The sequence below is a fragment of the Nicotiana tomentosiformis genome, chromosome 8 (assembly GCF_000390325.3).
Source record: "Nicotiana tomentosiformis chromosome 8, ASM39032v3, whole genome shotgun sequence".
NCBI classification, from domain to species: Eukaryota; Viridiplantae; Streptophyta; class Magnoliopsida; order Solanales; family Solanaceae; genus Nicotiana; species Nicotiana tomentosiformis.
In genome coordinates, this window is record NC_090819.1 from 112,977,571 (window position 1) to 113,049,659 (window position 72,089).

At 38.2% G+C, this 72,089-nt stretch overlaps 5 protein-coding genes across 5 annotated transcripts; 3 read left to right on the forward strand and 2 right to left on the reverse strand.

The window, feature by feature from the left end:
* Positions 1-8,404: 8,404 nt before the first annotated feature.
* LOC138898006 (uncharacterized) lies at positions 8,405-8,917 on the reverse strand. The gene has a single exon (XM_070184037.1). The coding sequence runs from the start codon at positions 8,915-8,917 to the stop codon at positions 8,405-8,407; it is 513 nt and encodes a 170-aa protein (XP_070040138.1).
* A 15,983-nt stretch (positions 8,918-24,900) lies between these two features.
* On the forward strand, positions 24,901-25,542 carry LOC138898007 (uncharacterized). The gene has a single exon (XM_070184038.1). The coding sequence runs from the start codon at positions 24,901-24,903 to the stop codon at positions 25,540-25,542; it is 642 nt and encodes a 213-aa protein (XP_070040139.1).
* A 1,772-nt stretch (positions 25,543-27,314) lies between these two features.
* Positions 27,315-28,127, forward strand: LOC138898008 (uncharacterized). Its single transcript, XM_070184039.1, has one exon. It carries the CDS (start codon positions 27,315-27,317, stop codon positions 28,125-28,127), a length of 813 nt encoding a protein of 270 aa, XP_070040140.1.
* Positions 28,128-31,437: 3,310 nt separating this feature from the next.
* On the forward strand, positions 31,438-31,884 carry LOC138898009 (uncharacterized). The gene has a single exon (XM_070184040.1). The coding sequence runs from the start codon at positions 31,438-31,440 to the stop codon at positions 31,882-31,884; it is 447 nt and encodes a 148-aa protein (XP_070040141.1).
* Positions 31,885-55,776: 23,892 nt separating this feature from the next.
* Positions 55,777-57,604, reverse strand: LOC104111138 (protein DETOXIFICATION 51-like). The gene has a single exon (XM_009620751.4). The coding sequence runs from the start codon at positions 57,508-57,510 to the stop codon at positions 55,915-55,917; it is 1,596 nt and encodes a 531-aa protein (XP_009619046.1). The 5' UTR covers positions 57,511-57,604; the 3' UTR covers positions 55,777-55,914.
* Between the last annotated feature and the right edge of the window lie 14,485 nt (positions 57,605-72,089).

The window sequence follows — 72,089 nt, forward strand, 5'->3', positions numbered from 1 at the left end:
CTAGTAAGAGAAAATTAGAGGAAATAACAGTGGTCAAGCTAAATGCCCACTGCAGTACCATATTGTAAAATAAAATTCCCCAAAAGTGTGGGGACCCAGGAAGCTTCACCATACCATGCTCGTTGGGGAGTGAAAAATTCGACAAGGCCCTCTGTGATACTGGTGCGTCTATCAATCTAATGCCTCTGTCTGTATTCCAGAAACTGGAAGGTGTGCTTGGAGTGATCAAATCAATACCAGTGTCCCTACAACTGGCTGACCAAACCACCATCCTGCCTGAGGGAATCATTGAGGATATTCTAGTGTGGGTGGACAAGTTTGTGTTCCTCATAGACTTTATTGTGGTGGATATGGAGATGAACAAAGAGGTGCCTCTAATTCTATAGAGGCCATTATTATGTACAGACATAGCTATCCTTGATATCTATGAAGGGCAACTTATGCTCAGACTGGGCAACGAAAAAGTGGTGTTCTAGATGAAGAGGATGATGAAATACCCAGTGATGAGGCGTCCGCCTACTTGTGTTTCAAGCTGGACGTTGTTGGAGAATTGGCTAAACAATACAAGTTTGACAATCTTGTGGGGGATACTCTAGAGAGGTGTATTATTTAATCTAGCACAATAGAGGAAGAAGATCCTGAAATAAAGAAAGAGACAGAAGCTCTTGAAACTGAGGATCAAGTGGTTGATGAGGAGGAACTAAAAGAGGAGGCTTCTAAGCCTAATGTGGAATTGAATGTCCTCCCCACTCACTTAAAATATGCTTTTCTTGAAACTAATAATTTTCCTATGATTATTTCTACTGACTTGACAGGTACACATGAGCGAAAGCTGGTGGAGCTGCTGAAAAAGCACAGGAAGGCCATGGGTTGGAGTATAGTTGATATTTAAGGAATCAGTCCAACAATGCATGCACAAAATTCTGTTGGAATAAAATAACAAGCCAGTGGTGCAGCCCCAACGAAAGCTAAACAAAATTTTGGAGGAGGTAGTGCACAAGGAGATCATCAAATTGCTAGATGCGGGAGTGATTTTTCCCATCTCTGATAGCCAGTGGATTAGTCCAGTATATGTTGTACCTAAGAAGGGGGACATGGCAGTAGTGAAAAATAAAGATAATAAATTGATCCCCACAAGAACAGTCACTGGGTGGAGAATGTGCATTGATTATAGATGGTTGAATGATGCAACAAGGAAGGACCACTTGCTACTCCTCTTTATTGATCAAATGCTCGAGAAAATGGTTGGACATGGTTGCTATTGTTTCCTGGATAGGTACTCATGCTACAATAAGATACCCATTGCCCTAGAAGATGTTGAGAATACCACATTCACTTGACCGTCAGGTATTTTTGTTTGCAGGAGGATGTTGTTTGGGTTGTGTATTGCACTTGCAACTTTTCAGAGGTGCATGATGTCTTTATTCTCTAATTTAAATTGAAAGTGTCTAGAAGTATTCATGGATGATTTCACCCTCTTTGGTGATGACTTTGAGGACTTCTTGAAGAATTTGGAGCTCATGCTTGAACGTTGTGAAGCCACACACTTGGTCCTTAACTGGGAGAAGTGTCACTTCATGGTAAAAAAGGGAATTGTCTTGGGCTACAAAGTGACTGCATGGAATTGAAGTTGATAGAGCTAAGGTTGATGTAATTGCTAGGCTCCCTCCACCGACTTTTGTGAAGAGCACAAAGAGTTTCTTGGGACATGTTGGGTTCTATAGGAGGTTCATCAAAAACTTTTCCAGCATTACCAAACCATTGACTGCATTGCTAGCAAAAGATGACAAATTTGTTTTCAATGTGGAGTGCTTAAGAGTATTTGACTTGATAAAGGAAAAGCTTGTAAGTGCTCCTATTATGGTGACACCTGATTGGAGCCAGCCATTTGAGATATCTGTGATGCCAGTAATGTAGCTGTGGGGGCAGTTCTGGGGCAAAGAAAAGATAAAATATTTAGGCCCATCTACTATGCAAGCAGGACGTTGAATGATGCTCAAGTCAACTATGCCATTACTGAAAAAGAGTTCTTTATTGTGGTCTTTGCTTTTGACAAATTTAAATCATACCTTGTGGGGAGCAAAGTGATTGTACACATGGATCACTCGGCCTTAAAATATCTGTTGAGTAAGAAGGAGTCCAAGCCACGTCTGATGCGGCAGGCGTTGTTGCTCCAAGAGTTTGACTTGGAGATCAAAGATAGGAATGGCACAGAAAATTAAGTCGCCGATCATCTATCTCGACTTGAGAGACCCCCGATTGAAACAGTTGAAATAATGGAAAAGTTCCCTGATGAGCAAAGTTTCTCCATTATTGCAGTCTCCGAAAGGCCGCCTTAGTATGTTGATGTAGCCAACATTTTGGCTAGCGGATGGTTACCTCAGGACTTCTCTCGTGATCAAAGAAGGAAGCTTCAAGGTGAGGTAAAAAGTTATTTTTGGAATGACCCTTTCTTGTTTAAACTGTGTGCAGATGGTGTGATTCGAAGATGTGTGGTTGAAAGAGAGATGGCAAACATTCTATCTTATTGCCATGATGGAGCAGCTAGAAGACACTATGTTGGAAATCACACTGCAACAAAGGTCTTGGAAGCCGGTTTCTATTGGCCTACTTTGTACAAAGATGCACGAGCGTATGTAGCTGCATGTGATAAGTGTCAAAGGGCAGGTAATATTAGCAAAAGGGATGAAATGCCTCTCAACTCCATTCTGGTATGTGAAATTTTTGACGTTTGGGGCATTGACTTTATGGGTCCATTCCCATCGTCGCATTTTTATGAGTATATCCTAGTAGCCATTGACTACGTCTCTAAGTGGGTCGAAGCAATCCCTACTAGGGCTAATGATGCTCGGGTGGTGTGTGAGTTCTTACGGAAGAACATCTTTACCCGCTTTGGGACACCTCGAGTGATTATCAGTGACAATGGGTCACACTTTGTGAACAAGCATTTTGCTGCACTGCATGGGGTCACACACAAAACAGGAACCCCGTACCATGCCCAAATTACTGGGCAAGTTGAAGTGGCTAACCGTGAACTTAAACGAATTCTTGAAAAGATGGTTAGTGTTTCTCGTAAGGATTGGTCTTTAAAGTTGGAGGAAGCTATATGGGCATACCGAACTGCTTTCAAAACAACCATATGGACTTCACCATTCAAACTAGTGTATGGAAAATCGTGTCACCTACCTGTTGAGATAGAACATAAAGCTTATTGGGCAATTAAGATGCTTAATCTTGATCTTAGTTTTGCAGGTGAACATAAGTTGGGTAAGATGAATGCATTGGAGGAGCTTAGACTGGACGCGTATGAAAATGCACGAATTTTCAAGGAAAAGACAAAAAAGTGGCATGATCGTCTGATTAAGCCAAAAGAGTTTTGTAACGACCCGGTCGGTCGTTATGAGTATTTTAACCCCGATTCCATAAATTATATTTCCTCTATGCTATATCGTGGTGCTGTAACTTGCTGGGGTGTTTGGTTTTTGGATTTGGAGTGAAATGGGACACATAGTCCCTAAGTTAAAGTTTTAGGTTGTAAGAGTTGACCGTAGTTTGACATTTGTGTAGACGACCATGAAATGTAAATTTTATGATTCCAATAGCTCCGTATGATGATTTTAGACTTATGAGCGCCACCGAATGATTTTTTGGAGGTCCGTAGGTCATTTCAGCGTAAACTGGCGAAAGTTAGAAAAATGGGCGATTTTTGAAAAGTTTGACTGGGAGTTGACTTTATTGATATCAGGGTCAAAATGTAATTCTGAAAATTGTAACAACTCCAGTATGTCATTTATGACTTGTGTGCTGAATTTTAAGTCATTCTGGATTCAATTAATACGTTTCGGCACCAGTTTTGTAAATTGGAAGGTTTGAAAACTCAAAGTGCGATTTGAGGTGCAATTCATAATTTTGATGTTGTTTGATAAAATTTGAAACCCCGAGTAGGTCCGTGTTATGTTAAGGGACTTGTTGGTATATTCGTACGGGGTCCCGAGTACCCCAAGTGTGATTCGGATCGAAATCGGATCCATTTTTGGACTTAGGAAAATTCTGAAATTTGCAGCTTCTGGTGTCACCGCACCTGTGGAAGGATTGATCGCAGGTGAGGACTCGCAGAAGCAAGATGTGGATCACAGAAGCAGACAAAGGGCTGCCCAGTTGGAGTCGCAGAAGCGGAACGAGCTCCGCAGAAGCGAAGGCGCTTCTGCGATGGAATGAGCCGCATAAGCAAAGGCAGCGCATAAGCGAAAGACGGGGTCGCACCTGCGGTTGCGTAGAAGCGGCCCATTGTCCACAGGTGCGAAGGAATCTTTCTTGTGCTTCTTCGCAGAAGCGGAAATGCGTTCACAAATGCGACTTGGCAGAAGCGATAAGTTTTCCGCAAATGCGGAAATACCTGGACAAAACATATAATTCGGGGGTTGGCCATTTTTACCCATTTTTGGATTTTAAGAGCTCGGGTGAGGCGATTTTCGGGAGATTTTTCAAGAAAAACATTGAGGTTAGAGTTTCTAACTCAATTTTGATTAAAGCACCCGAATCTAGGGTTGTTTTTAACATTTAATTGGTGTTTTAAGTTGGAAACTTTTGAAAATCATCTTGCTTAAATTTGAAGATTTGAGGGCCAAATTATTATCGGAATTTAGTAATTTTGGTATGGTTTGACTCGTCTTTGAATGGGGGTTCGGATTCCATAATTTTGTAAATTCGTGACGTGGTCCCCATGTTGACTTTTCGAGTTGACTTTTTAATTTCTTTGTATATATCATAAATTTTATTGTTCGAATTAGTTTTTTATAGTTATATTAATCGTATGAAATCTTTTTGGCTAGATTCGAGTCATTTTGAAATTGGATAATCAAGGAAAAAGACCTACTAGTGGATTGAATTAACGCAAGTCGAGGTAAGAGACTTGTCTAACCTTGTGTGGGGGGAAATTTCCCTTAGGGTTTGTATTGTTATGATAATTGCGATGTGTTAAAAGCCGTGTACGCGAGGTGACGAATGTGTACACGGGCAAAGTGTGAAAAATTCTAGCTTTAAATTGTGTAGATCTTTGTCGCATATTAATTAAATTATTTTATCATGTTATATTCATCATCTTTGTTCTATTTTCACATGTCCAACTTGCCTTACTTTTTCCCTGCTAATTATTTTACATGTTTAGTTGAATTGCTTAATTGAGTTGTTAAATTATGAAATATCGATTATTGAAATTGGTATTAAAATATAAAGGCCGTAAATCTTATTGAAATAAAAGTGTTAAATTGTTAAATATTATTCTGTTGAGTTGTTCACTCCCGAATATTTTGTTGAGAATTTTGTATCCTTGTGATTGAGCCGTGAGCTCCTTATTGTGGAAAAATAATGTTATTGTTGATTTATTTGGCAAGTTGAAATATTTGAGCATTTGAGATGCGAATTGTGAGATATTGTGATATTGATACGCATGCAGTGGTATAAGGTCCGGGTTTTGAAACGCATGCGATGAGATAAGGTGGGCTTGATACGCGTGGCTAGTAGGGGAACTACTAGAAGCCATGCAGTGTGATAAGGTAGGCTAAAACGCGAGATGCTATTTCCGGAAAAATAATTTCTTTTATACAAATGTGAAGGCTCCCGCGGTGAGATAAGGAAAAGAGAATATTGTGAATTTATTTATGATTTGGGACTACGAGGCGGTACAGGGTGCCCTTGTTGATATTTTTCTATTGGTGTACTTGTCTTGATTGTTTTGCTTTTCCCTAAACATGTAAATTCATGTTTTTCTTCCATGAGGTATTATTTTTCCTTATTCTGTGTAGTTAAATTGTGACATACTCCTTACTTGATTCACTTCCATTGTATTATTATTTTGTTAAACTTTTCGCCCTGCCTTTTATTATTTCCAGTAGGGTCCTGACCTGACCTCGTCACTACTCTACCGAGGTTAGGCTTGGCACTTACTGGGTACCGCTGTGATGTACTCATACTACGCTTCTGCATATCGTTTTGTGCAGATCCAGGTATTTCCTACTGACGAGCGCAAAACACACACTTAAATATACTGGCTAGTCGAATATAGTATAATATAATATCGTATCCACATGAATTGGAGTTAAACAATATTTTTGTAGTTTATAGCTCGGTTGCAATCCAAGATGATCAACAATTGAGAATTATGTGATTAAAAACTACAATTATCTAAGAATCTACGGTTATTAACTAATGACAAACGAACAAAAGTAAGCAAGGAAGATATCAATGGGGGAAAATAGGGATTGATTGGGTAAGTGCAAGATAAATTTCTGGGATTTAACTCTAGTTAATTTACTTCTAATGTTAAAGTGAGTCTCTCTAATTTACTCAATTATTAGTTCCTCCTCTCTCGATTAAGTCTCAACCTCACAATATGAACCAATTTAAGCTCAGTGAAGATATGCAAGAATTCGTAGTGGATTGGTCTTTAGAAGAACCTCTTTCGATTATCCTCCTAACTAGGGTTAAATAATAATTCAACTAGCCTCTTTCGATTATTAAGAAGAATTAATGAACTCAACCTACAAGATAATGCAACGATATCACAAGTTATGCCTCTCTCGATTACATGAACATGTGAATATAGATGCAACAATAAAATCATCCAAAATGATTCAATACATAAAAACTAGAATTATAATCCACAAACAAATATCAATTCACCAAATCCATCAAATCCTAAAGAGAACTACTCCATAGATATGGAGTAATTCATCACAAATAAGTTTAAGTTAATGGAAAGCATAAACAATGCAAACTCTTATCTTGAGTGAGGATTGAATGATAAAATCCTTGCGCTCTTGCTACTCACACTTCTCCTTAGCTTCCTTAGGTCTTAGATGTGTCAAAAGTTGAGAAAATAACGTTTTTCATGTATGTATACCAAGTAGGGTCGGGCCCAAGTGAAAACACCTTTTTCTACGCGAAACAGGACAACTTACGGTGTTGGACGTGTGCGGCCGCGCACCTGGGAGTGTGCTCGCGCATATGGCCGCGCACTTTGGACAGTATTCTGCCTAACTTGCGCGCCCAGTGCGCGCTCGCGCACCTGGGTGACCTCTGAACTTTGCCAATTTCTGACACCTCCCTAAGTATTTTAATACATACAATTAACCATTCAAAACCCTACACTTATGTCAAACCATAACTCCATCTTCACATCAATATACATTAACTCCCAACTTCTTTAAGCACAATTACATCAAGAGTTACCACTTATCAATGAATATTGTTTACATCAATACAATTTTTTTTTTCTTTCTTTTTCAATTCAAGTGGCTCTTACTTTTTCAAAACAATGCACCTTTCTCCTTATTTCATTAGTTCCACTCAAAAGCCAAACCACTACCCCACACTTCAACTTTTACAAAGTCATAATAATTTCAAATAGGTGGTCAATTCAAACAAATGGGTAAGGCTGGTAATGTGGTTGCCAAAGAAATAAGATTATAGGCTCAAAGGGATTAACTAAGATATAACAATTAAGCGGGTAGAAGCATGTAACTAGCTCAACAAAGAAACGCCTATATCACTTCCACGATTGAATAAAACTTTTATTTCTCTTTGCAAACACACGGGGCAAGTTTTAGACCTCAAATGCAATGCACGGAATAATACAAAACCTCACACACACATGACACATAACTCACTATGGATTAGACTAGCTAGACACTCTAATCAAAGTAGTTAAGCAAAATTAAGATCATACACTTTAAGGTACTTTTACAAGAGTCAACAACTGAGCCTAAGTGTCACAACTAAAGCACTCACTATTCTCAATGTATAATAAAGTTAAGAGATATTGCCTTCAATTCAGCTCTCAACACAAGCCTTCCTATTCCTAACAAAAAAAAACTAACTACACCCAGTTCAATCAAAACCCTTGGAAACGAACCGCGACACAAATAAAAATCAAGGGGGAATTAATACACTTCCTAACAAGAGAAAATCTTTTTGTCTTTTTCTTTAGACTTTAATCCCTCAAGAAATTTGTCATATGATATACATAGTCGAGAAAAATTCAAAGTTTTTTTCCCTTCAAAATGTTTTTAGAATTTTTTTTTCTTCTAACTAATATACATACAACATACAAATATCCCCCACCCCACACTTTAAGTTGTAGCATGTCCCTATGATACAAAATTAAAAAGCATAAGGTAAAGGAAACTTCCCTGAATGTCTAGTCGGAGTCTGAGTCGAAGTTGGGCTCCATTCTTCTCGCCCGAAATACTGCACACATCCACGCAAAAATCTTCTTCTCAGCCTTTTTGGGGTACACCCCACGCTTATCTTGTTCACTAACTACAACCTTCTCTTTTGAGCTCTTCACCTTCCACTCAACACTTGCTGCTAGCGTCTTCTTTTTTACCCTCGTCTCTACATTCATCTAGAAAGTCACCGTCTTCTCACCCACTCTAAGCATGAATTTCCTATCATGTATGTCTAATATTGCTCTGCCCATCGCTAAGAATGGTCTTTTTAAAATAAGGGGGACCTCTTTGTTCTCCTCCATATTCACCACTATGAAATCTACAGGAAATACAAACTTATCTACCCGAACTAAGGCATCTTCCACTATCCCATTGAGTATGATAGTTGTTTGGTCTGCCAGCTGCAAAGATATTGGTGCAGACCTTATCTCTCCAATCTTATTCTCCAGCTTTCTGTAAATATACAAAGGCATTAAATTGATTGAGGCACCAGAATCACATAAAGACTTATCAAAATTAAGAGTGCCTAACGAGCAAGGTATAGTAAAACTCTTTGGATCTTTACACTTTTGTGGGAGATTGTTTTGCAAGATCGCGCTGCAATGCTCTGTGAGCTTTACCATTGAGGTCCCTTCTATCTTCCTCTTCTTTGTAAAGATCTCCTTCAAGAATTTGGCATAAGCTGGCATTTGTGAGAGAACTTCTGTGAATGAAAAATTTACATTAACCTGTCTCAGTATATCTAGAAATCTCTCAAAATGCTTGTCCAGCTTTTCTCTAACAACTTTTGGGGAAAAGATAGAGGAGGCATGTACTCGCTCTCATTCCGATCCTCCTTTCTCGAAGTGTCCTCCTCCTTCTTTTTCTCAGCTCCCTTCTTGCCTTTCTTCTTCTTATCAACTTCAATTTTCAGCTTCTCCTCACTTTCTTATTATTCTCCTTTCTTGTATATATCCTCTCTCCCTTCTAATTTAGTGCTTGTTTATAAGTGGGTGTTGATTATTTAGCTTAGTACATGCTTTAATTATAGAATTAATGATTGCAAATATTAATTTATGCCTATTTGATTTAGTCTCTATTTGAGAAAGAGGGACACAGCCTAGGAATAACTAGGCTAATAAGGAATTGGGTAAATTGAGAGATTGATTAACCCAATTAAAGGGTTCAACCTAAAGATATTAATAACCCGACTTGAGTTCTTATTAACTGTTTTGGGTGATACCCATTTGGTCTTGAGAAAGCCAAATTGGGCAAAACCACTCTCTGATCGAGAGGTAGTGAGTGGGTAATTGAGAGTTGAGAGCTATAATACACCCCAATCGACAAAACAAACATTAAAATTTTTATCCCATTAGGTAAACACCTAGGTCATGGTCACAGCCCTAAGCCTTTTATCCATTTGGAAAAACTTTAAAAACAAGTATCTCTAGTCTTCTTTCTTTATTTTGCAATCATTAGAGTAATATTAGAAAAAGAAAACAAATCTTTGTTGTGGAAATGCAATCTAGATAATCCAATTGCGCAAATTGAAATTATATATCCCTAACTCCCATCTTAGCTCCCTGTGGATTTGACCCCGATTTTTAGATGGGTTTCTATTATTGCATACGACCGTTACATATCTCTTTTGAGGTGTGCTTTAGACGTGATCAATTTTTGGTGTAGTTGCCGGGGAGTTAAAAATAGTGTTAGCTATATATTTGGGTGTGTTTTTGGAATATATTTTTTTCCTTTCGTGTTACTAACTTGTTTGATAAATCGTAGGTACAACCATGGCAAATAATGAGCTCGGAAATATTGCTTTGGGGGACATGGACGTCGATGTTGAGAAAATTGACGAGGTTCCTCTTGAACCTCAAGCCAATAGAAGAAGCCGAGTGCCTCATCACAATTTCCCCATTCTACCCCCACATCCACCACCAGCGGCTCCACACCGGGTGTTACCAATGAAGGACATTCTAGTGCAATAGTCCCTCCCCGTATTAGGGTGGGCAACTTTCAAATCACCAATGTGATGCTCACTTTGCTAGAGCAACGAGGTTTCTTCACCGGTGCTCTGAGTCAAAATGCATACAAACACTTGAAGGGGTTTGTGGACACTTGTTGGGGGAGCACACAAACATATGTCTCCGAGGATGCATTGAGGCTAAGGCTTTTTCCCTTCTCTCTATGGGGGAAAACTTTATATTGGTAGGAACGTTTGCCGAACCATTCCATTTACACTTGGGATGAGTTTGCGGAAACATTTATCTCTAAGTTCTTCTCTCCGGAGCACATGGATACACTCCGGGATGAGATTTTGGCATTCAAGAAAGAGCTAAATGAACCACTACATGAGATATGGGAATGCTATAGAACAATGGTTAAGGAATGTCCCAACAACGATATGATGGAGAATATGATTCAAAAAACTTTCTATCATGGGATCAACACAACCAACCAATGTGTAGTGAATCAACTTGATGGTGGGAACTTCATGAATACGTCTTATGTGGATGCGTGTGAGATTTTAGATGAAATGGTGGAGACATCATCAGCATGACAATCCCAGGCTAATGCTCTACAAGGTGATCCTAACGTGATTCACCTTCACAAAGAGTTGCATGACCATGGGCAAGCTATTGCCGAATTGACTACCACTATGAATCAATTAGCAAAGGCTTAACTTCAACAAGTGCAAACTCCTAAGCAAGTAAATGCCATGGAGGGAGTGAACATGATGGTGAACAAAAGAAGTACCAAGGGTCCACAAGTGCAACATCGAGTGGAGAATTATGTGCAAAAGGATAGTGGTTTTGATCAAAATGATTCTTACAATGAATAAGAAGAGGAGGTGCAATATGTGAACAACTTTCAAGGGCAACGAAACAACTTCCAAGGCCCAAACCAACAACAATGGTGACCTCAAAACAATCAAGGCAATTGGAATTCTAACAACCAAGAAAATTGGAGTGGTGGAAACAATCAAGGGAATTGGCATAGCAACAACAATCAAGGAAATTGAAGTGGCAATAATCAAGGAAATTAGGGGGGAGGGGGGGTAACAATCAAGGCGGATGGAATAATAATCAAGGCAATCGGGTTCAAAGGCCCCTAATGTATCAACAACCGAGCAAACCGCCTCCTTATCCTTCCCATGGGCCAAGTTCTTCAAACAATGAGATAGGGAGTATTAAGAACATGTTCAAGCAAATGATAAAAAATAATGCTGATTCGTATGACCAACTTGCCTCACACAACACATCGATCGTAACTTAGAAGTTCAAATGGGACAAATCTCTCAAGCTATAAATTCTCGTCCTAAGGGGGCACTACCAAGTGACATGGTGGTAAACCTAAAGGGTAGAAACAACACGGGGCATGCCATGGCCGTTACTAAAAGAAGTGGAAGAGGTGGGAATGCACCCACCTCAAGTCAAAAGCAACTTGTGGATGAGAAATAAGTGGTACAAGAAGAAGAAGTCCCGAACAATGTGGTGCAATCAAATAATGAAGTTCGGATTGATATTGTTTATAGTGTGGAAGATACTCAAGAGGAGGTGAACACGTCTAGGGATCACATTATTTACATACTGGAGTCGGTAGTGCAACAGGCTAAAGCACCATTGCCTAAGTCTCTACCTCCATACCCTCAAAGAATTTCCAAACAAAATGGCGAGAATCAAATAAAAAAGTTCATTCCAATGACGAAAAGTCTCTCAATCAATGTTCCATTAATTGAAGCTTTGGAACAAATGCCCGGTTATGCAAAGTTTATGAAGGATTTCATGACAAAGAAGTGATTAATGAATTTTGAAACTATTAAAGTCACTCATCAATTGTGCACTCAATGGCTTCTAAGTTGGAGGATCCAGGTGCTTTCACGATGTCTGTACAATTGGAAGTGCCGAGTTTTCTAAAGCTCTTCGTGATCTTGGGGCAAGTATCAATTTGATGCCCTATTCGGTTTTCAAGACCTTGGGAATTGGGCAACTAAGACCCACCTCTATGAGACTGCAAATGGCCGATCGTACTATGAAGAGACCTTTTGGAGTGATTAAGGTTGTCTTGGTTCTTGTTGATAAATTCATTCTTCCGACGAATTTTGTCATTCTAGATGTGAAGTTGATTATCACGTGCCGATTATTCTTCGATGACCTTTCCTTGCAACGGGGAAGGCTCTTTGTAATGTTAAAGCCGGAGAACTCACCTTCTGGGTGGGTGATGAAAAACTGTTATTCCATGTGTGTAAGTCCATGCGGCAACCAAATAACAACGAGGTGTGCTTTTTTTGAACTTGGTGACCGATGTTATTGTTGATGATACAAGTGCCACAATCAATGTTGGTGATATGTTGGAGGTCGTCTTGCTCAAATTTGATGATGATGAGATGGATGGCTTCATGGAATATGTGAACTCTTTGCAAGGAATGGGGTCATATAATTATGCACCTCAAAAACTATCTTTAGATCTTGAAAATAGGACAACTCCTCCTACAAAGCCCTCCATTGAAGATCCTCCTACCTTGGAGTTGAAGCCATTGCCTCCACATCTTTGGTATGAATTATCTGGCCCTTATTCTACTTTACCAGTTATTCTTTCCTCTTGTTTGACTAACGGGCAGGTAGATTCTACATTGGCGGTGCTACAAAAGAGGAAGAAGGCTATTGGGTGGATATTGGTGGATAAGCCCCGCATTTTGCATGCATACGATCAACATGGAGGAAGGCGCCAAACTATCTATTGAACATCAAAAGAGACTCAATGTGGCTATGCAAGAAGTTGTCAAAAAAGAGATTATCAAGTGGCTGGATGCTGGGGTTGTCTACCCCATTTCTGATAGTTTGTGGACTTCTCCGGTTCAATGTGTCTAGAAGAAGGGGGACATGATGGTGGTCACCAATAATAAGAACGGTGACCGATTGGAGAGTGTGTATGGACTATCGCAAGCTCAACAAAGTCACAAGTAATGATCATTTCCCACTTTCTTTATTAGATCAAATGCTTGATAGATTGGACGACCGTGCTTTCTATTGCTTTCTTGATGGGTATTTTGGCTAGAACCAAATCCTTATTGCTCCGGAGGATCAAGAGAAAACAACTTTTACATGTCCCTATGGTACTTTTGCCTTAAAGCGGATGCCATTTGGGTTGTGCAATGCACGGATAACTTTTCAAAGGTGTATGATGGCTATCTTCACGGACATGATAGAGGACTACTTTTAAGATTTCATGGATGACTTTTCGATGGTTGGAGATTCTTTTTATGATTGTCTTACAAATTTAGATAAAGTTTTGGCAAGATATGAAAAAATAAATTTTGTGCTCAATTAGGAGAAGTGTCATTTCATTGTCGAGGAAGACATTGTCCTTGGCCACAAAATATCAAAGAATGGAATTGAAGTTGACAAGGCAAAGATTGAGGTGATTTCTAAACTTCCACCTCCAACATCGGTGAAGGGTGTGCAGAGTTTCTTAGGCCACACGGGGTTTTACCGGTGTTTCATCAAAGATTTCTCTAAGGCGGTGAACCCGTTGTTCAAGCTTCTTGAGAAAGATGCTAAGTTTAACTTCAATGATGATTGTATGAGATCCTTTGAATTATTAAAGTTCAAATTGACAACTACTCCCATCATCACCGCTCCAAATTAGAGTGTCCCTTTTGAACTCATATGCAATGCAAGTGACATAGCGGTTGGGGTTGTTTTGGGGCAACGTATCAAAAATATTTTTCATCCGGTCTACTATGCTAGTAATACCATGAATGGTCCCTAAGTCAACTATACTGTTATGGAGAAACAACTCGTTGCCATTGTGTTTGCAATTGAGAAGTTCCGCCCGTACTTGATGGGTGCAAAAGTTATTATCCACACGGATCATGCAGTGCTTTGTTATCTTATGAGCAAGAAAGATTCCAAAGCTCAGTTGATGAGATCGGTGCTTTTGTTGCAAGAGTTTTATATTGACATCCAAGATAGAAAAGGGAGTAAAAATCAAGTGGCGGGCCACTTATCTCGTTTGGAGGAGGAGGGGAGGCCGCATGATGGCCTTGAAATCAATGACTCATTCCTCGATGAGCAACTCTTGGTTATTTCAATGAAAGAGGTTCCATGGTTCGCGGATCTAGCAAATTTCCTTGTGTGTGGAATCATCCCGGATGAGTTCTCTTCAAACTAAAGGAAGAATCTCAAACCAGATTGTCAAGATTATTATTGGGATGAACCATACCTTTTCGGGATTTGTTATGGAAGGGGTGATTAGAATATGTGTACCGGAAGAAGAGAAAGGTGAAATTCTTGTAGCTTGTCATTCTTTACCATATGGTGGTCACCATGGTGGAGCAAGAATGACGGCCAAAGTGTTTAGGTAATAATAGTAGTAGTAATGAATAAAAATACCTAATTAAGTCATGCTCGAAGAGTCAAACATGCTTCAATTGGTACCAACACACTTAACTACGTGCTTATGGTTAGAAACAAGATTTTTGAAAGAATATCTCTAGTTAGTGACTTTGTGACTCTTGTGTTAACTTTGGCAACCATCGAGTGGTTTAATTGAACCATAGTGATTTTCAATCTTGAATGTGGTCGTTGTGGGCCTTCGACTCTATCCTCTTTAACAATCTAGTTGCGTGAGGGGTAAGATGCTTTGTTTCTAGTCTAAGTACCTCGTGCAAAAGGTCTAGAACTTGCCCCGAATGTATTTTAAGGCAAAATCTTAAGTTTCTTGGCTTGAGAAGTTATTGTAGGATTTCCTTGGCATGTTTGAGTTTTCTATTTCCTTGTAGGATTTCCTTGTCACACTATAACTATATATGCATGAATGTTTAACTTGTCGCTTTGTTGATAATACATGAGTAGTGTGGATAATTGTCGGTCCCAAATAATGTGTGGATGGCTCACCTTTGACGCACTGAAATGACCCTTAACTTTTGGAGGTGGGAACTAATTTATTTTCTTCAGGCCAAGAAGACTTAAGTTTGGGGGAGTTGATAAGTGGGGATTTTGACTGCTTATTAGTGCCTTTTAGCTTTAGTTTTAGTCTAAAAGCATTGAATTGTGTTCTCAAAACTAATAAAATTATGCAAAATTGTAGGAATGCTAGAAGTTGGTCTCCCGAGATAAAATCTGACTCACAAAGGATTAATCCAAAGCACAAGGCAATTAAGGGAGCATAAGAACAAATGTGTGGTCCGCAGAAGAAATTGCGGGCCGTAGAATTCCTTCTGCGGCCGCAAACAAAGAGGAAAAAATCTAGCAGACATTTGCCAAAGTGCGAACCGCACATGAATTATATGACTACAAAGCTGGGCTAAGAGTCGAAGATCAGAGAGTATGCAAAAAGATCAAGTCCAGGAAATTCTGTGAATTACGGAAAAGTGCTTTGCGGCCGCAGTCCTAATTGTACGGACCACAGAAGTGTTGCCTTGCGGCCATAGTCTAGAAATGTGCGGCCGCAGAAGAATGCCTTATGGCCGCAGTTCAGAAATGTGCGGTCGCAGAACTCCAGTTCCTGCCAGATGAAGAAATTTGCGGACCGCATGTGGAATTATCGGCCGCGAAACCTCTCGAGGGGCATTTTTGTCTGATATTTTCAGCCTTGTATAAATAGATGAGTTTCACAAAATTAGGTTAAGTTTGAGCCTTTGAAGTTGATGTAGCCATTTTTCTTTATTATATTAGGAAGTTTTACTTTGCTTTGGTGTATTTACAATAGATTCAATCATTTTAAACTTCCATTATGAGTTTAATTAGTTTTTCTTCCTTATTTTCTTCAAACCCCATTATGAGTAGCTAGACGTTTATTAGGGTTGTGGCCCAACCCTAGTGTGTAAACCTTATGTGTATCTAATTTAGTGCTTGTTTATAAGTGGGTGTTGATTATTTAGCTTAGTACATGCTTTAATTGTAGAATTAATGGTTGCAAACATTAATTCATGCCTATTTGACTTAGTCTCTACTTGAGAAAGAGGGACCTAGTCTAGGAATAACTAGGCTAACAAGAAATTGGGTCAATTGAGAGATAGATTAACCCAATTAAAGGGTTCAACCTAGAGATAGTAATAACCCGACTAGAGCTCTTATCAACTATTTTGGGTGATACCCATTTGGTCTTGAGAAAGCCAAAATTGGGCAAAACCACTCTCTGACCGAGAGGTAGTGAGTGGGCAATTGAGAGTTGAGAGCTATAATACACCTCAATCGACAAAACAAACATTAAAGTCTTTATCCCATTAGGCAAACACATAGGTCATGGTCACATCCCTAGGCCTTTTATCCATTTGGAAAAACCTTAAAATAAGTATCTCTAGTCTTCATTCTTTATTTTGCAATCATTAGAGTAATACGAGAAAAAGAAAATAAATCTTTGTTGTGGAAGTGCAATCTAGGTAATACAATTTCGAAAATTCAAATATATACCCCTAACTCCTATCTTATCTCCCTATGGATTCGACCCCGACTCTTAGTTGGGTTTCTATTATTGCATACGACTGTTACATATCACATTTGAGGTGTGCTTTGGACGTGATCACTCAGCAATACTCGAGCATCAAAATCAGTTGAGGATGCCCGGTTGAGTCAAGCTGACAACTATAACTCAGAACTATCTCTAACTCTTCTACTAGCTAAATTTTTCACTTTTGTTTATAGCGTAGAGTAGATAGAAATTAGTGTATATTATGACTTGGTAGGTGTAAGAAGGTACATGTTGCAGACGGTCAAAACTGAGGTGTCTAAAAGGCTCCTTGTGAGTGTACCCATTCGCGACCGCCCACCTGGTGGGGTACCTCACGCATATGGTCGCGCAAAAGATGATGTCAGACGATGCAGGTATGTGCACGGCCGCGCACCTGAAGGGTTGAAGCGCACATGACCGTGCACATGCACCAGTACACTGCCATATATGTGCGGCGGCGCACGGAATGACCCGACCACGCACAGGTAAGTAATTCTTTCTTTTAATTTTGTTTGTCTTTCAACCCCCTCCCCCTCCCCCGCCGCATCTAAAGTTTCCCTTTTCCCTTCCTTTCCTCCTACACAAAACCCTAACCCCCCTCCCCTCCCCTTTCTCATATCCTCTCTACGAAGAACACAAACCCACTCCCCTACTCTTCCCCCTTCCTCAAGAGCAATCTTTCCCAGAGACCCCTCAGGTATGTGAGATGTTATTTCCATTTTTTCTTGTTAGTTTGTAGCAATTTGTTTTTGTTTCTTTATTTTTTTCTCCTTTTCTTGTGGGGTGGAGGTTGAGTTTCACTATGGAGACTGACCATATAGTTGCTAGAAGTGAAATTGGTGAATCCTTAGTCCAGCTAGGGCTAAAGTTTGCTTTGTGGGTAGTTAGGAACAGCTGTGCATGTTAAGTATTTGTGTAAATACCACAATGGGGTTAAGTTCTTACGATATTGTACTTAATATGTTTTAAAGATTCTTGATGTGATGGGTTATGAGAGTTGTTAAAAAAAGGTCGTGTTCTATGTGAAATGTAGTTTAATTGCTCGAGGACGAGCAACGACTTAAATGTGGGATGTTGATGGTAGGCTATAATCTCGTGTTTTAATTGCCTATTTGCACTTTAATTCACTGCACTTTACTTGTGTTGAGCTATAATTGGTAGTATTTTGCACTGATTACGTGTTTTATGCCTTGCAGGAACGATTTCAAGTTATGCAGATGTTGTGGAGATAATTCTAGCTATTTGGAGCTTTGAAATCTAAGTAAAATTCCAAGGAACTAAGTCAGGATCATGCTCGGGGGTCAACAGACGAGTAGTGCACTTAATGGGAGAAAAAGGAGTTGAGCAGGAGCGAAATTCAGATGCGCGATCGTGCAAGTGACATAGTACTCTGCCAGACATGGGCGGCCACGCACATCCATTCCGGGAACTTTACCCAAGCCTATTTTGGTAAATTCGGAGGCAACTCTTTTTGACTATATGAAGCCTAGCTCGTCTCAAAACAATGTATCAGAGATTTTGGAGCAGCCTTTGGAGAGAAGAAGGCAAGGAAACAACGGAGAATCTAATTACTTCATCCAATTCATTCAATACGGAAGTTCATTTGTTTTTGTGAATTGTAATGTCTTTTTGTTCTTCTAATACTCTTGTGATGAATAACTTTTCCACTATGAAGTAATCTTTCTTAAGGTTACTGACGAATATTGTGATTTGACTATTTTTTTGGGCTTTTACTCTCTGTTAATTGCTCGAATTCATTGAATGAGTTATTAATTGAATTTCAAGGCCAATTGTGGTTTTACTTTAATCGAAAGAGGAGTGTTTCTGCAATTCACATTGTGTCATATTATTTGGGTTGATTTTATGCCTCTCATAGGTAATCGAAGAGCTTAAAGAGTTATTAACTAACCCAGTTTAGAAGAATAGTCGAAAGACGTTCTTCGAAAGATCATTCATTCGTTGTATTTTTGCATATATTCATAGAACCTGTCATTAGGTTGGTTAATGGAACTCTCATTCAATCAGAATAAGAATTTGAATCCTTGAGATAGCCTAATCATCTCTTGAAATCGAAAGAGTCAATAGAAGTTAAGAGTGAACCTAGCACGGAGTTACCCGCAATAATAGTTGATCACATATCTTATCACAACCCTTACTTCCCACCTTGATATTCAATCGTTGCTACTTAGTCAGTAGATTTTCATTGTTTTCTCACAATCGATAATCTTAGTTTTTATTATTAGTTGATAATAACATAAATTAAAGGTTTATCTTTCTGGATAGTGTTAAGATGAAGGTTTATTAGAACATTATTTAAACCAATCTCTGTGAAGACGATTTAATAATATACTATCTTTGATTAGCGATCCTAAGTTTTATATACTAATTTTGCACTCGTCACTTTCCAAATGGTGCATGCTTTAGAATAATACACTATTCTGCTCAGCAAAGTCGATGAAACACAGTTCATGATCCACGAAAGGACAATCGCATTGCATCTCTCCCACAGGTCTACCAGATTCAAACCAAAATTCTCCTTTCTACATGTGCCTTCGTGAACCCTAGATTGTTATGCCCTAGGATTGCAATTCACATTGCCTTTCTCCAAACGAAGAAATTCTCTGATCTACTCAGCTGCAGAGAAATCAGTATCGAGCCAGAATTATCCGTCGACTGCAAGAATAGAGGATGATTGTGGCTCAATTTCTCCGGCAACTCGTTATCCGCCATCGCCGTTGAAGAACTCTCTGTCACCGCCATTGATGATAAAAAAAACTTCAACCTAAAACGAAAAGGATCGAAATCAGATCAAAATCAACCGAAGCTCGAGACCATATGAATGGCTATCGGCTCTGATATCATGTCAAAATGAAGGATACGAGCTTGAGAGGGAGAGAGAGTATACATAATATTCTAGAGAAGAGGCATCAGTTGGGTATCGAACAAACTGTTTTCCACTAATTGAAAATATCTGTACAAATGTCTATATATATACAAACCATACTTGCCCCAAGTACGACTACTAATAATTAATAGACTAAAAACACTACACCTAATTAGTAGTCACGTGCACCTCATATGTGAGGTTACTCCTTTAATAACTTCTCTCGGCAATATTTCATTTTTTGTTTTTATCCCATTTAGTTTGATAATACTAATTTTGCTTATAATTTAAGATATTATGCTTACCTACTTTATTTAAATTTTTTATAACAATTACTTTGACCAATTTAAATTTAATATAGAAAATTTATGATGTGATTAAATTGTCCTTTTCTAATACTGTACAATGTTTATTAAGTATTTAAAATGCTCTTCAAAAATTTATTTACATCCGATTTATTCTCTTAAGATTAAGACGTATGTATATATGTGAGTGTATATCTAAAAGATTAAGACGTTTGAATTTAAATAGATATATAAATATTGAGATATAGTATTAATATCTACATACTAAATTCTCAAGGCAATTTGTTTTCTTAACATCTAAGTTTATAAAATTTATCCTTATTGAAAATTAGTACATATAAAAGTAAAAACAAGTATAATACCTTAAGTTTAACAAACTTTTGACTTGTATTGTTAGTTTTAGAGTTTAGGATCAAAAATGATCACTTTTCATATAAATTAAGAACCATTTCTACTAAGTGATATATAGTACGCACTAAAATAATCTAACCCCTACACATTCAAGACCATTTAGATCATTTTCTCTAAACTATACGTTGGAGCAGTCAAAAATTGCATGCTAACGGGCCGTAATGGTTATGTAGGAGAGAACTAAGTCAAAAATAGACACTATTAACTAACAATTAGTCACTAAATTATGCTACCAAAAATAGTATGAAAAAGTTATCAATGATATACAATATTCAAAAAAAACCTATAGCAAAAAAAAAAAGTTTTTCCTCGATTGGTATAGTTAGAATTCGTCGAAAACATAGAGATGAGGTAATATACAAAATTTGGAGGACTATAGGTGATTTAGACAAGTTTGAAATTAAAACTCATAGGTGAAATCGAGTTTAAAATTTTCTATGTAACACATGTATCTAACGCACATGTATAAACAGATATATAAGAGATACATATAGGCAAGAGCATATGCATGATTTTTCATAAATGGTATCGGTATTTAAAGAAGTTAATAAATGAATAAATTACTATAATGACAATCATATATAAAGATACATAGTTCAAGTACACTACTATAACTGCTCTAGTTTTTCAATTTAAGGTTTAAAGGTCATTTAAATAGCGCAATTTTAGAATGATTGTAAATTGTTGTTAATAATTATGTGCCAGCTCAAGTGGCTTAATTTTGCCATTTTGGACAAGGGGTCGAAGGTTCAACCCTTATTCGGTGCAATATTTTTCTAGAAGAAAGACCAAATTTATAAAAATAAAAGTAACCCATAGGACTCAATACCATTCCTCTTTAATAAATTTGAAGCGCTGAACCAGCGAGCCAAAGCTACTTTTTATATTAAGTGGTGTCATTCCTTGGATATGTATTAATATTTGAATTTTATATTGTTCACAAATACATATTTAATAAAACATTTCGATGATGCGGTGTCGGGCGACACCACTTTACACCACATGCCTCCACCACTGTACACATGTCAAACACATTTAATAAATATAGGATACACAAATTATATGTGGGATACATATAGCCAAACCGGGTGTTTCTCTTGTTGATTTAAGACCTTCCATCGTAATTAAAATAACTCGTTTGTTCGTTTTCAAACCAAATACAAACTGGTCGAATCAATATAGTATATGCAACAGTAACAGCATGGGCTAGTCAGTTTTTAGATTTATAATTAAAAAAATATTTATTGTTATGGAGTTTCAATAGGATGTTCTAAAATTTCACCTATGGTTTTGTAACTTCATGGTAATGGCTATTTTTGAACAACGTGAAAAGCTGCTATTTGTGAATTCTATCCAGCGTAAGAAACCTCAAGAGACTTCTCGCATAACGTTTAAAGAGGCCCAAATTAGCATTCGCCAGCCTGTTAACGCTTAAATTTCGACGCACATGAAAGGATTTGGAGTTTGGACGACAAAATAGCTAACGGAACAGATCTAAGAACATTATCTAGACGTTGGTACGGCAATTGTTTGCCGATCATGCTCCGCATTAGCTTTACTAAAACCACAAGTTTCATGATTTATGTGATGATCTTGTAAAATATTTACTAGATCGGTTCAATCAAAAACCAATTCGAGATCTGTGATAAATAAGTAAGTATTTGTTAATTAGTAGCATAACAAAATGGTGAGTTACTTGTTATAACCGGTTAACTTACATCGATAATGTAGATTTTTTTACATAGTCAGAATAAAAAAATCCTAAGATCATGATTTAAAAGATTCTTTCATGCAAATAGCTGTGAACAATGTTATTTCTGATATTGAAACAATTATTGGAAGACACTTCAATTGTAAAAAATGCATCAAGTTTGTGCAAACCTAGAGAGAGGTTATAACAAAAGGCATATACTAACATTTTCGCGGACCATTAACTTTTAATACCATGTTAACCTATCACTCTTTCACATGACGCATTGATTTAGTTTGGGGTAAAATATAAAATTCACTGTTCGACCGAAGCTAATTGCATATATTAGTCAAAGAACCAAAAGCTAGACTAATTAGTAGGAACATTGCCCCGGGCTGGATGATGCAGGGTAATTATCAGAAGGCAGCAAATGATAGAATTTGGATCTTATGGGATGCTTCTATATATGATATTGACATTATCAGAATAGAGGATCAACTGATTCATTGTATGGTAAAGGGAAAAATTGATAGTATTGACTGTAACTTGACCATAATATATGGATATAATACTATGGAGCAACGAAGGGTCTTGTGGGATCAATTGACCGAAATGCCTCAGAAGATAACTACTCCTTGGATGGTATGTGGTGATTTTAATGCACCTTTATACCCCCAGGATAGGTTGTTTGGTAATCTCATAACCAGTGCTGAAGTGAAAGACTTCTTTGATTGCATCCATAGCTTATTTCTTAATGAGCTACCTTGGAAGGGGGAATGCTACCCATGGTCCAATAAGCAGCAAGGGGTGGATAGAATCTATAGCATAATAGATAGAGCGTTTGGAAATGATATCTGGATGATGAAATAAGGGAAAATCTACACTGACTATGACATGTCTTATGTATCTGATCATTCCCCCATGTTGTTTACCATTAAGATGTCTCAGTGGAATGGCAAAATCCCATTTAGATTCTTCAATGTTTGGGCTAATCACAGTGAGTTTGGAGCTATTGTTGCAAAAGTCTGGAGCCACAAGCTAGCTGAGGATCCATTGAAAAATATCTGGCTAAAGCTGAAAAAACTTAGACCTGTGCTCAAGAAAATCAATGCTGAGGAATTCAAAGGGATCTCTCAACAAATAGAGAATACCAGAAAGGAACTTAGGATGATTCAAGAGAAGCTGACAAAGCAGTATTCAGATGACCTATTGGAGGTGGAAAACAAACACTATACTGAAGCTTGAGAAGTGGTCTTTAATTGAAGAGATTGTCATGAAACAGAAGCCCAGAGATAAATAGATACAACTTGGGGATTCTAATACAAAGTATTTCTCGGCTGTCATGAAGGAAAGAAGCAAAAAAAAAATAGATTGTGGAACTCAACTCCATTGCGGGCAACAAACTAACAGATACTACTGAGATAAAAGAAGAGACTATTAATTTTTATAAAGGATTAATGGGCACCACAGCACAGACGCTACCTACTATCAACAAGCAGGTCATGAAGACTGGTGCTGTGCTATCTCATACTCAACATATATTTCTTTGTAAAGAGGTTACTCACAAGGGTATTTATGAGTGCTTATATTCCATAGGTGATAATAAATCCCCTGGTGTAGATGGGTATATGCATATTTCTTCAAAAAGACATGGAATATAGTCAGGATAGATATTTGTGAGGCAGTCAAGAACTTCTTTGCTACGGAGAGACTATACAGGGGCATAAATTGCACAATCATTACCCTTATCCCTAAGATAGCATGTCCAAATTCAGTGAAAGATTTTTGACCTATTGCATATTGTAGTGTGCTTTACAAGATAATTGCAAAGATTCTGGCAGCAAGGATTCAGCAGATCATAGGGGACATTGTCTGTGATGCCCGATCTGGGTTCATCCCTGGAAGGAAAGTAGCGGATAACATCCTAATGGCACATGAACTCATCATAGCTTACACTAGGAAGAACATATCTCCTAGGTGTATGATAAAAATATACTTGAAAAAAGCCTACGATTCAGTAGAATGGATATTCCTGGAGCAAGTAATGGAGGAGCTAAAATTTTTTAGAAGATTCATTCTCTAGGTGCTAGAATGTGTTAGAATAGTAAACTATTCTGTCTTGATTAATGGTGAACCTGCTGATCCCTTTGATGCTGTAAGAGGCTTAAGACAAGGTGACCCAATGTCACCCTTCTTATTTTTCCATAGTTATGGAGTACTTAAGCAGAAATCTCAACAGGTTAAAAGAAGATAGAGCTTTTAGATACCATCCCAGATGTGCTAAACTAGGAGTTACTCATCTATGCTTTGCAGATGACTTGCTCCAGTTTGCCAAAGGGGAAGTATCATCGGTCTTTAAAATTCATAAATCCTTCATGGACTTCTCTAATTCTTCTGGATTACAAGCCAACTTAGACAAAAGTTTAGTTTATTTTGGAGGTGTCTCTCAAACCTCTAGAGATCTAATACTACAAAACCTTGGTTATGTGTCTGGCGAACTTCCTTTTAAGTACCTGGGAATCCCTCTCTCTACAAAAAAAGCTTTTTCTAATTCAGTGGCAACCAGTAATCGACAAAATGGTGGCAAAGATTTCATCTTGGACTGCTAAGAAGTTGTCATATACAGGAAATGTTCAGCTAGTACATACAGTGCTATTTGGCATACAATCCTATTGGGCTCAAATGTTCCTACTGCCGGCGAAAGTGATTAAATCTATTGAAGCCTACTGCATAAGTTATATTTGGTCAGGTACTAACAATATCACTAAAAGGGCTTTGGTTGCTTGGGAGAGGGTTTGTACCCCTAAATGTACATGAGGATTCAATCTCATCAATTTAAAAATGTGAAACAAAGCAGCACTCGTAAAAAACTTTTGGGACTTGGCTAATAAAGTAGATAAGCTTTGGATAAAATGGGTGCATGCTTACTACATAAAAGGACAACAGATGGCCAACTTTAAGGTGCCACAACAAGCAAGTTGGATGTTAAGAAAAATCATTGAAGCAAGGAGTATAATAAAGGATGACATGAATATCACTAGAAAAGGGCAAAGTGTGATAAGAAGAATCTATTTGCAGCTTATTGATAATCCCACTAGGGTGAACTGGAAGTGTCTTATGTTCAAAAATGAAGCAAGACCTAAAGCCACATTCACAATGTGGCTCCACTTACAAGATAGACTTCTCACTGGTGAAAGACTATCTAAATGGGGTATACTAGTTGATGCAGGGTGTGCTTTCTGTCAAGAACGAGTTGAATCTAGAAGCCACCTCTTATGTGAATGTGATTTTGCAAGGAACATATGGTGCAGAGTAATGATTTGGCTTCAAAGACAGAGATACACGGCTAAAAGTTGTGATCAACATCTAAAGTGGGCAATCCAGAATGGCAAAGGTAGGTCACAAGAAGCTAAGATGTTCAAACTCGTATATGCAAAAACTGTTCATGCTATTTGGTTGGAAAGGAACCAGAGGATATTGGAAAAGGAATCCAAAGAAGGAGAAAGGTTAGCAAGAGAAATTGCCTATATCTGCAATATTAGAGCCTCGAAAGACATAAGAAAACTTCTCCAACTTTGTATTTTCTGAGTTTTCCGTTGGTATTTGAGGAATTAGGCATGATAGTTGGAATTAAGTCCCCAGTGATACACTAACAGAGAAGTAGGCAGAAAGTGTAGGAAGATAGTCTGATATACAACAGTAAGAGCAATCCTCCTCTGCTAGAAGTTTTGGTAGTTAGACTTGTTAGTTTTCTTTTGGACAGTTAGTTGTGTTGTAGCTAAATTGTGGCTTTGTAAAGTTACACATTGGTGATTAATAAAATTCTTAGTTACCAAAAAAAAAAACATAAACTAAAATATTTTATTTAGTGTATTGTCTAGCTAGTTAGATCCCACCATAAGTGTATGGGTCAAAATCTGCCTTAGGGAGATTTAGCATGAAGCGGTATCGTGGAAAGCGATATGGTCGAGGTCGATTAGTAGATAACGGAGCTCGTAGCCGAGTAGTCAATAACGACCGAGGTCGCGTATCAAGGGCAGTGCTAACAACTAGTTTTTGTAATAGAATATTCAGGAGAATATTCTATTGAACTTTTAGGAGAATATTCTATTAAATATTCGGCATTGAATATTCTCGGTGTCTGTACTTTTAGGGTTGACTAGGGAATGTCCCATATAAATAGAAAAAGAGATAGGGGAAGGAGATATGTAATATTCTCTAATAAGAACATTCTTGGAAAAGGTGACGTTCTCTTTAGATAAAAGACAATCACTATCTTTCTAAAGAGAATCGATTGTCTATTATTCCACACTTTTTCCATTAGATCCGAGAAGGGTCCCAACATTCTAGTATCTGTCTATCATTCATCATTGTTAGAAAGAAGAATCATCAACCTCATTCAATATTGGGTGAATCATTCTCCTTATTTACTTTAATTCCATTTATCGTTATTTATTTCTTGATGTTCCCCATCATTAATGATCTTGAAATATTGAATGTACATCACATTTAATATTCTCTCAACACTGCTCTTGCGTTATTTGTGTTAATCGATTATAGATATAAAGTTATTATCGTTAACTAGGTTTAGCCCTTCATTATACAAAATTAATTAATTTAATCAAAAGTCTGCATTTTTTGGTCAAATAATTTAGCGCCGTCTGTGGGGGTTATCTAGTTAAGTTTTTAGTTTCTTCTAGATCTATAACTGGCATAATTCACAAAAAAATAAAAAGAGCATGTACTTCCTTGTACACACGGATCTTACATGGCAGGTAATAGAGAATAAAGAATGAAGCCAGTGGCTGATCTCACTACTAACCTCTTAAATACCATCAATGAGGTCTCCAAAACAAAAGGTGAAAACGTATCTCCTAACACCTCTCCCAAGCGAACCGGGTCACCCCTCCCTCACGGAAATATCACAACATCCCGTGGTAAATGAGCTTCCACATCCACAACGGAAGAGGCACCACCAGCGGTGAAGAAGCTACTCGAGGCTTGGCTGACAAATACACTGACCGGCATCCTCGACAAGCTCACTCAGGAGGCAATTAGAGAAAATGCAAGGACATGCATTACACCAGCAACGGTCAAGCAGCACGAGCCTCCCCCCAGCAACAGGTATTACTCATAATATTAATAATGCAGGTAACGACACCCTCACGACCATTCTGAGAAAAATGGAAGAAATGGAAAATGAAAACAAAATGCTTTGGGATCAAATGAGAGAACACTAAGAATGAGTCGACAAAATACCGGGTGCCCCAAAATCCTTTCCAAAAAGAGACACTGGTCGGTTCGTTGAGCAACCCTATAGTGATGAAGCCTCCCCACATGCCATACCCAAGACCTTAAAGATGCCGCCTTATCTGAAAATATATGACGGTACGACCGACCCCGAAGATCATGTAACTCACTATGTCACCGCGATAAAGGGAAATGATCTCGCCAAAGAACAAGTCTCCTCCATCTTGTTGAAAAAGTTCGGCGAGACCCTTACCGGAGAAGCATTAACTCGGTATTCACAGCTGCCCGCGCGCTCCATTGAAACATTCGAAGAGATGGTCGACAAATTCGTAATGGCCCATGCTAGGGCTAAAAAGGCGGAGGCAAGAGTGAACGATATATTTTCCATCAAACAATCACCCGGAGAGGGATTGAGGGACTTCCTCACTCGATTCAAAAGAGTAAGGATGACCTTACAGAATGTATTAGAAGGAATGGTTGTAGCAACTTTCCCGAACGGGATGAACAGGAATGGATCAAGGGAGACCAGAAAACTATTAAGTCAGCTTATGAAATATCATCCAACCACTTGGGATGAAATACACAACGCCTCCTGTGCCGAGGTCTGTGCTGGCGAAGATGACCTAAATGGGCCAATCCATCGATTGACCTCGGTACAAGTTGAACCCAGGAAGGATCGAAGAAATGATGCCAGGAGAGATCTTGCAGCTCCACGATCCAACAGAGAAAGGCATCAGTCATATGTCAGAAGTGCCACCATGCCCCCCTCCCGCCACGAAGAGGGCCTATCTAGGCCAAGGACAGGGACTCACCGGAACGAGAGAGGTATGCCCCCATTACTATCCACTCACAATTTTTATGTGTCACCCTCAGAAATAGTCTACGCATTGGAGAAGCTCAGACCAAAAGTAAAGTGGCCATAAAAGATGAGGTTAGATCCAAGCACTAAACAATCAAGCGCCTTATGCGAGTTCCACCAAGAGCGAGGTCACAAAATCGAGGACTGCACCTCCCTAAGACAGGAGGTCGTGAACATGCTTCATCAAGGACATCTCAATGAATTGTTGAGAGACCGAGGGAGGAACAACTTTGCTCGAGCACGTGAACAACACCAGGGACCGCCGAAACCACCCTCACTGACTCGCACCATTCAAATGACCATCGGGGGCGGCAACGACGTTTAGATCAACAACATAAAGTTTGCCACAACCCACAAGCTCAAATGGTCAATCACTCATGAACGGTACAACGAACTCGAAGAAAGTATCATCTTAGATAAGTCAGATACCCACGGTTTGATTTTCCCTCACTATGATGCCCTTGTTATCACTTTATGAATATTAGATACAATTGTAAGACACATTATGGTAGACTATGGGAGCGGCGCGTGCATTGTACACCCTCGAGTACTTGCACAAATGAAACTCAAGGATAAGATAGTGTCGTGCTGCATCACGCTAATAGGTTTTAACAATGCAATTGAACGAACATCCGGGGAAATCACACTCCCCGTACTGGCCGGTGGCGTCACTCTAGAAACCACATTCCACATCATGGACCATGAAACGACGTACAACGCCATAATAGGTCGACCTTGGATACACGCCATGAGGGCTATCCCCTCCAGCTTGCACCAAATTATCAAATTTCCAACCCCATGGGGAGTATTCAGCATACGAGGAGAACAACGCACATCTCAAGAATGCTATCGCATTGCCCTGGATTGTATATATACCCAACAAATGAAGGGCAAAGCAGAGGATGCATAGAAATTAATAGGGTCGTCGTCGAGTTGTGATGAAAAAGCGGACGTCATCAGAGATCCCGAAATAATAGACGCCATGGGATCAACCGTAGAAGACCTCGACCCGTCCAACTTGATAAAAACAGCCACATCAAGAAAGCCTACGTCGGCCGCACGCTTCAAGAACCAGGTAAATTCCGTCAATTCTTAACTGCTAACACGGACTTGTTTGCTTTTTCCTATGCAGACATGACAGGTATCCCGAAGGAGGCCGTCACACACAAGTGGAATGTCGACCCATTCTAGCCCCCGGTAAGGTAGGTTAGGAGAAAGTTCAATTCCGCAATAAACGTATGCAGTCCGCAAGGAGGTCAAAAAATTGTTAGAAAACGGATCCATCACGGAATCAAAATACCCTCAATGGGTCGCCAATGTGGTCATGGTGGAAAAGAAGAACAGAAAGTGGCAGATGTACGTAGACTTTACGAAATTAAACAAAGCATGTCCGAAAGATTCATTCCCGCTACCTCACATTAACCAGCTCATTGACGTAACGACCGAGCATGAACTGCTGAGCTTCTTGGATGCCTACTCGGGCTACAATCAAATCCTTATAGAAGAAGAGAACAAGGAAAAGACCACATTCATCAACCACCAAGGAACGTACTGCTACAGGGTGATGCCCTTCGGACTGAAAAATGGGAGGGGGGGGGAGGGGCAACATACCAAAGGTTGGTAACCAAAATGTTCAAAGACCAACTCGGCAAGACTATGGAAGTCTACATAGATGACATGTTGGTCAAGTCCAAAAAGAAAGAAGTTCACATCAACCACCTGAAAGAAGCCTTCGATATACTCAGGCAATACAGAATGAAGCTGAATCCTGAAAAATGTGCATTCGGCATGATCTCAGGAAAATTTTTGGGCTTCCTAGTATCGCAAAGGGGTATTGAGGTCAACCCCGACCAAATCAAAGCCATAGAAGGAATATCAGAGCACTTAACCAACAAAAAATAGGTTCAGAGGCTGACCGGCCGCATTGCCACCCTGTCGAGATTCATATCATGATCATATGACATATGCCATAAGCTTTTCGACATACTCAAGAAATACAACGACCTCCAATGGACTTCTAAGTACATTCAAGACCTGAAGGAATTAAAGGCTTATATGTCGTCACCGTTGTTACTTTCCAAAGCGGAACCAGGGGAACGCCTTCTCGTCTACATCACCGTATCTGAAATAGCAGTGAGTGCAGTCCTGGTCCGAGAAGATAAAGGTATGCAACCCCCATGTATTACATTAGCATAACCTTAATCAATGCCAAGACGAGGTATCCCCACCTCGAAAGATTGGCCCTTGCCTTGGTCGTAGCTTCACGAAAGCTTAGACCCTACTTTCAGTGCCACCCCATCTTTGTAGTCACAAATTTCTTGCGAAGTATTTTGTATAAGCCTGAGCTATCGGGCAGGTGAGCCAAGTGTGCCATAGAATTGAGCGAGCATGATATCACATATCAACTGCGAACGACGATAATCCTGATATCTCATCTACGTCACCGTATCTGAAATAGCAGTGAGTGCAGTCCTGGTCCGAAAAGATAAAGGTATGCAACCCCCATGTATTACATTAGCAGAACCTTAATCAACGCCGAGACGAGGTATCCCCACCTCGAAAGATTGGCCCTTGCTTTGGTCGTAGCTTCACGAAAACTTAGACCCTACTTTTAGTGCCACCCTATCTCTGTAGTCACAACTTTCTTGCGAAGTATTTTGTATAAGCCTGAGCTATCGGGCAGGTGAGCCAAGTGTGCCATAGAATTGAGCGAGCATGATATCACATATCAACCGCGAACGACGATAAAATCACAAGTCCTTACCGACTTCGTAGCAAAAATAATGTCCGTAGTCGAAAAAGAAGCCGCCCACGCTTCTCCGCGAACACAAGATCTATGTATTTTGTACACCAATGGTGTTTCCAATGCATCAGGGGCCAGAATCCACAAAGGCCACTGCGGAGCTCACTCAGGCAATCGAGCTCTGGTCAGATATCTCATACGGGCAGGTTACTACTGGCCCACCATGAAAAAGAAGGCCTCAGACTTTGTGAAAAAATGCGAACAATGCCAAATGGGAAATGGACATCGTCGGTTCCCTCCCTGCGGAGCGAGGTAACGTACAATTTTTTTTGGTTTTAACTGACTATTTTTTTAAATGGGTAGTAGCAGGAGCATTCGCCCAAATACGCGAACAAGAAGTGATCGCCTTCATATGGAAAAACATTGTGTGCCACTTTGGACTCCCCAAAGAGATCAGTTGCGACAACGGACCCCAATTTACTAGAAAAAAGGTTGCCGAATGTTTTGAGAAGTGGCATATCAAAATAATACTCTCTATACCATACCACCTCGTGGGCAACAGGCAAGCGGAATCCTCCAATAAATCAATACTGAACATCATGAAGAAAAAGCTTGAGGACGCCAAGGGATTATGGCCGGAGCTATTACCAGAAGTGCTTTGGGCCTATTGCACAATGCCAAAGATGAGCACAGGAGAGACACCAACTCTTTAGTCTATGGGACTGATGCGGTAATACCGGTCAGAGAGCCCAGCTTGCGATATTCCCATGAAAGCGGGCTGAGGAACGATGAAAGCAGAAGGCAAGCGCTCGAAGAATCCGAAGAACGGAGAGATATGGCCTATATAAGGATGGTCGCCCAAAAACAGCAGGAAGAACGCTATTATAACAAAAAGGTCAAGATCGGACCACTCAAAGTTGGGGACTACGTGTTCAAGGCTAAAGCACAAGCAAGTAAAGACCCACGGGAAGTCAAACTAGCGACGAATTGGGACGGCCCATACAAAATCATGGCAACAGCAAATAAAGGGTCACTTCAACTAGAAACAACGGAAGGAAAACTGCTGCCAAACAACTAGAACGTCGCCCACCTGAAGTACTTCAACTTTTAAGAAAAAACGTCCTCCAAGTCGCACTCTTTTTTCCTCACTTGAGTTTTGTCACAATTGGGTTTTCTCGAGGATGTTTTTAACGAGGCGACAAGGGGGACACTTCCAAGTTGAAATACGAACGGAAAGAGACACCGGACGATTAGTTAAGTGCCCAAACTCTCAACACGTCTCCAGGTCACCCAATGAAGGGACTAGATAGACTGGGATTGGAATGCCAACTCGTAAAACATGTAAATTTCTCCAAGTATATGAGCAAAACACAAATGTATGAAGTTCGCCCATGTTTTTTCCAGAACAACATCACCTCAATATCTACCTGGGCCCCGGCCACATTAAGTAAGCCACATTCGACCTCGCTCGAATTAACTCACATTCGACCTTGTTCGAATTAATTCACATTCGACCTCGTTCGAATCAACTTACATTCGACCTCGCTTCGACCTCGCTTGAATTAACTCACATTCGACCTCATTCGAATCAACTCACATTCGACCTCGCTCGAATCAACTCACATTCGACCTCATTCAAATTAACTCACATTCGACCTCGTTCGAATCAACTCACATTCGACCTCGCTCGAATTAACTCACATTCGACCTCCTTCGAATCAACTCACATTCGACCTCGTTTGAATCAACTCGCATTTGACCTTGTTTGAATTAACTCACATTTGACCTCGTTCGAATTAACTCACATTCGACCTCGTTCGAATCAACTCATATTTGACCTCGTTCAAATTAACTCACATTCGACCTCGTTCGAATCAACTCACATTCGACGTCGTTCAAATTAACTCTCATTCGACCTCGTTCGAATTAACTCTCATTCGACCTCGTTCGAATCAACTCACATTTGACCTCGCTCGAATCAACTAACATTCGACCTCGTTCGAATCAACTAACATTCAACCTCGCTCGAATTAACTAACATTCGACCTCGTTCGAATCAACTCACATTCTACCTCGCTCGAATCAACTCACATTCGACCTCGCTCGAACTAACTCAATATAAGTTACATTTGACCTCGTTCGAATTAAAACCTACTAATCCTCGACCATGACCAAAACCAAATTTTTATGATTAAAATGACAAAACAAAAGAATGAAGCGTGCAAGCCCGAACAGAAAGAAAAGAATTAGATACGAAACAGCGAAAACGACGTTTCTTACTTCAAATATATTCCTTACAAAGGCTAAAATAGATGCTAGCAAAAGTATGTACACGAATTACAAGAGAAAGAAATAAAAGCAACTACACGCTACCTAACTCAGCAACACCATCTTCACCCGTCTCTCCACCATCGCCGCCGCCGTCGGGATACTCATCTTCGTACCAAGCATCCTGCTCAATCCCTTCCACGTCTTCCTCAACATCACAAGCTTGTGGTGTAGCGGGGTCATAGCCACAAGCAAACAGAGCTTCACGTGCCTTAGCATGTGCATTCTCTAAGTCAACTTCTGAAATAACCCTCGTCCCCATCAGATCCCTGAATATATCCAGCTGGGCCTCGGCGTGAATCCATTCCTCATACAGATCCCATGGAACATCAGGAAAAGCAGTACGGGATGAGGACGACTGCGCCAATAACTGTGCCTTTTCGTCCTTGAGGGCAACGACTTGATCACTAAGGTCCGCATCCTTTTTTTCTAACTCCCCAATACGCTCATCAAGCTGCTCTTCTCTAAGCCTAGATGTCTCAATGGCGCAATCCCGTTCAGAACGGATAACACGGATTGTGTCCTCTAAAGCTGCAACTTTGCGCGCAGATGATAACTAGGCCGACTCTGCCTTCTCCAAATTTACTACCTTTTCGCCGACCTCGCCACTCAAAATGACCGCTCGAAGTTGACACTCCTCCTGCTCGGCACGCAGCGAGACCACTTGGGCTTGAAGGTCGGCGCATTGGACCTCAACCCCCTACTCACCTCGAGCTCCTCCTCTTTGTCCTTCAACGCCCCCTCGATCTCACTATATTTTCCGATAACCTTCACCAATTCGTCATCCTTCTCCTTTAGCTCATTTCGGAGGGCCCGGAAATTGATACTCCTACCAAGTCATCGGCAAAGCTCACGGTGCTTATCACGATATTCGCGATATTTTTGCTTCATCTTCTAGAAGATAGCCTTATGCCTCTCCTCTCGGCGGGAACTTTCAATCTCCAAGATCACAGTCTGAAAAGAAATCCAGAGAGGGTAAGAACAAAGTCAGAATCAACATAAAAAATGAACGGAATACCAAACATACCCTAAGAGCAAGGCCGACTATGCTCTTCGACAAAGTGGAATCCTTCAGCTTCACGAGGGTCTTACCCTCCATATCGGAACAGAGTGGACCAAGAGAAGGGACCATGTCCTCCGTGTCAACTAATAGATCCCGGTCCAAAGAGATCTCAATAGTCCGCGTGCTCTATTCCAACCTCACCTTAAGCCGCGTGAGTCCTTCCCCCATCATCCTAACCTCTTCGGGGTCCATATCGGAGCCCGTCTCATTAATCCTCTTCGGCAAAACTTTTGACCTTGGCATTAACCGAGATGAAGGGTCCTCAGTCGGTAACGAGGTCGATGTCTCACCCCCTTGTAAGGCGTCAGGGACTCGCGCCGACGACCCTTCAAAACCCATTTTGACCTCAAGGAGCAACGTACATCCCTCGGCCCCCCGACAGTAGAGGGATCGTGGACAGCAGCTTGACATCAACTCCGAGATCTATGGTCATCGTTTCTCTGATGACAAAGCCATCCATCACTGAACTTCCCACGCGGACACTTCCTTCACCGATACCGACAGATCGCCTCTTGCGGCGAAGCAGATTATCATCTATCGGGCCGATCCTTCCTCATCATCCTCGTCAACTAGATGACGCAGAGGGGAAGTGGAAACACACTCCACAATAGTCGACGACCGAGCAGGTCTCACCGTAACAGTAGTAACAGAAATGGCCTTCCTCTTACGGAATGCCAGAGCAGGAGCTTTCCGACTCTTCAAAGACCCTCGGCTTGCAAAAGTGATTAGAACAGCGACTCTCAAAGTCATGACAAACACGCGACCATAAGGTCAGGACGTCATATGTAAAAAGTCACTATATGGACGGACAAACTCACCGGTCGTTGAAAGCTAGGGCCCAAACTTCTGGAAAAAGGCCGGCCACCGATGAATCCACACTATATGAGGCAAGATCTGGCTAACCTATTCGTTAATATCCGCGACCAAATAAGGGGGCTCAGTCTCAGCTGAAGGAGAAAAAGACAGAACAGTTAGACTACGACCAGAACGAGCAAAATGAGCACTTAGTGAAAATACTTACGGGCGTAATTTCACGCCTCAGGAAATCCATTTGTGTTCGCCACTACGTCCTTAGTCTTGACTTATAAGCAATTAAACCAGAATTGACGATTTTCTTTATCGTCCATCTTTACTACTAAGCTTTTGCCTCCACGGTGAAGAAGGTGCAACATCGTCCCTCTATGGAAACTCGACACGAAGAGGTGCATCAGGTGGCGAAGAGAGACCCCGCAGCCAGCCAATTCCGCGTACTTCATCATCATGAGGATGAGCTTGTAGATATAAGGAGAAAGCTGAGCCGGGAAGACATCGTAGTAGCGGCAAAATTCCTCTGCCAATGGGAGAATGGGAAAGGAGCAGCCCACGTAGAATGGATATGCGTAGAACGCGCAATATCCAAGGCGATGAATCTGCACTACATCGCGTCCAGCCAGGTCCAGATCGATGTGGACTTGAATTTTGAACTTCACCCTGCAATTAGCAAGGGCAACCGCGTCCATCTCAAACTCTATGGCCTCAGGGTCATCCTCGGGCAGCTTTGAGAAGTCAGTTCTAGCCTTCTCGCTACGGGAATTATTTCCTCCACCATAGAAAAGCTTTCATCTTCTGCAACAATAGCAGCCCCACCGTCCTGGGGAGGCATGCACACGGCCAAAGGAACAGGTTCAGGTACCCCCCAGAGCTGGAAGATACATTAACCATTTTGGTTTATGAATAGAGGGGATGTAAACGCATAAGAGTCGAGTAGCAGGAACCACCGAAATCAGTGAAGGCATGAGTATGAAGTAAGGTCAAGAAAGCAGAGATTCTGATTGAGGAAGAAAAAGATATGAAAATCTGATTTTTAGAATGCAAAGAGTGAATCGAAGGATTGAGTATCCCCATTTATAAGAGTTAGGGCATCAATATCGAGGAAGCAAAACACAGATGCCCAGCTAAAAAATTAAAACGGCGGAGGCGCGGGAAATAATACAGGGTATCGAGAAAATGCGTAATAATGATGCATGATGACATGACGTCACTCTGAAACAACGTGACCCTAGGTTGTGGCTCACGGAAGGCCATGTTTCCTTCTCGTCCGAAGCGCTACTACTTGACATGCTCGCATAAAACTTCTCAACCCTAACTGACAGAGTCCGCTCATCAAGGTCGCCCATGGCCGACATCAATAAGCGGATGGACTAACTGTATGGGTCAAAATCTGCCTTATTGGGAATTAGTATGAAGCGGTATTGTGGAAAGCGATATGGTCGAGGTCGATTAGTAGATAACGGGGCTCGTAGCCGACTAGTCAATAACGACCGAGGTCGAGTATCAAGGGCAGTGCTAACGACTAGTTTTTGTATTAGAATATTTAGGAGAATATTCTATTGAATATTCTTGGTGTCTGTACTTTTAGGATTGATTGAGGAATGTCCCATATAAATAGAAAAGGAGATAGGGGAAGGAGATATGTAATATTCTTTGATAAGAACATTCTTGGAAAAGTAGACTTTCTCTCTAGATAAAAGACAATCACTACCTTTCTAAAAAGATTCGGTTGTCTACTATTCCACACTTTTTCCATTAGATCCGAGAAGGGTCCCAACATTCTAGTATTTGTCTATCATTCATCATTGTGAGAAAGAAGAATCATCCAGCTCATTCAATATTGGGTGAATCATTCTCCTTATTTACTTTAATACCAGTATCGTTATTTATTGCTTGATACTCCCCCATCATTAATGATCTTGAAATATTGAATGTACATCACATTTAATCTTCTCTCAACACTGCTCTTGCGTTATTTGTGTTAATCGATTATAAATCTGAAGTTATTATCATTAACTAAGTTTAGCCCTTTGTCATATAAAATTAATTAATTTAATTAAAAGTCTACATTTTTTGGTGAAACAATAAGCATTTTCCCCGACAACATGGCCAAACCATAAATGGTTTATTACAAGTATAGCATGATTGATAACCTAAGAAAAGTAAAGGTTCAAAAATACCTTATAGAGTCAAATACTGTTGAATAGGATAAAATTGGTCCCAACCCTAAAGCACCCTCTTAATTACTGTCTCTGCAAGCAACAAAATAGAATATAGTAATTTAAAGCTCTCATGCATTGTAAAGAGGCTGGTAATTGCCACATGTCACCATTATCATAGAGTAGCATTGCATGCTCCTGATTTTTAAAACTCTTAGGATATGTTCGCGGTTAATAATTAAAAGTTGTCTAATATAATTATTTGACAAACACGTGAATACAGAGCACAGAAGCATGTACATTTGCGAGCAATTTGTTTTTTTTTTCCAAGTACCACGTTTTGGTTCATCGTCCACATTCCTGGTGGGTCCAAAAGTGTCTTTCTCAGAGGGAGTAGAGGCTGATGGGAATTGATCAATGAAGAAACCTAACCCAAACATCCTAGATCAGTAGGGAACATGTCATTCCAACTTGAGAAAATATGAAAAAAATTCAAAAACCTTAGTCTCGCAATAACGTTGTGACACAGGTTGTGAAAAAATTAAAATATTTGGAAGATTTCTAGTCTAATACTAATAGACCCAGGGTGTGTTTGGTACGAGGACATATTTGGTTGATTTAAATGTTTTGAAAAATATTTTTCTCATAAGCTCATTTTTCCTCCAACCGGAAAAAATATTTTTCATGTCAAGAGAAAGAAAAATATTTTTCAAAACTCTTTTTCAACCTTCCCCACCCTATTCCCTATCCCCACCAACCCACCCCCATCTGCCACCCATCCCACCCCTACCCTATATAAAAATATTATTAATAGTATTTTCTTTTCATGTTATAGATAGATTTTTTTCATTTCAACAAATGAGTATTTTCTTTTCATGATATAAAAATATTTTTTTTTTATTTTAATAAAAAAATATTTTCTTTTCATGATGTAGAAAAAGTATTTTCTTTCATTTCAACAAAATGAGTATTTTCTTTTCAAGATGTAGAAAAAGTATTTTCTTTTATTTCAACAAAAAAAGTATTTTCTTTTCATGAGGTAGAAATTTTTTTTGTTTCATTTCAACAAAATGAGTATTTTCTTTTCATGATGTAGAAAAAATATTTTCTTTTATTTCAATAAAATAATTACTTTATTTTTATGTTGTAGAAAGAGTACTTTTTTTTCAACAAAAAAAGAGTATTTTTCTTTTTAGTTATAGAGCATAAATTTCAACGTTGTTCTGCGTAAAAATAAATAAACCAGCACATTAGTTCCTTTGGGTTTGTATGAATTTTTAGAAGAATAATTAAATTGTTGAAGAAATTAAAATAGAGTCCTAAAAATATTGGGTATTTGGGGAGTGGGGGTGGGGCGCGGGAGGAGGAGGAGGGGGGGCAAGGAACCATAGGGACTTGGGTGAAGGGGGTGAGGAGAGTAGCATGAAAAAATATTTTCCAAAAAGAATATTTTCTACTCTCTAACCAAACACTAAAAAATATTTTCTGGAAAAGGTTTTTCACTCACCAACCAAACAAGGGAAAATAAACGATAAAATCACTCATTTTTTTTGTAACTAAATTTTTGTATTAATCACCTTTGAAACTGTACAAAGCCATAGCTAAGCAAAACACAACTAGCTATCTAATTATTAACTATCAATAACTCTGACTTATACACACCAGTACATGAAACTGTACTCCAGAATATAAAACTCTGTATCAAGGTCCTAACTAGAAAATGTATTCATGGAAAGTGAGTGGTTTCTCAAGGAAAAAAATACTATATATAGTTATTTGGCTAAAAAAAACTTCTCATGAGGGTAATATATGAAATTTAAGTTAAATTATTTTCAGATATAGCAAACTATCATTTTTTATGAGCATATTAAGAAAATAATGTTACCACATAAATTAAAATAAAGGGAGAAGGATAGATGAATTAACGAAAATTCTTTTCCGTTTCATCCTAATGGAAAGAATATCGATAAGGTACAAATTAAAGAGGGGGACTTGCAAACTAGAATAAAGAAAAGAGTAAGTTGAGTGATGAATGAGGGAGTTGAGTTTCCGTTGGGGGAACATGTGTCATGTCAAGTTGACGAATAAAGAAAAGAGCAAGTTGAACAAATGATGGAATAAGAAGAGAAAACAAAAGGGGTGGGCGTGGGTGGGGAATTAGGAGTATAAAAAACTGTATAAATTGTATTATTGGGCAGTTCCTGTTGTAACTAATAAGGTGGACAAAGCCAGAGGGCCTAAACTCTATGCCCTACATAACTTACTACTACAAGTTTGTGTTTATTCAGGGAACATAGCAAGTGCAACACTACAGGATTTAGGCAGTACTATACTCTTATTCAGCCATGACAGAGTATTTGAGGGGTTTGGATGATGATGTAGTGCTGCTGGCCGATTCCGATTCAAAATTTAAAATCGATAGATTTCAAATTAATATATAATAATAGCTGAATTCATATTCAAATATTTATAGATAGTTAGTGAATTTCTTAGTGGACGTTTGGACATAAGAATTGTAAAATTTCGAAAAAAGTAAAAAAAAAAAATTAAGTAAAAATGGTATTTGAAAATTAGAGTTGTGTTTGGACATGAATATAATTTTGGGTTGTTTTTGAATTTTTGTGAGTGATCTGAGTGAAAATTTTGACAAATAACATTTTAAAGTTCTTCAAATTTTCAAAAAATTACAAAATTAAAAATTTTATGGCCAAGCACTGATTTCGAAAAAAAATGAAATTTTTTCAAAAAAAATTGAATAATTTTTCATGGCCAAACGGGCTCTTGGATTTTTATAATGAACGCGTAGGTTACACATCTAGATCCGTCTTTGTTGTGTGTGTGTGGGGGGGAGGGGAGGGATGGGGGGTGACTAAGGAATGGCCAAAGTTTCAAGAAGTTCATTCTCGAATATACAACAGAGTTATGAAAACAAGAAACATATGATATGATATTAATTTATAGGGAAAAAATAGTATAGAATTGAGGAATGGGAAGTTTGAAAGAACAAAGGTTAAGTACCATGTGAGAAGCATGATGGCCTAGGATGTTATTGTCTGTTCTTTTAAGTGCTTTATTGATCATTTTTAATGCAAACGACATGGAAGCCATGACATGAACTTCTACAGCTTTGACAAAGGCACCTGCTGTAGGGACTGATCTAACTAGCCTGTTAGCCTCTATATATATTCTACTATTTGTGATCACTTTCAATAAACGTTGTGATGAATCATGATTCCATCAAAGCATATAAAATTCCGGTAATTTGAAAAATAGGATTTACTATCTTGTGGTAGAAACTAGAAACCTAACTTTCTCTTCGTTTCATCATTACCTTTAATTAGTTGTAAGTATACGTATTTGCAGTTTCATAATGTGTCATAGAATTATATATTAAACAACAATTAATCAAAATAACCGTCCCCCAACAAGTTAAACTAAAAATAACCGGCGAAAATATAATATATGTATAATTTATATATTATATGTATATAATCTACGTATATAGTTAAAAAAAATAAATGGTCGGCTATTTATGTAAAGATATCTATATTAAACTCATGTTGCCTTTATGCGGTGGAATATAGAACCTCATGTATTTTCTTACTTTATCCAGTTTATCTTATGAAGTGGGGAAAATGTTCCTGTTTACTTCATAAGTAGTAGTTAAATTTCTATCACTCAATGAGGTCGAAGCTATACTTTCAGGCTCACGTATGGAACGGCGTAATAGTATACTTGCTTAAATATTGTCATGAATACAAGGTTCATACTAGATAGGTTACCTTCACATACAGTCAGCTATACTGCAACAATTAAATGTGTGGGACGGTGATTTTTCATAAGCGGTATCACAATTTTAAACAATAAACAAATAATAATTAACTATAAAAGCATATTAAAAAAATATAATTCGAATTATTTTATAGAGCATAACTCAAGTTCTTACTAAATATGAATTTTCATTTTTAAAAATATGTTCAGTATATAAAAAATAATACTAAATATTTTTATATATATAGAACATCAAGTAATCGCACAAACACTCAACATTCATTCGATTATGCAAATTGTTCTTAATCAATTTTAATGCTGATAAAGAAGAACGGAAAAAATATAGCCGAACAACTTATAATACTGTTTACCAGAAAAAACGGATAGAGTTAAATTTATATGCAATTCTAAGGATACGTGGTATAAATTGGTACAATATGGGAAAGATAAATAAGTATGTACTGAAATTAGTTATAAAAGAGATGAATGCAAACCAGATGAACCAGTTAGCCTAAGCCTTCAAATTTAATCACCTCCAAATTAAGAGAAGCACGATTGATAAAAGAAACAATACGACCAAAAATACCAAAAACCAAAGAGAAATAGTATTAGCACAGTTCTCTATGTATATTAGAATGAATGTGTGTCCGAATCTTGTGAATGAATGAATTGAGTGCCTTGAATCAATGATAACCTACTCTTAATATAGTGGACAAATTCTACTTTGGATATAATTAAAAATACATAGTGGAGATCCCATGATAGATAGATTAATTAATTGGCTTTTCCTTGATTTTCGCAGAGATCCTCTCCCCAAATGCGGCCATAACAACTCTTTTGTTCCTTGGATCGAGCCCGAACTCGGCCGCTCTCGATCGTGATCGGCTTTTATTCGCCCGACCTCTATCTAGGCTCGATCTCGGTCTTGGCTGATTTCGGTCTCGATTGGTCTCTGCTTGCTCGACCTCTATTTGCTCGGTCGCTATCTGGGCTTGATATCGATCTTGGCTGAAACCGACCTTGGTCGGTTTCTAAGGCTCGAACTCAGCAGGCCGACTTCACATCATAGCTCGATACTACAATGACGAACCCTGGTCTATCATGCCCAATCTCGATTAGTCATACGAAGGAAAAAATTATTTTTGACCGTATACAGATAGTCCCCTCGTTTCTCGAAAAGAATGTGGCGAGAAACGATATGATTTTTCTACCTCTGCCTAGATACATACTGACGTCTGCGTCGAGCCCGATTGTGACATATGTGACACATGTCTCGTCGATTTAGTTACTAAAGCATTAAATGCACGTTAGTCGATGGTCGGCCACTGCCAATTTTGAACCGTCATTGTGAAACCTATAAATAACCCCTATTTCTCATTATTTTAAACTTTTACCTTCAACTCTTCTCATTCCAACCTTCACAGTTCTTTGCCTTCTCCAAAGTTCTCTATTTCCAGGTTCTAAAAATTTCTTTGCTTGTTCTTCACCAAACACCAAAATAGTCCCCTCGTTTCTCGAAAAGAATATGGCGAGAAACGATATAATTTTTCAACCTCTAACTAGATACACACTGACATCTGCGTCGAGCCCGATTGTGATGTATGTGACAAATGTCTCGTCGGTTCAATTATCAAGTCATTAAATGCGCGTTAGTCGATGGTCGGCCACTGCCAATTTTGAACCGTCATTGTGAAACCTATAAATACCCCCCTCATTCCTCATTATTTTAAACTTTTACCTTCAACTCTTCTCATTCCAACCTTCACAGTTCTTTGCATTCTCCAAAGTTCTCTATTTCCAGGTTTTAAAAATTTCTTTGCTTGTTTTTCACCAAACACCAAAATATTTCAATTTCCCGTCTTCTTTGTACCTGAAAATTTAGATGGCCAAGATATCTAAAATCGTTCCACAGAAAGAGGTTGCTTCCTCATCTCGGCCGGTCGGTGAGAAACCAATGGGGGAGCCACGCCTTGAATAACTTGTTCCCGGGAGGTGTGTTATTGATTATGACTTTAAGGTCGATAAAGCGTCTTTAGTTGCTGGTCGATATGAGCCGGTATCGAGATATATATGCTTGATACCAATAAGTGTCCTTGATTTGGTGAAGACAGATTGTAATTGGGTAAACAAAGAGGTCGTGATACCGACACCGGAGGAATCGATCACTACCCACGTGGAAGGGTATCTGAGTGTTTACACTTACCCTTTCACATTGAGTCCCATCGATCCAGTCATCATCGATTGTTTCAAGAAATTCCAGGTGACCCTCGGCTAAATTCATCCTTCTTTCTGTAGGATCGTGATCTTGATCCGTTTCTTTGTGAGTATAATTGATGGGCTTCCCTTCACCCTCGACCACCTCATAAGATTATATAGCCCTCGACTTTATCGAGGCGGGCTGATAAAGCTTCAACATCGTGCCACCATGGTGTTCACCTCGAGTATAGATGAAGACAAGGATCGGGGCTGGATGGGTCGGTTTTTTCGAGTGAAGACCTCGGACCTGATCCCGACTGAGAGGATGCCATTTCCTAAAAAATGGAATATGAAATGTAAGTATGATCCCGTTTTAAATTTCTGTTTGTTGTTTTACTTCTTCATCCTTTCTTATTAGTGTCTTTCTTGATGCAGCCGCTGCTTAGATGCCGGGTGCGATTCCCCACCTTGAGAACTGGGTTAAAAACCTGGTTTTGACATCAACATTTGTCGAGCGCTCATGGTGCGATTTGTCGAAGGGTCGGTGGGAAGCTCGTACTCATGGTAAGCTTTCATCTTGGCCTACCGATTCACTTATCGTTCGAGGTGACATGTTTATCTGAAGCATGGGTTTACTTATCTTCTCCCTTTGCAGGTCTCGAAAAAGGATGCGGTCATGAGGTCCCCGTCAGGTGATGAAAAAGCTTTGCCGCCTATCTCAAAACCGGCAAAGGTGAGTAAGAGAAAAAGGGCCTCGGACTCCAAGGATCAAAAACCCAAGAAGAGAGCGACTCGTAAACCCAAAGGGATCATAATCCCACTAACTATGGAGTCGGTCGTACATCTAAGGGATGAAGAAGAAGAAGAAGAAAAAGAAGAAGAAGAAGAAGAAGAAGAAGAAGAAGAAGGTGACTCTGGGCTGGTGGCCCGTGCACTAGCTAGTTCCGATATTTGTAAAGCTTCGGTACTGGTGGGGACTGATTCCGCTCCATCCAGGTTCGATAAGGTCGAGGAGAAGACTACGACCCAGGTTCCTGAGCAAAGGGGGACCGAGGATGTTTTACCTCGGGGCAAAGAGTTCATCCAAAAGGCGGTTGATGCCGGTGCAGGAACCGAGTTTGAGGTTCCCCGCGATGGAGGCGGAGCCTCAAAATACATAATCGGGGCAATAGATATCGGCGATTCCCCTTCTTTTCCTTCATTTTCCCAGTCGATGATACGTGACGCCCAAGCTGTGGAGGTTTATCATGGGAAAGAAGACCATGGAGAGGAAGATCCTTTCCATGGTTATTTTGTTGGGGAAGAAGATACTACCGGTCCGAGCGATTTGGAGGCTTCGAAAAAGAGCTTGGGCAAGGTGGGGATTCCTCGTCTATTCAACGAAGCTCAACAGGCCCTGAATCGGGCAAGTTCGTTTTCTCTTTGTTAACTTTCATACTTATATTTTTCTATTTTTGTATAACTCCTTCATATGTTTTATAGGCTTCTACACTCTATCACGAGGCGTTTTTCCGATCCCGAGGGGATCTAAGCCGGTCCGAAGCCGAAATTTGAGGGCTTACTGAGGAGAGAGACACCTTCAAGCTTCTCAGTGAGCAGAGGGAAGGAGAAGCGAAAGGACTTCGGGCCGAGCTAGAAGCAGCTCTAAAAGAACAAAACAATTTGTTCGAGCAGGTAAAAAGAATTTTTGAAGTTAATGACACTGATTTGGGCGTGATGGCTTCAAGTTCGGTCCTGCAGGTTCAACAAAAGCTCGAAATGATTGGGCAGCTTCGTGCCGAGGTGGATGCAGTGAAAGCGGGGGCAGAGGAGTGGAAAAAGGACATGGACCGCCTTGCCTCTGAAAAGGAGACTGCCCGGGCTCAACTGGCCTCGGTCGAGGCCAAACTACGAAGCTTGATAGAGAGAGCCTTGGTGCAAGCCAAGAATATCGAGGGGTTTAAGTCTCGGTTGGGCTCTCTGATCGAGAGAGACTGGCCTCGAAATTTGTAGCGGCCAAATCGAAGGTCGAAATAGCCACGGCTAACGCCGATGCAATGGTGGTTGTCTACCGGTCCGATGTTGAAGCTGCTCAGGTTCGAGCTAAAGAGGTTGCCGAGGCTTCTCAAGCTCGAGCAAACAGGGTTGCTGAGCATGCTAAATGCCAATCTCGGAGGGAGACTCTAGAGGAGATCCACGCTCGTGGCTCCGATCTTACAGTCGAGGTCGAGAATGCAAAGGAGCTCGAAGCCGAAGCCAGAGTGTTGGCCTTTCCTGATGATGATGATACCGGGAGTATGAGCGGTTCTGAAAGCGAAGGAGGCCTCGAGGGAGAAGATGCTACTCCTGGAGAGGACTAAATCCTTTTAGTATTTTTCTTCTTTCTTTTAAGACCGTTTTGGTCTTTTGTAGAAAAACTTGATCGGGCTATGGTGCCCTTGTAAATGATTTTTGGTACATATATATATATAACTTTCTTTCTTCTATGGCTTCTGAATCTTTTGCCTTTCTTGTTTATTTATACAAAGGTCAAAAAGTGCCTTAGCATGGGATAATTACTTGAAGGTCTAAGTGAATGTTCAAACTCAACCGTTTCTTATAGGTAGTCCCCGAGTGAATGTTCCAACTCGAACTGAGATAGCTTTTAGATTTAACGAATAGAGTTCAAGTGAAATGATTTGCTCGAATTTGAACTAAGGTAGCCCTTATGCTTTTCGGTCGAGTGAGAGTGATTTTTCGAACTCGAACTAAGGTAGCCCTTAGTCCTTACGGTCGAGTGAGAGTGATTTCTCGAACTCGAACTAAGGTAGCCTTTAGGCTTTATGGTCGAGTGAGAGTGATTTCTTGAACTCGAACTAAGGTAGCTCTTAGGCTTTACGGTCGAATGAGAGTGATATCTCGAGCTCAAACTAAGATAGCCCTTAGGCTTTTAGTTCGAGCGAGAGTGATTTCTCGAATTCGAACTAAGGTAGCTCTTAGGCTTTACGGTCGAGTGAGAGTGATTTCTCGAACTCGAACTAAGGTAGACTTTACGCTTTATGGTCAAGTGAGAGTGATTTCTCGAACTCGAACTAAGGTAGCCCTTAGGATTTTCGATCGAGTGGGAGTGATTTCTCGAACTCAAAATAAGGTAGCCTTTAGGCTTTCCGGTCGAGTGAGAGTGAATTCTCGAACTCGAATTAAGGTAGCCCTTAGGCTTTTTGGTCGAGCGAGAGTGATTTCTTGAACTCGAACTAAGGTAGCCCTTAGGCTTTTCGGTCGAGCGAGAGTGATTTCTCGAACTCGAACTAAAGTATCCCTTAGGCTTTACGATCGAGTGAGAGTGATTTCTCGAACTCGAACTAAGGTGGACCTTAGGCTTTACGGTCGAGTGAGAGTGATTTCTCGAACTCAAACTAAGGTATCCCTTAGGCGTTTTGGTCGAGCGAGAGTGATTTCTCGAAATCGAACTAAGGTAGCCGTTAGGATTTTACGGTCGAGTGAGAGTAATTTCTAGAACTAAGGTAGTCATTAGGCTTTACGGTCGAGTGAGAGTCATTTCTCGAACTCGAATTAAGGTAGCCCTTAGGCTTTACGGTCGAGTGAGAGTGATTTCTCGAACTCGAACTAAGGTAGGCCTTAGGCTTTATGGTCGAGTGAGAGTGATATCTCGAGCTCGAACTAAGGTAGCCCTTAGGCTTTTCGTTCGAGTGAGAGTGATTTCTCAAACTCTAACTAAGGTAGCCCTTACGCTTTACAGTCGAGTGAGAGTGATTTCTCGAACTCGAACTAAGGTAGCCCTTAGGCTTTATGGTCGAGTTAGAGTGATTTCTCGAACTCGAACTAAGGTAGCCTTTAGGCCTTTCGGTCGAGTGAGATTGATTTCTCGAACTCGAACTAAGGTAGCCCTTAGGCTTTACACGTAGTTCCCAATTTATGGGGGTAATCATTCGAACTCCGGCCATGGTCGGCCCTTAAGCCTGTTTGCATAATAGATCGATAATATGAAATAGAAGATCTTTTTTGAGGTATCAGATATCGGTAAAGAAGAAATTTCTCTTTATAGGTCATTATACATCCGTACATGTTTTGTGCCAGGGCTTCAAGCAAACTATGCGGGCTTGGTTCGTTTGACCATTTGGCCCTTACAAATTTTTCTCATCGAGACCCTGTTGCCATGAAGTAACGAGCTTGCCCGAACTTGATATTCGAGGGAAATGCCCCCAGCATTCGAGGTCGATTGTAAAGAGACCTCGGATACTGTTGAATTGTTATAAGCTAGCACGATCAATAGTTACCTTATTAAAAACCTCTCCGAAAAACCCATTTGGGACAAAACCGGTCTAAGGGAAAAAGAGTGCAACACGCGCTTTCGTACCTAAAGGCTTCATGTTTGAAGAATCCATCCCTGTTTCTGTTCGAACATCTGTAAGGGTTAGTTTCGAAATACAAATGAACATTGGAGGGTCGTACCTTAGCAGTAGTATTGTTTTAAGTACAATACATTCCAATTGCTTGGTAGTTGTACGCCGTTTATTATACCGAGCTTGTATGATCCTTTTCCGACGGTTTTGAGAACCTGATACGGTCCTTCCTAGTTCGGACCCAGTTTCCCTTCATTCGGATTTCGGGTGTTGAGGATGACCTTTCTTAGCACTAAGTCCCCGATGTTAAAATGTCAAAGATTGGTTCTTCGATTGTAGTACCTTTCGATTCGCTATTTTTGGGCGGCCAATCGGACGAGAGCAGTTTCTTGTCTTTCATCCAATAATTATAGGCTTGTATTCATGGTCTCGTTATTCGACTATTCTGTCGCATATCGAAACCTGATGCTAGGTTCTCCGACTTCGACCGGGATCAGAGCTTCGGCACCATAAACTAACGAGAATGGTGTTGCTCCGGTACTGGATTTTGATGTTGTGCGGTATGCCCATAGGACCTCGGGTAGTATTTCTTTCCATTTTCCTTTGGCGTCGGTCAGTCTTTTCTTAAGATTTTAGTTGATGGTTTTGTTGGTTGATTCAGTTTGTCCGTTCCCGCTGGGATGATAAGGCGTCGATATGATCCTTTTGATCTTGTGATCGTCTAGAAATTTAGTTACTTTGCTGCCGACAAATTATTTCCCATTATCACATACAATTTCAAATGGCATCCTGAATCAACATATGATGTTGTCCCAAACGAAGACTATCACTTCTTTTTCTCCGACTTTCTCGAAAGCATGTGCTTCAACCCATTTAGAGAAATAATCAGTCATAAACAAAATAAATTAAGCCTTACTTGGGGCCGACGGGAGGAGGCCAACGATGTCTATTCCCCATTTGATGAAAGGCCGTGGAGATAGGATCGAGTGAAGGAGTTCCCGGGTTAATGAATCATGGGCGCATGCCTTTGGCACTTGTTGCATTTTCGAATGAACTCCCTTGCATTCTTGTCCATATCGGTCCAATAATATCCTGCTCTGATTACTTTGTGGACCAACAAATCGGCACCAGAATGATTTTCACAAGTGCCCTCGTGAATTTCACGTAGGATGTAATAAGTATCTTCCGGTCCCAAACATATTGCCAGTGGTCTATCGAACGTCCTCCTAAATAGCGTTCCGTCTTCGGACAAGGTGAACTGTGCTGCCTTTGTGTGCATAGCCCTCGATCCCTTTGGATCTGATGGAAGCTTTCCGTTCTTGAAGTACTCTATGTATTCGTTTCTCCAATGCCAGGGTAAAACTTGTGGATTTTATCTCGGTGTGACATTCTTCGATTACCGATCTCATGAGTTGTACGACAGTCCCCGAGTTGAGTTCGTCATCTTCGACCGATAAAGCCAAGTTTGCAAGGGCATCAGCCTCACTGTTCTGTTCCCGGGGTATATATTGTAAGGTCCATTCCTTAAATTGATGTAGAGTCACCTGTAATTTGTCCAAGTACCTCTGTATTCGATCTTCTCGGACTTGAAAAGTCCCGTTAGCTTAGTTTACCACGAGGAGGGAATCACACTTAGCCTCTACGATTTCTGCTCCCAAGCTTCTAGCTAGTTCGAGACCTGCAATCATGGCCTCATATTCGGCCTCATTGTTAGTTAATTTTGTGGTTTTGATAGACTGTCTAACTACATTACGTGTGGGAAATTTTAGTACGATGCCTAGTCCGTACCCTTTCACGTTCGAGGCACCATCCGTAAAGAGAGTCCAGACTCCAGAAGAGGCACCTGATTTTATAAGTAGTTCTTTTTCAATATCGAGTTCAAAGGTCGGCGTAAAGTCAGCCACGAAGTCCGCCATGATTTGAGATTTGATGGCGGTTCGGGGTCGATACTCAATATCGTACCCGCTGACTTCTATGGCCCATTTGGCCACTCGACCCGAAAGCTTGGGTTTGTACAAAATATTTCGAAGAGGATTAGCTATTACAACACATATCGGATGACACTGAAAATATTATTTTAGTTTCCTAGAGGCGCTTATTAAAGCAAGCGCTAATTTTTCTAAGTATGGATACCTAGTTTCGGCCTCGCCTAAGGTCTGACTGACGTAATAAATAGGGAATTGCGTACCTCGTTCTTCTCAAACCAGAACTTCACTTAACGCTATCTCCGAGACAACTAAGTATAGGTAAAGTTGTTCATCTACCTTCGGGGTATGAAGCAACGGCGGACTTGAAAAATACTGCTTTAATTCCTCCAAAGCCCGTTGGCATTCCGGAACCCATGCGAAGTTGTTTTTCTTCTTAAGTAGTGAGAAAAATCGGTGGCTCCTATCTGAGGACCTCAAAATGAATCGTCCGAGGGCGGCTATTCGTCCTGTTAGCCTCTGCACGACCTTTATATTATCTACTACCATGATGTCCTCGATAGCTTTGATTTTATCGGGGTTGATCTCGATTCCTTGATTGGACACCATGAAACCAAGAAACTTGCCCGAGCCGACCCCGAATTTGCATTTCTCGGTATTGAGCTTCATATCGTACTCCCTCAGTATGTTGAAAGTTTCCTGCAAATGCTTTAAATGGTCCTCTACTCGCAGGAACTTGACTAACATGTCGTCAATATAAACTTCCATTATTTTTTAAACATTCGGTTTACTAGGCGTTGATAAGTTGCACCAATAATTTTTAGACCGAATGACATTACGTTATAACAGTAAGTACCGTACTTAGTGATAAACGAGGTTTTTTCCTGGTCCTCCGAGTTCATCTGTATTTTGTTGTACCCGGAGTAGGCATCGAGAAAACTGAGAGTCTCGTGGCCGGTCGTGGAATCGATCATACAATCGATATTAGGCAAAGGAAAAGAATCCTCAGGACATGTTTTATTTAGATTTTTATAATCTATATACATTCTAAGTTTGTTTCCCTTCTTAGGGACTACCACCACGTTTGCTAGCCATTATAATCTATACACATTCTAAGCTTGGTTACCCCGTCTCTGATGAAGGCATGTTTGACCTCGGACTGGGGCCTTCTTTTTTGTTTTACCGGATGGAATTTCGGATCCAAGATTAGTCTATGAGTGGTGATTCCCGGTAGGATCCCTGTCATGTCAAGATGGGACCAAGCGAAACACCCCATGTTAGTTATAAAAAATTAAACAAGCTTTTTCCTGAGCTCGGGACTTAACCTAGTAGCCGGGTATACCTTTCGTTCGGGCAGATGTTCGACTAGTGAGATTTGCTCCAGTTCTTCGATCGTTGATTTGGTAGCGTCAGAATTATCGGGGACCATGAAGGATCGAGAGATCCCATAATCATCATCTTCGTCAGTCTCCTACTTCTCTAGTTGGGTCGAGGCCGACATTTGTGATTGCTATTTGGTACCCGATTTTCCTTCGAATTAGATCCTTTTGTTGATAAGAGTGATGATATTGGAATCACTTCATCGATGACAACCATTTCCTTTGCGGCTGGTTGCTCTCCGTAGATTGTTTTGATTCCCTCTGGTGTTGGGAATTTTAGAACCTGATGAAGGGTCGAGGGTACTGCTTTTATGTTGTGGATCCATGGCCTTTTGAATAGGGCATTATATCTCATGTCCCCTTCGATCACGTGGAATTTTGTTTCTTGGATGGTCCCGGCCACGTTAACTGGCAGAAGTATCTCGCCCTTAGTAGTTTCACATGCCATATTGAATCCGTTTAGTACCAGGGTTGCGGGTACGACCTGGTCCTACAGACCGAGTTGCACTACGACCCTCGATCGAATGATGTTGGCCGAGCTACCTGGATCAATTAATACATGCTTAACTTGGGTTTTATTCATAAGTACATATATTACCAGTGTGTCATCATGGGGTTGCATGATTCCTTCCGCGTGTTCGTCACTAAAGGATAAGGTTCCTTTAGGTATGTAGTCCTGAGTTCGAGATCACTTCTCTCTTATGATCGATATCTTAGTGCGCTTAAGCACCGGCCCCTACGGGCATCGATCCCTCCGATGATCATGTGGATGATGTGTTGTGGCTCTTCTTGTTCGCTTTGTCTATTGAATTCTCTGTTTTTGAAATGGTTTTTTGCTCGTTCACTTAATAATTCTCGAAGGTGCCCTTCATTAAATAACCGGGCTACCTTCTTTCCCAACTGCGTGCAATCTTCCGTTCTGTGGCCATGAGTGCCATGATACTTGCACATTTGATTGGTATTTCTCTAGGCTAGATTGGATTGTAGAGGTCGAGTCCATTTAGTATCTTTGATGTGTCTGATAGCTGATATGATGGCGGATGCATCAATGTTGAAGTTATATTCTGATAATCGTAGTGCTTCCTTAGGTCTGGTGTGCCTGCCGAACCTACTATTGTTCATCAATCCTCGAGACCCTTGGCCTCGATCACTTTTCCTTTCGCCTTGTACGGGGTTACGTCCCGGCTCGCCACCCTTACGATCTTCGTTAATGGTCGGTATCGGTCCCTGTTCTGCCTTGGTTCTCGGTTGGTGTCCCTTTTAATAACGGACCCAGAACCCAACTAGTCATCTTCGACTCTAATCTTCGATTGATATCGATTGTGCACATCGGCCCAAGTAACAATCGGGTAGTCGATCAAGTTCTACTTCAACCATCGTGAAGCCATCGAGCTTCGTTCATTTAGTCCTTGGGTGAAAGCTTGAACAGACCAATCGTCTGTGACTGGTGGTAGATCCATTCATTCCATTTGGAAATGAGATACAAATTCTCTTAGCATTTCGTTATATTTTTGCCTTACCTTAAAAAGATCCGATTTTCTGGTTTCGACTTTTATGGCTCCGTCATGTGCTTTTACAAAGGAATCTGCAAGAATAACAAAAGAATCGATAACGTTAGGCGGTAAATTATGATACCATATCATTGCTCCCTTTGACAGGGTTTCACCGAACTTCTGTAATAATTCGGATTCGATCTCGTCATCTTCTAGATCGTTCCCTTTGATGACACATGTGTAAGAGGTGACATATTTGTTGGGATCGGTCGTTCCATTATATTTAGGAATTTCGGGCATGCGGAACTTCTTGGGGATCAGTTTTGGAGCCGCGCTCGGGGGAAAAGGCTTCTGCACGAATGTTTTGGAATCCAAGCCCTTCAATATCGGTGGTTCCCCCGGGATCTGATCAACCATGGAGTTATAAGTTTCCACCTTTTGGTCGTTTGCTTTAATCCTCCTTTCTCCTGACTCTATTTGATTTTTCAGTTCCTCGAGCATCTTAATAATTTCGGGATTAATCCCTTATTCTTGTTCATTCGACTTCACTACAGCCGGCCCCATTTTGTGGGAGACTTCTTGAGGTGGATCGGGCTTGAGCCTGCTCGATGCCTGGGTTTCGCCTTGCAACTGGGATATCGCCACTTGTTGTGCTTGCAATATTTCGAAAATTATACGCAGGTTGATCCTGTATTCTCTAGCATTTTGTGTATTTCGAACTGCAGATCGAGTTCCACCATGAATGCTGTTTTCTAGGTTGGAATGTTGGTTCGCCTCAATAGCCATATATGAGTTAACGTCGATTGGATCTACGGCTTGAGTTCCAACAGGGTCGATGAGTGGCCTTTCATCCCCGAGTGTCAGGTTATTATTCTCATCTTGAAGGCCAGCTTCGTTGTCGATAGGTAGGGCCATTATTTGAGAGTTCGTCGTTTTTAACATGAAATCGAAGACACTTCCTAGAGCAAGTGTGAAATAGTGTGTTTTACAGAGATTCGTACCAAATAACCACTATTATCCTTAGCCCCACGGTGGGCACCAAACTGTTTACCCAAAAAACGGATAGAGTTGAATTTATACGCAGTTCTAAGGATACGTGGTATAAATTAATACAAATTGGGAAAGATAAATAAGTATGTACTGAAATTAGTTATAAAAGAGATGAATGCAAACCATATGAACCAGTTAGCCTAAGTATTCAAATTTAATCACCTCCAAATTGAGAGAAGAACGATTGATAAAAGAAACAATATGACCAAAAATACCAAAAACCAAAGAGAAATAGTATTAGCAATGTTCTCTGTGTATACTAGAATGAATGTGTGCCTGAATCTTGTGAATGAATGAATTGAGTGCCTTGAATCAATGATAACCTACTCTTAATATAGTGGAGGAATCATACGTTGGATATAATTATAAATACATAGTGGGGATCCTAGGATAGATTAATTAATTGGCTTTTTCTTGATTTTCGCCGAGATCCTCTACCCAAATGCGGCCATAACGGCTCTTTTGTTCCTTGGCTCAAGCCCGAACTCGGCCGCTCTCGATCATGATCGACTTTTATTCGCTCGACCTCTATCTAGGCTCGATCTCAGTGTTGGCCGATTTCGATCTTGCTCAACCTCTATTTGCTCGGCCTCTATCTGGGCTCAATCTCAGTTTTGGCCGATTTCGATCTTGCTCGACCTCTATTTGCTCGGCCTCTATCTAGGCTCGATATCGATCTTGGCTGAAACCGACCTTGCTCGGTTTTTAGGGCTCGAACTCGGCATCCCGACTTCACATCATAGCTCGGTACTACAATGATAAACCCCGATCCATCATACCCCAATCTCGATTAGTCATACGAAGGGCAAACTTGATTTTGACCATATACAAATACAAGTCAAATAAATAATTTATTGTTGCATAAAACTAGTAAATGTTACTCTTGATCTATTGGTTTAGTTAATGATAATGCTTAAGAGTTAAGAGGTCAATGGTTCAAACCTTCACATTTTTTTTTATTTCTAGATGAGGCAACAAAGAATCTAAAACAAAAATAAAGCTAAAAGAATTTGAAACAAAGACGAAGCTATCGAGATACGAACTTGTGACATTTTAAGGAAGTTGAAGTTCCTGACCAGCTGTACTACACATCTGTTGTTGTGAAGCGGTGTCACTTTTGTTAAATTTATCTTTGTTTCTCATGTTAGATTTTTATTATATATACTTTTTTAATAAAATTTTATGACCAAGCGGTGTCACATGACATCGCTTGAGTTAAAGTAGATCCGTCCTGGGGTGGGATAAATAATCTTTTGACGAGGAGGGGCGACAAAAGCATTCATGGGCCAAGAGTTAACAAAGACTCAAAAATGACACATGGAAAAGTCATGATATTTTTTAGACTTCAAATGCTAAAATTTGACTTATTAGGAAGGAGATGAATGCATATCAATTTAAATACTTAGAACAGAGTCATGGTAAAATGGGGAGTCATGATTTCAATCTGTTTTTGAATTTTAGAGCTACAATTTAAGTGCTAATCATAACTTCATTCTAAATCTAATATTTATATATATATAATAAATTTTTAATATAAAATAAAGTATTTGAACAAAAGTTATTGAATTCTATAAAATCTAGCTCGACTTTTGCCTCGGGTACTGGTCAGGGTTGGATAAGACTGCAATAAGGTGATAATAATAGACAGTACCAGATACCCCCTCGTGCACAAAACTACCCCGCACACTCTGCCTTTTGAAATACAGACAAGGCACTATTTTGTTTCCCTTCCCTAAGCATCAATCATATTTCTCATCTGTTATATTAGTGGCCTTTTCCTCCCTGCAAAGGTACAGCCTCACCTGCTTTTGCAGACCCCTTTTTCCGTTTATAGGACAAAGGCGAGAAAATTGTACACAAAGGATAACTTGTAATGTTCTATAGTTTTCATGGGGTTTCTGTCTCAATTCTTTTTAACAACAACATCCCAGAACAATTAGATTTCAGGATTCAAGTTCATAGCAGGTATTGTCTGATTTGGTCCAACTGATCTGATGGAATTGTCTCTTAAAATACGTCATCATCAAGCCCAAAAGAACACGTACCATGTGACTTGTGTTATGATTTATAAAGTTTTTTACTTTTCTTTTTTAATCTAACGTGGGATTCGCCTAATCTAACATATGCACGCCTTCTTCGAAAACTTGCCGGCGAACAAGCCCTAACTCTGTTTGACCCCCTCATCGGCCAGTCCTGCGTATGGGCGTCACAATTGATTGCCTCATTATTAGTTTTATCTGAACAGTATTTGTACCATTGCAAAATTTTTAACTCACCCTTTTATTTACCAGCTTCCCTCTGAATTACTCTTTATTAATGGGCTTTATTATGGAAGCAAAGAGCTAAAGTAAAACATAATGGGGTTATGATAAACTACTTTTACCATGTTTTATGAACTAAAATGTGATAATTAACCCAGGAAAGAAAATCAGAGATGCTACAGCTGACGGTCAAGATTAGAAAAAAGAGGAAAAAATTGAACTGTCAATTTCCATTATTATATTCACCAAACGAAAAGAACAAAACTAGATATGAAAAAAAGAAAAAGAAAAAGGAAGGGTACAACAAAGAAAAAGAATCAGTATATAATCGTTATTGGCTCACAACCAGTCCTATGTATCCGCGTTTGATGAAGTCACCATCACACAAATCAGCGGCTCCTTATCATCATAGTTAGAATGAGGAAGCACAGGATTGCCACCACATCCGGTGCACGTGAGCACCTGTGCTCTCATAGCTTGACAATCCCAGTTGGTGGTCCCTACCACATACAACATCAGCCCAGCACAGCAAACCTGGGCCGCAAGTAACCCGACCCAAAGTCCAACAAAACCCAATCCTAACCAGAATCCAAGCCCAATAGCCACAGGCATTCCCACTAGATAGAATGCGCCAAGGTTCACATTCGCCGCCGTGGTTGGCCGCGCAGTCCCCCGCACAACTCCACATCCTACGGTTTGCGGACAGTTACCTAGCTCACACAATCCTAGTATGGGTAAAATCACCGACGTCATTTCTATAATTCGTGCATCGTAAGTAAACATTTTAGCCCATATATTTCTCATTGTAGTTGCAAAAACCATAGCTGATAAGCCCATCAAACCCGCCAACAAGATTGACACCGTAGCGGATACCCGAGCCTTGTCGGGTCGGTTTGCACCAAGTTCATTACCGACCCGAGTAGACACTGCAAAACTAAGAGAAGAGGGAAATACATAGAGGAAAGAGGTGGTTTGGATCAAAATACCCATGGATGCCACGGTGGCTTTGGGGTCCACAAGTAGTCCGCACAACAATATCATGATCTCGTACCACCACCACTCTAGGCAAACCGAAACACAACTCGGTGCGGCTAATCGAACCAGGGGCATCCAACCGGTCAAGCACTCAAGGCTAGGTTTGGTCCATGTCGGTTTGTCGTGTATGACGTAAAAACAAAGTGCGACGAGTGCCGCCATGTTCGACGTGGCGGAAGCAATCGCAACTCCTGCTACACCAAGTTGAAGCGAAGAGACAAGCAAATAATTAAGGGGCAAATGTAAAACGGTGCCCGCTAAAGAAGCTAACGTGAGCGGGTACGTAATACCTTGAGCTCGAAGGTAAATACGTATAGGGTGAAAAAAGGAATTAGTAATAAGGTCGGGGAGTGAAAAAACAAGATAGGTATGAGCTAATCGGGTGATGTTGGGGTCTTGGTGTAAATAAAGTAAAATGTGGGAAATGTTTAGCCAAAGGAATGTAATGGGCAAACAACAACAAAGAAGGAAAACAACAGACCTTTGTAAAGTTAAAGACAGAAGTTTGGGACGTTGAGCACCAAAAGCTTGGGAACAAAGAGGTTCCATACCTAAAGCAAGACCAGAGAGTACTGAATAACCAGTAATATTAGCAAATGCAATAGCTAAAGAGCCAGCGGCTAACTCAGTATCACCGAGATGGCCAAGGAAAAGCATAGAAAGAATGGAGCGAGAGTAAAGGATTAAGGCAGTGAGTGCTATGGGGAAAGCAAGTTTGAAAACTTCTCTGCTTTCTTGGATGATTTGTGATGCTGTTATTTTTTCATGCATTTGTTTGGGATTTTCTTGGGGTAGTGATAAAAGATCAATAAATAAGTGGGGTTGAGTGGATTTTTGTGATGATAATATTGGTGGTTTTTGATCAATCTTAGAGATATTGGTGAACTTAGGAGTGGTATTTGGATTGCACATAGCTACTTCAAAACAAGATAAAACAGAGAAATCTTTGTTAGCTGGTTTTCTTGATTTCTTTTCCTATAGGTTTTCTTTGTTTTAGTACTGAGAATTCCTGAGAGAAACTGCTTTAGTTAATATCTCTGAACGAATTGGTTTGGTTTTAGGGGTGAAGAGAGGATTGGACAAATATTAATAAAGGTTATTGAGGTGGGGTTTTAATTTTTTGTTTTCTCTTTATTTTATTGGTCATTTTCTTTGTATCTTTTAATTCTTTAAAATATACTCCACCGTCTCAAATTATCGGTCGAGATATCTAAAAATAATTGTCTCAAATTATTCGTTATTTTATAAGTTCAAGACGAAATTAATTTTTTTCTTCACTTTACCCTAGTAATTGTTCTTGAAAATGGAGATAGCACATAAATATAATAAATATTCAATGAAAAGAGGTTATATTTTAAGACATAAATGAGGATAAAATAATTAAAAACTCATTTTAATTAATATTTCTTAAGAATCGTGTAATACGACAAATAATTTGAAACGGAACGAATACCAAATATATTAAAATAATGGTTTTGTAGTGCTATTATTATATTAATTTCTTTTTTCTCTCTCTCTTTATATATATATATATATTTATTTTTATTTTTTATTTTTAAATCCTTCCCAAATAATTTAAGGGAAAAAAGGGTCTTTTGGTTTTTAATTGCTTTTATGTGGTTTGAAGAAAGTATGTCAGAACTTCTATTTCCAATAGTGTATAGGGTGTGGGTTATATTTCTCATTTACGAGAGAGATTGGTTTATTGGTGATATTATTATTATTTTTTGCCTTGGATTAGCCTCCCAGAGTCACCAGTCCCAGTATTCCAGTTTTCAGCAGCTCAATGCAATGAAATCATGGAATACTATTGCAACATATATGAACAACTGCCTCTTCGATCAGCAAATATAATGATCAGACCACTCTCTTTTGTCATGCATGGGATGGCGCACCTTTATTTCTTTATTTGTTTTTCTTTTGCCTTCATTCCATGATATTTTCTACAATCGTGGTGTTTGTATCCACTTGTTGGAATTCACTTACGCGTAATTCAATTAATTTTACGAGGTCATGATATTCGGGCAGAGATTAAGTTAGAATTTGAACCTTATGGATTCGAGATTTTAATTTTTTTAAGTTAATAAATTTTAAATTAATAATTTGTACATATTTATTGAATTTTTTAATACAAATACAAGATTTGAACAAAGATTATTGAGTTCGATAAAAAACGCAACCAACATAGTGGCTCCGCCCTTACCTTCAAAGGCAGAACATGTGCCAGTGCCACATGCTGGCCAAGGGGATTCACTTGATGCTCCTCGGTTGAAAAATATATTGTGTGTATAGTATAAAAATAGTTTTTTTTTTGTTTATATATAGGCTATTGAATTCCCTAAATGTGAGAAAAATTTCTAGATGTCGTTTTTGTAATTTGATTCAAATTCCTAACTCGTCACCTCTGTTTTAAAAGGCGTTTTTGAGGCGAGCCCCGGGGCGAGGCATACCAAAAATGTTGCGGGGCGATAGTGTGGGGCGAAAGTCTCCAGAGGCGTACGCCCCGCAATTTGGAGCGTACGTCCGGGCGTTCGAGGCGTACGCCCGGACGTTCGGGGCGCGATTTTTTAGTAAGGAGTAAGCCCTGAGACTTTTTCTAATTAAAATGAAATATTGTTGAATTAGTTCTTCATATAATACCCAATTTCTCAAAAGTCAGTTTGGTAATTACTCAAAAGGTTTTAAAAGGAATTCAAAAGTATTAAATTTAAAAGTAAAGACCTTTTTTTATTTATTTAAGCCCTAATTCATGGTTTTCTCAATATTTTATCTTGTCCGCTAGTCTGCTAATATCTCCCAAAAGCAACAAATATATATATATATATATATATATATATATATATATATATATATTTTTTAACAAATACAAAGAGAACTACATTCTTCTTCATAGCAGCAAATTCAAAATTCAAATTGCAGGTTAATCATCCTTTTTGTTCCTCCCTATAAAAATTTTTATTCTTTGACTCAAATTACTTGTGCTTGTAAGTAACGTATAATATATTGTTTTGATTAGTTTTTTGTGGGGATGGAGCACACATATATATAGTTTTCTTCAATATTTATACAATTTTACCTGTTTATAAATATTTACTGTCATTATATTATTTTATAAAATATTAAAAAATAAATACCTATGGGGCTTACGCCCCACGCCTCGGGAATTATGCCCCGCTAAGGCATATGTAAAACGCCTCGCCTTACGCCCACGCCTTTTAAAACACTACTCGTGACTTATGATCCTACTGTAACTGATGATCCTACTGTTATTTCCACAAGATTGATTAAGTTCCAATGACAAATTTACATACACGAGAAAAAAGAGGAAAAGGAAAGAAAGTGGGATATTAACCTTTATTAAGATTCCAAGAAGCTATTACTCATCTTAGGAGTTAGGACAGTTTTCAGTCAATTAATTCTAGACGACTAGACCCTTTTAATTGGGTTAGTGATCCGCAAAATAGAAGTCAATTGCTACATCTCTATTAAGATACCAAACAAACACTACTCTTTTGACTGGTTTACGTTTATTTTTCTGACTTCCAAAGGATCAAACCTCATTAATGCTTATTCAATTGACATTTATTTGCTTTATATCAGTTGTTTGTATAATTTGATAGGACCTAAGGTAACTGAAGATCTTACTCCACAACTGTATAGGAGTTCGTTTGTTTTTCTGTTGTTTGCTGCGTAATTACATTCAACACTACTAAATTCAATTATGTCCTGATTGTTACCGACAGTGTGGTTGAAGCTCAAGTTACAAGTGTCATTAATATTTCTCCTGAAATACTCTTTTAATCAGTTTTTTCAATTACAAATTCCTTATTGCAAGTTAAAGTTGAGATAATAGATAAATTCATAAAAAAAAAAAAAAAAATCTTTGCAAAGAGTATTTCATTATTTGTAAATAGTATGTATGTCCAAACGATAACTAAAGATTGTTATATGCTTGCTTCCGATATATTATGATTTCTTTCAAACTAGAACTAAAAGGATAAGAAAATGGTTCTATGTATATGCTCAATGATAATTGAGCAAGAGACTTGACAAGGAGGCCGCCCAAGACGAGCCGCAGCAGTTGGACCAATGGGTCAGCGCCCGGTGAATGCCAAGCCCACCAAGATCCAAGTAGATGGACAAGAGTGGCCTTTAATCTGTTAAATTAAAGAGAAATGTACATTTTTAGCCGCTCAAAAAAAATTATAATAGATAATATATATATATATATATATATATATATATATATATATATATATATATATGCTGTATATATGTGTATATATGTGTACTATATATATATAATATACATATTTTATTTATTTTTTGGGTAGCAAATGCTGTTAGGTTAGGTGGACCTACCAATTTTGTATTTTGTCCTAAACTAAACCCGATGGCGCATTTACACAAATGTCTATTTTTAGGCCAAGGTTTAATTTTATTCCTATTCTATAATTGTGCAAATATAAACCTTAATTTAGACATAATTATTGATTGGGATAGAGCTTATATAGTGCTCGTATGTGATTTGTGAGTAAATATAATTAATTTTGTGGTGGCTATATATATATATATATATGTGAAAGCCACTAGTAGCTTGTGACCAAGTAAACATGAAGAGTACTAGAACCCCATGTGAGTTAAGAGGAATGGATGTAGGCTTAACATTTGAATTTAACCAATATAAGAAGATTATCGTGTTCATTTTACACCTAATTTTATTTTTTATTTGTTGTAATATATGCATCCCCATCTCAAATCATTCAACACTGCACTCACTAATCTTCATAAAGGATTCTAGTAATCAATATTTGAACAGATTTTGTTAAAATCTTAGAAGACTTGTTAAATTGTGATAACAATTCTGATAACAATTTAACAGAATTTGATCAAAAAGTTTTCTTTCGATTGAAATCCTTTTTTCAAAAAGTGATCAAAACACTTTAAATCGAATAATTTGCAATTCGTCGTCTTCCTATACTTTAAAATTTGAAAAAAAAAGTGCTTTTGAGGATAAGTAGAAGAAAAAGAAGCAAAAAAAAGTAATTCTCTCCAAAAATATTTTTTTTAAAGCATTTTTGAGAAAATATCCTTAAAAGCAGTTTTAAAAGCTTGACCAAACACTAATTGCTGCTGATAAATTATTTTCGAATTAATTAGCTAAACAGAAATTATTTTTCACTAAAAACACTTTTGAGTAAAAAAAAAAACTTCCCAGACTTAATTTTGAAGCTCATAAAACCTGCAAACGAAAAAAACAATCTTTTAAGAACGAAAAAAAAACGTGGTATTAATGGCAAATAGGAAGAAAACACGTGGATTACCGAAGCAGGGGTTGGTGACAATACTATATTAAATGTGGACACAGCAGCTCCGGATTCCTATCCTTTAGCTGCTACACTCTTTCTCTAAGCTCTCATTGGCCGACTAATCATCATTACTGATTGTGCTTTCCGTTTGATTTTAGGAGAGTTCAGTTCAACATAATTTCGCGTCTGTTTATTAAATTTTGCAGAGAGATAAAGCTAGAAGCTTTAGATTGAGGAGGATTTAAGATGCAATAGGAAAAAATAGAGTTGAGAGAGTAAACGAAGGCTATCTATTCTGAAAAACATGGCGTATGTTGGAGCTCCTAACTTTTCTGCTACAAATGCTGTTTTTAAAAAAACAATCATTGCGGCGGATTAATGGAATTTTACAACCCAAAAAGCTGCCATTTTCGCCTCTCCCTAACTATAATATGCTGAGGACGACGATGAATCTGCAATCTAAGGCTTCTGATAAGGTTTATTTCTTCATCCTATATCTGCTCCTTCTTTGCTGGTTTTCCTTTTTGACATCTTACTATATAATATAAAACATTTATATTGATTAATTCAGATATTTAATTTTTAGTAACTTATAAGAAAGACAAATTAAAAAACACATGGCTTCCTTTGATTTCTGGATTTTGCATTGCACATGGCCAATTTCATTAACAATTTGAAGTAAAGGATTATATCTGGACAAATATGGACCAACCACAAACTTTAAAAACCATATTTTTGATGGATTATTATAAGCAGCAGAAGCGGAAGCAATTCCAGTATCAAAATCACATGTAATCTAGACAACTAGTATATACGGGGTTTCACGGGTTACCTCTTGAAGCGTGAACATATCTCTTCTACACGTGAGCCTTCATTTCCATAACTTCTCAATAGAATCTCCACCACCCGCACAATCGTGATCCTCGAACGTTCCACGGTTTTCTACTGTGTAACCCAAATAATACCCGAAAACAACAATTTCGTGTGGGCGAAATTTCTAGGAAAATATGGCTAAAAATTTCGGCCACTATCACTCTCTCCTCTAGGTCGAAAACTTTTTGTATTTATAGCACAAGTTTTAAGGGTTAAAACCCTTTTTCAAAACCTGTTAGATTTTTCTTTCCCCGAGAAAAAAGATTCCTTTATTTCCTATTATTTAGGCACAGCAGGGACCACATAATTTAATTAACAAGGCTTCCAATTATGGAATTAATTTCTAATTTTCGAAATTAATATCCACCATAATTAATTACGAATTATTCCACTAAAAATTCGTAATTGCACTCCTTATTCAATTTTAAAATTCATCCATTAAATCTTATTTAACTCCCCATGTTAAGATTCAGATACTAATCAATTAAATTAAATTACTGATGATTTAATTTATTGATTATTTCTTTTAGACTTTCGTTTAACTTATTTCATGTGCCGGATACAAAATCCACCGACCGAGTTTACACATGAAAACTTATAAGTTTTCATAAAGGTGTATCATCAATATCTAAACTGAGACATGGATTCCATCAACTAACTATTACTTCGCCAATGTACATTATTATTATCCAATTTACCAAGCATATTGACCCACGAAAGAATCTCGCATTTTAATAAATCAAAATAATAATAATATACACAACTAATAATAATTATATCAATATTAAGAGTATAAGTACATTTAGTGGTTAGAGAGTTTATTTTATTAAGTCAGTATAAAATAATTTTCTCTACTTGGTCCGTTCAATACATACAAAATGTACTAGCAGAAGAAGTTGAAATTAAACCATTCCCATAATCAAGATAAATTATATTTAATCTTGTGCTACAATCATCCATGATGATTTATCCAATTCCATCATTAGATTGTGAACTCAAACTTTATACTTATAAGAACCGATGATTTAATCTTCCGTATATAAGCTAAACTCTATACACTAAATCATCTACTATATAAGCAAAGGACACAGACTAATATATGATCTATTTAAAATTTTATTAAAACTGAATAAATAATTATTTCATAATAAATACTATATCTAAATCAAACCCATGGTTAATAGTATATATCCTAACAATCTCCCACTTAGACTTTTAACCATGACAATTGTTAGAATATACTATATCCAAACACATAGTTAATAGTATATGCCCCAACAATCTCACACTTAGACTCATAACCATGCATCTACAACTTTCTCTGGCATTCTTTTATATGACTATTAAAAGTCTTCACTAAATAAGGTTTTGTTAAAGAATCTTGCCAAGTTATTTCTGATGCAATCTTTGTCCAGTAGTTCTTTGTCATAACTGTCTAGTTTGGTATTAAACTCTTCAGGGATCCTGTTACTAAATCTATCCAAGAGTGTACACCGAACTACAATTTTCCTTAGTATTCTCCCACTACGACGAAATACTACTAATATTACCTTCATTACCTTACGACATTGAAATATTAGTGACTTCTTACTATAGTGTTCACTTGTTCAAACATCACTCCCACTCAATAAAAGCATATTATGTCTATTAACGTTCTCCCACTACTTAAATATAATGGAACGTCAATTCCGATGTGTAGGTTTTTGATGTTCTTGAATATCTAGTTACTTCTTTGCCTAGTTCCTGTAAAAATAGTTTACTTCTAGGAACATGGTTTATTAAATAGTCCTTATCTAGAAAAATGTATTTGTTTTTAACAATTGTCTTATTTTCTTTAGGACAATAAAAAAAAACTCCATTCGTTTTCTTGGATATTCAATAAACATGCACCTATCCATTCTTAGTTCTAACTTACATATCCGCTTTCCCTTTCAGCACATATGTGGGACAATCCTATATCTGAACATGCCACAGACTGAGCTTACATTCAGTCCACAGTTCTATAGATGTTACAGGTACTAACTTAGAAGGAACTAAATTCAGAATGTAATTTGCAGTTTCTAGGAAATATTCCAAAAACGAATAAGGCAAATCTGAATAACACTTCATTAATCTATACATGTCCAAAAGAGACTTATTTCTTCTTTCTACCATACCACTCTATTATAGCGTTTACAGTGTAGACAATTGAGATCTAATCTTTTATTCTGATAAGTAACAAAAAACTCTTTAGAGAGGTGCTCGCCACTACAATCAAATTGCAGTAACTTAATATATTTCCTTGGTGCTTCTCCGTTTCAAGTTTTAAAAGTCTTGAATTATTCAAATCATTTAGACTTACGGTGCATCAAATAAATGTATTAGTATTTTGAGTAACATTTATGAACGTCACAAAAATACTCAAAACAATCTCTTACCAGTATATTCATTGAACCATACAAATCAGAAGGGATTCATTCTAACTTATCACCAACTTTTTTTTTCTTTTTAAAGGGAAATATCTTTTAGTCATTTTTATTCTAGACAGGATCCACAAGTTGATAGTGTCTCTACTTTCAATGAACTTTAAAGTCCATCCTTGACCAACTTGAAATCCTATCCAGATTAATATGACTTAGACAAAAGTGCACAGATAAGTTTTACTCAATTTTTAAGAATATATTCTTTTATGAGGTAGACTAATATTGTTCTGTTCAGGAGAGACATTAATATACAATAACAAGGTCATGCATTCATTTATCATAAGAGATAAAATGTTTATTAAGCTCAATAACTCAAGAGTTATTCGAAAAATAAGACAAATATCCATCTCTTATTTTGCCCAAAAATCAGAATTAAATTCTTTCTAACAAAAGATACATATATTGCATCCTTTAAATTAATGTCTTATCACTAAAAGAAAATTTTAACAAGTAATACGACAAATTGTATAAAGTCATTGTGGAGTTGAGATAAAAATATTAAATAGATCATAATAAGTCAAAACACTAAATAATAAAATTTAGACTGCATTCAATATATATATATACACACACGCGCGCGCGCGCGCATCTTGAATAACAAATTTCGATGGGAAAAGAATCATTCATGCAAAGTATATTACATAATACAAAAATTATACAATCCAGAAAGAAACAGAACCAACTCAGATGGAAAGTATACTATTATTTTCAGTCAATTGTATATAACCTTTTAATATGAAAATTTTAAACATACTATACATATATGTATTCATGCATCTTGAATAGCAATTTCGATGGGAAAAGAACTACTCATGCAACATACATATGTAATGCCAGATTATTCACTCCAATAATTAAAACAGACCCAACTCAGATGGAGAGTATTCTGTTAATTTAAGTCAAGTGAACATCATAATTAATAGTTCTAGTTCCATTGATCCAACATGTATACTCAGATGGAGAGTAAGTACATGATATCAATTACTAGTATTTCACCTAGTGAGCTTACAATAAATTTATCCAATATGGAGGAAGACCTAAAGTCAACACATAAATTTATTACTCACTTGAAATCAATAGTGGAATATCATAGAAATATATTTCTATCACCACTTAATCATGATTGTATTTTAGTTACAAAATTGATTCAACCCTTAAAGTCAGATAGAGAGTTAATACAGGTTATCAATAACTAGTAAATATACCCAGTGAGTTTATAATAAATTTATCCGATATGGACGAAGACCTAATGTTAACGCGTAAATTTATTATCTCACTATAAATAAAAAATGGAGACCATAGGAGTTAATTCCTATCACCACTTTATCACAACCACGAACTTTTCTCTGATGATTAAGTTCCAGAATTAAAACAAAAATGCTCAAAACCCCATTTAAACCGTCTTAAAATGCTAAAATTAACATTATTCACTGCATAGCAGTGAGTATTGATCACTGGGCTATTTCTGATAAACCTACCAAATTTCAGATCAATCGGAGATCGTTAAAATCACCATCTCCAAAATTGCGACAAAATTTGAAAAATTACCATTTTAAGCATTTTTTTTTAGAATTTAAAATATGACCTACATTCTTATCATATACCAATTCATGTCAAATCAACATGTGTTATCATGTTCCAGATTAGACAAATAAAATGATAAAAATAATAACTTTTCGTATGTAAATCACATTTTAATCTGCCAAACCTCCAAAAAACTCATCTAAACGATCCCGAATCGTCAAAATACGATGTGATTCACTGCATAGCAGTGAGTTCTTCTTAAATGATCGTTTTCGATGATCCTACTGAATTTCAGGTCATTCGGAGATCATGAAATTCACGATCGCAAAAAATTAGACCAAATTCGAATAAATTATTTTTGGCGTATTTAGGATTAAATTCATGTGATTTGCATTCTTGCTATATATAATATCAAGTTAAATCATCATGTTTCAGATTTAACACAAATATAGCCGATATATAAAGAATAAGTTTTCATATTTATAACAAATTCAATTTAATAAACTGCTTGAAAACCCATCTAAACGATCTCAAAATGCCGAAAACAGCATGATTCACTGCATAACAGTGAGTTTTTCTCACTAGATCGTTTTTGATGAACCTACCAAGTTTCAGGTCAATCGGAGTTCGTCAAATTCATGACCACCAGTCTGTAATTAAACTCGGAGAATAACCGTTTTTAAGTAGTTTCATGAATTAAAATAAATATGATATTGATTTCCATTCTCCTTATAATTATAATATGAGTTCAAGGCATATATATTATGTTCTTCCTATTTTTAGGATACATTGTATCTCCTTTTGCAATAAATTATCCTTTTATTAAATACACAAGAACCTGAGATATTATATTTTCTCCCGTTCGGCGAAAACCCCAATATCTTTTCTCATGGGTGGAGTTGGTCTCACTAGTACCCAAAGAAAAAACTCTTTTTCTAGTTAAGAACCTCCACCACTAATGTAGATTTATCAAGGATAATTAATTTTCACATGGTACATTAAGAAGATTTTAATGACTCAAATAAATAGACCATTTTGTGGATCCTGCTTATTAATCATAATGCTCAATCTATGAATAGACATAATTTTACATGTACAATTTTTTTAAGAATTTTTCATGAGTTCAAATAAACAAACCACTTTAGTGGTAACTATTTATTAATCACAAAATTTTTAATTTACGAGTGAAGATACATGTAGCTCATAAAATTATTTTATGGCAGATTATGGACCAGAGCTTAAAAGCTATGCCAATAATATAAAAACTCATACAAAATACCGTCATATTTCATTTAATTACAACCTCCAACCAGAGAACACATTTTGTTTTAATCGAAAATCCAAGACTAGTAATCACGTAGGGCATGAAAAACATAAACTAAAATTTGAGAAATTTTTTATGCACAAATATGTCAAACGCACCAATCATTAGTCATCCACGATATCAAACAGAGGATTTCACTTTCTTACAAAATAATTATATCATCACACAATATCAAGTATACCTTGTAAGACCTATTCAATAAAATCCTACACCTCTATTATTGAATTTAATACAACACGTCTATTTACTAATGGTCAATGTGTAAACCCATTATATCACCAGTATTTAATCATGGAGACCATGGGGAGTCACCCCACCACCATTGAATTAAAAACAAATTAAAATTATTAAGAAATAATTTTCAAAAAATAAAAAAAATCTAAAACACAGTCCAAACGACCTCAAAACGCCTAAAATCACCATGATTCACTGCTAAAGAAGTTAGTTTTTCTCACCACGTCGTTTTCGATGGACTCACCAAATTTCGGCTCAATCGGAGTCCATCAAGTTCGGTGACCTCCGAAAATACCGGCAATTCGGTCAAAATCAGGTTTTGCGTTTTTCTAGAGTTTACCAAAATATCCAGATCATCCCAATCAAATATCAATAAAAAACAGATATCTCGTGATTACAAGAATAATCCAAAATTTTATGCACAGTTAATTCACAAAACAACAGTGCAGTTTTTAAGAAAACAACATATACTTGTAATTCAAAAACGCACATAATATTTCGGTTTCATGAAAAACTTAGTTATCTAATTAGATGTGAGTGGGCTCTGATACCAATTGATAGATTATTATAAGCAACAGAAGCAATCCCAGTATCAAAATCACATGTAATCTAAACAACTAGCATATACGTTATTTCACGGGTTACCTCTTGAAGCGTGAACACATCTCTTCTACACGTGAGCCTTCAGTTCCATAACTTCTCAATGGAACCTCCACCCCCCGCACAATCGTGATCCTCGAACGTTCCAGAGTCTTCTACTGTGTTACCCAAATAATACCTGAAAATAACAATTTTGTGTGGGCGAAATTTCTAGGAAAATTTGGCTCAAAATTTCGGCCACCATCACTCTCTCCTCTAGGTCGAAAACTTTTTGTATTTATAGCACAAGTTTTAAGGGTTAAAACCCTTTTCCAAAACCTGTTAGGTTTTTCTTTCCACCAGAAAAAAGATTCATTTATTTCCTATTATTTAGGCACAACAGGGACCACAGAATTTAATTAACAAGGCTTCAAATTATGAAATTAATATCCAACATAATTAATTACGAATTATTCCACTAAAAATTCATAATTGCACTCCTTATTCAATTTTGAAATTCATCCATTAAATATTATTTAACTCCCCATGTTAAGATTCAGATACTAATCAATTAAATTAAATTACTGATGATTTAATTTATTGATTATTTCCTTTAGACTTTCATTTAACTTATTTCATATGTCGGATACAAAATCCACTGGCCGGGTTTACACATAAAAACTTATAAGCTTTTATAAAGGTGTATCATCAATCTCTAAACCGAGACATGGATTCCATCAACTAACTATTACTTCGCCAATGTACATTATTATTATTCAATTTACCAGGCATATTGACCCACGAAAGAATCTCGCTAATAAATCAAAACAATAATAATATACACAACTAATAATAATTATATCAAGATTAAGAGTATAAGTATATTTAATGGCTAGAGAGTTTATTTTATTAAGTTAGTATAAAATATTTATCTCTACTTGGTCCGTTCAATACATACAAAATGTAATAGCACAAGAAGTTGGAATTAAACCATTCTCATAATCAAGATAAATTATATTTAATCTTGTGCTATAATCAACCACGATGATTTGTCCAATTACATCATTAGATTGTGAACTCAAACTTTATACTTATAAGAACCGATGATTTAATCTTTCGTGTATAAGCTAAACTCTATACACTAAATCATCAACTATATAAGCAAATGACACAGACTAATATATGATATATTTAAAACTTTATTAAAACTGAATAATTATTTCATATTAAATACTATATATAAATCAAACTCATGGTTAATAGTATATATCCCAACAACTTTAATTGACGAGTTCCTTCAATTCGAAGTAAATTTAATGTGCATGCGGTCCTCTTTGCTTGGAAGTTGAAGCTTCATAGAATTATCATTTAAACGCATTCAACACTTTGTAGGTCAAGCTTTTTTCCCCTTCTTTTTGTCTTTACGGAATTAGTTATCAATCATCATTTTCAGCATAATTATATGATGACGAATTAATCCAAACAGCCGTCATCAAACCGCTTAAATTAAAAATAGTCGGTCGAGATATAAATATATGCATAATCTTGTTTGGCAGCTTTCAATTTTTTTTTTAATTGAACACTCCTGTCTTGTGCTTAGAGTCACAATCTCAGATACTTGGGCTCTATCGATTATTTTTCGATTATTTTTATTGGATGAAGTTTCACCGTGGGACGGTAAGGGGTTATTGCAGAGTGACGAATTGTATCAGGTACATACATTTTTATTTCAGATTCTTGCCACCCCCCTCCTTTCCATTCTTTTGTTCAACTTTACTAATTATCATTTCTTTTGAAACGCTGCCAGTATGTTTTGGAGACTAGTGTTTACCCAAGAGAACCAGAGTCTCTCAAAGAGATAAGGGCTATAACAGCAAATCATCCAGAGTAATTTTCTTTTATGACTTTGTTAAATCACCTAACTGCTTCTCCACCGCCGTATTTCTTTATCATAATTACTATGATTAAGCTTTCATTGAGCCGAGAATCTACCAAAACAACCTCTCTATTTTAACAAAGTAGGGATAAGGTCTGCATACATACTTTACTTCCCAAACTCCACTTGATTATATTGGGTAGGTTGTTGTTGTTTAATCGTCTAACTTCAGAGTAGTAGATTGGTAGTTGCTCGCAAAATAGAGAAAAACAGAATTGAAAAAAGAAACGCTTTGATAATACTGGATGGAGTACTAGAAACTGTTAGTAATCTGTATACGAAAATATATTCAAAACCAGTAGCAATGGAAAAAATCAGAAATGTAGAAGAACAGAAAATGAATATGAGCCCACTGAATTCACAGTGTTTCCTTAAGTAACTTAAATCCCAGTGACCAACGAACTCAAAGAACAGTAGTAAATCACACTTACTATTTTCTTCTCTGTTAAAATAATGCAGAATGAAGAAGGAAAAGTTAAAATTATTCGTAAGAAAAATCTGAGGAAGAGTTCATGTATTTATAGCCAAAGCGTTGGGTTATACTGAAGAGTTACAACTCTTCAGGTAAGGTTGCAACTCAAAATGATTGTTTTGTAAAACGACCATTTATGCAAACAACCAAATTCAAAATGGTTATTTTGTAAAACGGCCATTTATGCAAACCGCTAAATTCAAATTATAACGGAAAAATTAAAACGAAGGAAAATTGAATTACCGTTACAGTAACGGTCTAATTTGGATTAATTAATATTGCGTTAATATTAACAAATAAATTTGGTCCAAAAAAATTAATCAATCAATCGATCATTTGACCAAATCCAAATCCAAATCTAAATCCAAAGCCGAGCCGAGCGACGACGACGGCGGCACGAGGCTTGCCTTCTTCTTAACTTTTTAAGATTTAGAAGAAGAGCAATTGTATATATACCCATTAAAAGTTTTTTCCTCCTCCAATATGGGACAATGTCCCTTTGTTAATGTGGGAAAATAAAAATGTCATTTCCTTCCCCATTTTCCATTCACCCTCTTTTAAGCTCTAAGAGGCTTAAACCCAACAATCCCCTACATGAATGGGGAATGACTATATCACGAAAATATGCATGAAAAATTATATGATTTACAAGCAAGGATTAATCGCATATGGATAAGTAGGTTTCCCTTTGAACTTTTCTTAGTGAATTTATGTCAGATACACTCGATCAATCGGTAGATTTGATATCTTTGAACCGTAGAACTTTGGTGTATACGTA

Bases quoted from the DNA above. Each gene is read 5' to 3' on its own strand.
- LOC138898006 (XM_070184037.1), bottom strand. From the start codon at position 8,917: ATGCCAGCTTATGCCAAATTCTTGAAGGAGATCTTTACAAAGAAGAGG.
- LOC138898007 (XM_070184038.1), top strand. From the start codon at position 24,901: ATGGCCAACTTTAAGGTGCCACAACAAGCAAGTTGGATGTTAAGAAAA.
- LOC138898008 (XM_070184039.1), top strand. From the start codon at position 27,315: ATGCCGCCTTATCTGAAAATATATGACGGTACGACCGACCCCGAAGAT.
- LOC138898009 (XM_070184040.1), top strand. From the start codon at position 31,438: ATGGCCGGAGCTATTACCAGAAGTGCTTTGGGCCTATTGCACAATGCC.
- LOC104111138 (XM_009620751.4), bottom strand. From the start codon at position 57,510: ATGTGCAATCCAAATACCACTCCTAAGTTCACCAATATCTCTAAGATT.